Source organism: Gossypium hirsutum, chromosome D10, assembly GCF_007990345.1.
Source record: "Gossypium hirsutum isolate 1008001.06 chromosome D10, Gossypium_hirsutum_v2.1, whole genome shotgun sequence".
Classification (NCBI taxonomy): domain Eukaryota; kingdom Viridiplantae; phylum Streptophyta; class Magnoliopsida; order Malvales; family Malvaceae; genus Gossypium; species Gossypium hirsutum.
Window position 1 is genome coordinate 11,258,661 of NC_053446.1, and position 62,362 is coordinate 11,321,022.

Genomic DNA, 62,362 nt, shown 5'->3' on the forward strand with positions numbered 1-62,362 from the left:
CATATACTCTTCATTTGTGCCCTCAAACTATCCGGGTTGTAAGTTTTCCTAGTCCAGACAGAACAAATTAACGTCAGAATTTTAGGCGAAACTACTAACGAACTTTTCACTGTTAGTTGAACCAATTCTTCTTCAAGGAGGGCTATCTCATCCCCCCGTCCATACTCCAAAAGTCATCACTCGCCTCCTTCCCAACCATAGTACTTGTTGTTTCTTCGGGAGAACTAAGAGAGCATTCTCGACTTTTCTAAGTGACATATTTAAAATGATGATAAGTGAACAGTATTTATGTTTGACATTTTAACATTTTACGTATTAAATTAATGTGGGTCTCATAATTTAAATGAAAATTATTATTTAAGACAATAAATATTATAAACATAAAATTTAAAATTTATTAATAGTATTAAAGCTATACAAAATTCTTATATAAAATAAAGAACATTACACATGATTAAATAATAAGGAATATTGAAAATAATAAGAATACATTTTTTTTTGGAATTGGTAGTACATATTTTTAATTATAAAAATGCAATACGTATTTTAACTATTAAATGTAATACATACTGTTTAAACATCAAATAAATTTAAATATTCAAAAAAATAGTTTAAAATAATGAAATTTTTTTTCTAATTTTAAAATATGTTAATTTTTAATATTCAAAAAAATTAATTAAATTATTTTAAGATATTGAAAAAAATTAATATTCAAATTTGTTATATCCTACTTTACTGTGTTTCCTATTGATAGTAAATATTTCATTTTTTACATTTAAATTAATATTAGAAGTAAAAATTTTATTAAAAATATTCTTCTGAATAAAATTAATATATAAATTAATGTATATTTAAAAATTATGCATTCTTAACGTATAAATTTGTTATTTATCTTTTAATTTTTCAATGTATACAAAATTTATACTAAGTTTTTAGTAAATAAATATAATTAAATTAATATATACAATCAATTCTTGCATTACATAGGTAAAAAAAATGGGAAAATAAAATAAGAAGGTAAAAATAAGTTTCAAAAATTTGTGATGTTTTTAGGAAGAATTATTTTTTTATGCATTTAATATTTTTTTAAAATAATCAATTATAACATGCAAGGGTTAATATATATATAAGTCAAGAGAAATTTTGACTTATAGTTACTTATATATAATATTATATTTAAAAATTAAAGTAAAAAATACAATAGGAAAAATAGGAAATAAAGTACTAAATTAAATATAATTTAATATTTGAATATTTATAATTAAAAAGTTATATAAATTAATATTTTATTATCTAATATAGTTGTTATTGAAATATATTTAAGGTAATAAAAAATAATCAATTTGAATTTATTATTATTTTAAAATTAAAAATACATTAGATTAAGTATATTATATTTATTATGTATAACATGCTATTTAAAATGGTGGTTAAAATTTTTATCAAACAGCCATTTAACACTAATTCAAATTGTGTTACCCCATTCTTCAACCCTAATATTATATAAAAATACTTGCAATAAAATTAAAGGCATCCTTGTAATGAATCTTTCACATAGAATCATTTTTATTTTTTCTAGAGACTTCAATTTTTAAATCCTTTTTTTTTTTATGGACGTGAAAAATTCCTTCATTTTCTGAATAATACATTAATAATCAATTATCAAAAGATCACTAAGAATACGGTTCAAAAAAAAAAAAAAGATTTCCAAGAATAAGTTTTCCAATCCATTTTCCGCGCAATACACACGCATGCATAAATATATATATACACTAAATTTATGGGATAATCAAGATGGGTAAAATTTTTCATACAGGCTTTTGTATTGTATTAAAAGTTAAAATGTATTTTATCTCTCATATTAAAAAATGAAAAATTAGTCATTATATATTAGATCAAAGAGCAGATTTGTCCTTTCTGTTAAAAAATTATTTACTTATACTGTTAAAAATTGACGTGACTAATGTAATAATGAGACATTGGCACATGGCGTGCCATGTGCTACTTATGCTAACATATAGGAACCAATTTTTAACAATGGAAATATATGGAACTTTTAACAGAAGGACCAATTTATTTTTTGATCTAACATACAAGAATTAATTTATCTATTTTAGTAGGGGATAAAGTACATTCTAACTCCTAATATAGGGACCTCCATAAAATTTTACCTAAAATTTCACATAAAAATCAATTAATACTTTAGTTATCATAATGCTTTATGTTCAAATTTTATTATATCAAATTTTAATTAATTTATTATAAAAATAAAAATATTCTCATAAAAATATAACATAATTTATATAAAAAATTGAATTGTTGATTAAGTAAAATTTGAAATCGTTGTGACAAATGTTGTTGTATTAAAACTTGGAATAAAGATATGGCCAAAAAGAAACCTTCGAATAATGAGACATCGATTGGTTTTATAGACAAGGCATAAGAATAGCAATTTTGACTTTTTACTCAAAAATTAAATTAATTAATTTTTATACATTTTGAAATATGCAAATTAATCTTTCTTTTAAATTTTATCTACTAAACGATGACATGGAACATTAATTTAAATGATTAATTACTAATTTGGTCTCTGAATTATGGTTAAAATATTTTTTATTTTTATTTTTCCTTCATAATAATAATAAATAAAAATATTAAAAATTATGTTAAAATATTTTAAAATTAAAATTATAAATAAAAAATTCTAAAAATTCTAAATATATATGTAAAAAAATCTAAAAATTTTACAAAGAAAAAATATATGTTATCAAATTTTCAAGTCGAAACCTAGAAACCATCTTGTTTTTACAAAACTTTCTTCCCTATTTTACAAAACCCAGAAAAATAAAAAAATATTTCCAATGTTTAATTGAAGCCAAAAATAAATAAATAAAAAGTTAATTGAAGCAAAAAAAAAATCAAATAAAAGTCTTGATTACTCACTTTCTAATTTCTCATGCTTTTGTTAATATTCAGTTTCATTTTGGTCGCCCATGCTTCTAACTAAAAGGTACATAAAAGTTTATTTAATGTTTACTTTATTCTACTTTAGTGAATACTCATTGTAATAGGCTCAATTTGCCCGGCCCAATTTTATAAATAAAAACAAAATTATTAAAAGTCCATCAGTCAAGTTACAACCCAATTTTCATAACCCGATTACAATGGCCCAAAAGCCCAAGTCACCTAACCCTAACCCAAAATTCTAACCTAGCCCAAAACCCAACTCAGCCCCAAAACACTGAAAACCCTAGCAGCAGCAGGAGCCTCCTGCGCCACTGCCACACACGCCTCTCCCCATGCGCGTGGTGCCACGTCCGCTGCCTCCGTACGCTAACTGGTCTCCGTACCTGCAAAAGACGAACAAACGAGCAGCAGAAACAGATAACAACGGCTAAAGGAGCAGCAATTGACAGCAAAAATACTAGCAGCAAATAAAAACTGTAAAAGTTTTATTTCTTTGTCCCTATTTGGCTATAAAAGGGCCGATTGTAACCTGTAAAAAAGAGGGCAATCAGAATACAAAAACAAAAAACACCAAAAGGTGATTTCTAGGTTCATTTTTTTTCTCTCTTATTATTTGTTCGTAGTTCGACCTTTTTTTGTTTTGTTGTTTTTCATTTTGAGATTCTATTGAGCATTTACTAAAGAGATAATAGCAATAAAAGAGAGAGGGCGTACCTCACGTTTGGACCGATTGCTCTTCCTCTGTTGTCGTCGGAGTTAAAGGCATGGTTCGGAGAGCCTTTGAAGGGGGCGATGAACTGCTGAGCGGCGCCGAGAGAGAGGGAGAGTTTAAGTGTTTTAAAGAAAAAGGGATAAAATGTTTGGTTAGGTTTTTTTGTGTGTGTTTTGTTTTGTTTTAATAACCGGATTCAAAACGGCATTGTCTAATGACTAAACCCGAGCAGTGACCCGATTCGGGGTAGGATCCACATCCTTTGGTTGGTTGGTCTATTTGCCTAATAGGTCCCTCCGTGTTTAAGGGGATTGCGATTTGATTTCTTTTAATGATTTGTAATTTGTACCTCATATTTACTGCTGTATTCATCTGGGTCCTAGTTTAAACGGTGCCGTTTCTGTGATTTGATATGTATTATCTCAATGTTTGCGTATAATTGCTGATTTGGTCCTTTATTTTTTTATAAATTTTAATTTAATACTAAGTTAGTTTTTTTTCTTAAATTTCAACAATATTTTCATCCTACTTTCGTATATTACAGTATTTAACATTATTTGTAACATTTATTTTTATAGTGTTTAAATTTACTATTATAATCTAAAAATGTAACAAATTACTATTTTTGCTTGTATTTTATATTTTAAATCAGTATACACCCACACCTTGAATCTATTGTATATCTATTTTTTTTTTTTTTTAAATTTTTGTCTAGGATGTGATTTGTTGATCATGGTTCTCGATTTCAAAAATGTTAATGTATTTGATTTTGTCTTCAAATTCCTCTTAAATAAATCAATTCTTATTTATTCATTATTTTTTTAACATTATTTTAACATTGATTTAATATTTTTTACAAAAAAAACAAAAAAATGATATATTACTTTATATTTCTTAATAATACATTTTAGAATATAATTCCAAATTTTATTTTTACCATAATATTTCATGTTTATTATATCTATGTGTATAATTTGTAAAGAACCTTTTTGGTGTATATGTAAGTATAGAATATTATAGATTTTAACTCATAAAATTTTATACTCTTTTCGTACATAAGTATTTTATTTATTAGAAAAGGTTATTCATTTTGCTTACTTTAGTTCAAATATTTATTATTAAATTATTTCTAAATATTCATTTCTTTATATTCGAGATATTTTATTGATTATTGATTTTTTTTAGATGCTTTATTATTTACGTTGATGTATTATATGTTTGGTTGCTCCATATTGTAAATTTGGTTTGCTATTTATCGTCTGCTTTACATATTGCTATTCAATTATCATGTTTGTAAGAATTGTGTCCCATCAAAGCATTAGAATCATTTTACTTCAAAATTCCTAAGAAAAAGACTTGATGTGCATGGGTTCTCGAGGGAATTGTGCCCTAACTTATTGGGCTTCAATTTTTCTCGATGAACTTCGATGATCAAATGTTCACTTTGGTAAAACCATACTTTTTTTAAAATAAAAATTTTAAAATGTCGAATCCTAACTTACTGGATGTGATACTCTGTTATCCCGATTTTAAAATAAAGGCAATGTTTGATGTTGAAGAATTCCGAGGAATCGAAACCTAACTTATTGGATTTTGATTTCTCGTTTGACTTAAATAATTAAACAACCTTTCCAAAGTGCATAATTATTTTAAATTCGAAAACTAAAGACAAACTAAATCTTGATGATTGAATTGCTGTGCTCTAACTCATTGAGTATGGTAATTTATTTCTTCAAAATAAGTATATCTTGTTATTCAATTCGGTTTATTCAAATTTAAAAAATTTAGAGGGATCGTATTTTAAAATATTTTCAGAATTTCCACCCTAAGACACAAAACAATCAATTTGGTACCAGTTTTTGGGCGTTACAAGGGTGTTAACCCTTCCTCGTACGTAACCGACCCCCGAACCTATTTTCTCAAAATTCGTAGACCTAACATCGTTTTAAGGTGTACCGATCACACCTCAATAAAGGATCAGTGGCAACTCCCCTTTTCGTTTTTAAAAGTCGATCCCCGTTTTTTTCAAACTTAAAAAAATGGTTTCGACAGTCATTTTCGCATCTCTTATGTTTTTGTATCCCCAGATGGTGTGTAATCACCATTATAAAATTTTGATTACTCATTTTCGCATCCCCTTAATTATTACAAATTTTTCCATTTGAAGATCTTATTGTTTATTAGCTTAAGAAACTTTAATTTTTAAGTTATTGGGTTTAACAATTTTTGAATTTTAATTTTTTAATATAAATTTCTAGATTCTGAACAAAAACTCTATGTGTTTTAAAATTTTAAAAAATAATATTTTAAATTTATGGAAAGAAATAATAGATAAAATGTGAAATTTTAATTTAAAATAAAACCCAAAAGTTATTTGCACGTCTCTAGAGATGAGAAGCAATGAAATGAGCTCTTTGTCTTCTTCTTTTTTTCGTTGCCAAAGGAAGATGCAAAATTGAAAGATTTTGTATGCTGTGTTGTTTTTTTTTGTTTTAATTGTATTTTAATAGTAATAAAACTATAGTTTTATTGAAATGAGTGTTTTTAGAATTGCACTAAAAAATGCCTTCAACACGTAAAGTTAGTGCCTCTTTGCATTAGATAGTTCTCATTAAATTGAGAATTTTATTGAAAATGAAAATATCTCCCCATTATCAAAGGAGAGTACAATTTTAAAAAAAAAACCATGATTCACTGAAAAAGAATTTCTTTGAGTATAAGCTTTGTCTTTAATAAATTCTGTTTTGATTTTTTAACATAATTTTTAATAATTTATATTTATTTTAAATATTTTGTTTAATTTTTAGAATTATTGTTAAGATAAAAAATAAAATGATATTCTAGAAATAGTTTAGGGACCAAATTAGTAATTAATCATTTAATAGATAAAATATAATAAATTAGTTAATTTGCACGTTTCGAAATGTATAATGATTAATTTATCTATTTTTTAACTAAAATGCAATCAGTCCCTAAATATAAGAGCTTTCCTAATACTTTTACCTAAAAATAACTTAAGGATTAAAGACAACTTCATCGCATTTGTAATCCCAAAATGTAAAGACAGTTAATCCATTTTATCATGTCATGTTTTATAACTTGATAATTTATTCCGCATCATAATTTATATTATGTCTAAAATTATCGTAGAATTAGTTCTTAGCCTTTGTTTTTTTTTAAAGGGAAAAAAGGAAGTTTATGCTCCCACTTTTATCATCATCAATATCTTTTAGTAGCCATACGTATTGAAGCACACATTCTCCCAAAAGCAAATATCTTCTTCCTCTCTTCCATGTGGCCTTAGCTTTGCTTCCTTTTAATGTGACTTTTCGATCCAAGTTTTACAATTACTGCTTATCCATTTTATTTGCATCACAATCATAACATAGGTGAAACAATATATATATATATTATGTTTATGAAACATTTAATTATCAATTAATTTATAATATATATATACTTGTTAATTTATGTATAAAATTAATATTTAATATGATTAAACATAAATATTAATATTCAATAATATAATAAATTATTATTTAATATTACAATTTTACCTTAACAATAAAATTTAACATTAATAATAATTTTAAATAATAAAGCATTATATATTTATTAAAATTTATAAATATTTTAAATCTTGTTTCGCTTCATTTATCCATTCCAACTTCAATGTGCCACTATCTACTCTCATACATGTGGCTTCAAACTAAGTTTTAATTTGGTTATTATTAAGTCTACATAAGATATTAGTTTAAAACTTTTAATTTTCAAAAGGAAATGCTTATATCATATTTTGTAACAAATATAATTTGCGTTGTGATTTCTTTTGCAAAACAATTTCGCCCAAACAACTTTTTCAAAAATCATTTAAAAGAAATTGTTTTCAAAGAAATAAACACAACTTAATTTTTGTTTTACTTGGTATTTAACTAAAAGAATATTGTTGTTTTGGAAGGAACCTAAAAGAACAAATTTAAGTAAAAAAGATTTTACGATTCTTTTTATTGCCTTAGTTGAAGATGAAAAGCAAATCTTCCTCTTATTGGTATATGTTTAGAATAAATGAAGTATTCTCTCAAACTAAAGGTTGAATATAATGTCAAAAAAGTCTTATATACTTGAGAACTAGTTCAAGAAATTTCAATTGCAGAAAAAATTCTTACAAGTAGGGTTAAGATGATTATATATGTGTTGATTTATTTATTTTTAAAATTTTAAAATATAATTTAAAAAACACTTGTTATATATTTTCTTTTACTGACATTGAATTATTAGAAAACTTCAATAGGATTAACTCGAATTAAGATTAGAAAATGACTAGAAAAAAAGGAAATATTCTCAAATCTCTATTTAATTAAGATAGGATTCATTTCTATTAGTTAAGATATTTGTAGAAGATTAAAAAAGGAAATTAATGTGTAGCTTGGGGAGTATCTTCATGAAATTTTCAAAATTGGACAGAATTCAAACTCAAAGAAAACAAAAATAAAGAAATATTCTAAGACAAATGTACAGTGAGTATAGGTTTCGGTGTTAAATGTAATGTAATTAATTTATATTAATGTAAAATTAATACGATTTTATATATTTTTAGAATTTTTATTTAATATTTTATTAGTTTATGTTCATTTTAGAGTAAATAAAAAGAAATTTAACTGTAAAAAATGATTTATATTAGGTTAAAATATGTTGTTAGTCTATGTACTTTGATAAAGTTTGAGATCTAGTCACTACACTTTAAAAAGCTAAAAAAATAAAGTCCTCCAACTTAAAGTCTCAATCCAATCATTAAAATCATAAGTATTTTTCATCAAAGTTTGCCAATTTTGCATGTTGCATAAACATGTTAAGTTAACAACTTTTAACGGAAATTAATAATAATTAGTTTAGGATTTTTTTAATTGAAAAAAAATGAGAGGATTGAAATTTTAATTTTTAAAGTGTAAGAATTAAATAAAAGTATTATAACCTATATTAGACAAATATTTTAATTTTTAAATTTAAAATATAATTATATTAATAAAATAATTGTTTCCTGGATTCCATTAATTGAGTGATAAATTATGCTCCGCGTAGTGGACAAGGGAATAAAGAAACTTAAATAAAGGTTGGTGATTGCCAAAGAAAGATTCCTTTTAGGCATTGTTATCTTTTGGGGAGAAGTGAAAACTCATTCCTTCTTCACGACATCTTATTTTCATTTTCAAGTTTTCTTATAATTATTTTATTTGTTCAGAAATTATTACATATTTATGTAATTTATAAGAATAAATATTCTGAAACATTCTTATATTACAATATTAATTTACAATTTAATCCTTCAAAGCAAAAAAAATAAATAGAGAACAACATTAATTATTTTCATTAATAAATTATAAGTTAAGTAGCAATTTAAAAAATAATAAAATAATATTACTTCCAAAAGCTCTTTTACAAAATATAATATGATAATTTTTTTTTAACAAGAGATATATTTTTTAAATCTAAAAACGATTCTTGAAAGAGTTCTTTTTTAATTGTAACTTTTTTAAATTTTGAATTTGTATAATTTTTAGAACATTAATATTTTTATTTTTTATTTTTAAAGTTAAAATAATTAACAATAGACTCCTATAGATGTTTTTGGTAATTGTATTAATATTTTTTTTCATTCTACCACATCAACTATTAGAAACTTAAATAATTAAGCTTATATTCAATTATCCTTATTTGCTCACTAGGAACCAAATTATCTTTGGTTTAATAGTTTATTCATAAGAATAATTAATGTTGTCAACAATTATCCCTTTTTACCCATTTTCTAATTCTTGTTTTATATTGAAAGAGATAAAATATCTCCTAACCCTATAGTACAAAGACCTAATGGGTATTAATTCCTAGTTTATATATTAGACTTGAATTTTTTATTATGATTGCTACACCCTGAAATATGTATAATTAGGTGACTAAATTAAATAAGAAATGGGTTTTAGGCTCAATGGTTAAGTGTTGGTGTATTTGTCCCATGGTCTTAGGTTTGAGCCCCTTTTTCCCCATTTCATTTTTTTATTAATTTCGACAAATTTTGGTATATTGACCATTTTCGCTCCTAACCCTAGGTATTTAATCACTTTTTCTTTCCTAATTAGATTTTCATTTTGCCTTTATTCATAATTCTAATAGAATTGCTCTCCACATTCTTTTCCTCTTCTTTTCTCTCTTTATTGTCCCTCATTTTCAGTTCTGTGCTTTTGATTCTTTTTCTTTCCCGTACCAAAATGTCCCCATTTCAATCATTTTCCAAACGATGTTTAGAATTGTCATCAATAACATTTGTTACCTTTGCCAAGAATTGGTAAGTACACTTCGTTTCAATGGTTAGATTTCGTATTTTCGTTGTACCAACATCTGATGTTAATTTTCTGATTTGATTAAACAATATTTAACAATCTTACCCAATTCTTGATACCAATCATTAAATGTGTGTATTTGTTGTTGAAGGGCCAAATTTAGGTGAATTGGATCAAAGTTGATCATGGGAAGTGTCAATCGGACCTGTGGTGAAAGGTGTGTGTCTTTTCCAAGTGAATCGGTGGTGATCGCGTGTAGGATTAGGGCCATATTATCTCCCACACGGGTGTGTAAGCCATACAGGTGGGCTACATGGCCATGTGCTACTGTTACGTTAGGGTACCTTCGTTTTTCACACGGCCAAGAACCTGTCACACGGTCAGGTCCTTCTTGTAGGGTAATTTATCATTTTCCACACGACATCAGGTTGTTACACAGCTTGGCCACACTGTTGTGTAACCCTTCCACACGGTCGTCTGACCCTTTTTTTTACAATTTTACCCAAAAATGTATGAATTGGTCATTTAGTCCTTATATAGTCCCTGAATTATTTTTAGAGTTCTTATTCACTCAATTGAGTCCATGATATTATGTTTATTCTAGAATATGTGATTTAATGATTGAATTATTACTATTATATTGTATGATATGTGAATGTTACATGTTTACTGTCACCGTAAATGTTAAGCATGTCTACTACTACTGTTGAATTGAATATATGTTAAGCATGTCTATTGTTTCTTCATTATTCTATTACAATCATGTCTTATTGCATTGCATGGGGTGGGGCGATTAAAGAGTAAGTACTGATAGTTTAATAATCTGCAAACATTGGTGGTTCATCCACAACTTACTAGCAGATTAGTCCCTCAAAATTCTACTATTGTTGTTTTACCTTGGTAAGTTCATATGGTATAGTTCCATGTATTTCTTTTTTTGTAATGTTTATGTTGAATTGTGCATTTTTGGGAATGTTTAAATGTGTACTTAAATGTGGTAAATTGGTACAAAGGTGAGAAAAAGGATCAAATTGAAAAGTGATATACAGTTACATGTATTGAGCCCGGTTGAACATGAGATAGGATACATTTGGATGCCAATACGACCATTTGTGCATTGTACGGGTTTTATATGAGATGAGATGTTGACAGATGATATGTATATATTCATTGATGGTATCGGAATCTAACATTTGTTGCGGATTACTAAGTTAATTCATAATGATTCAAGCATGTTTCTGGGGGAAGATGTGTAGCCCACGGGCTTGGCACTTGGTGTTTAGGTGTGTTTTTAGATAAATGTTTAGCCTACGGGCTTGGCACTTAGTGCCCAAGCATGTTTTTGGATGGTTTAGCTCGTTTTAGCAATTAGGCGTGTTTTGGGTGGATAACTGCGTATCCATATTTGTTCATAATGGTTTAACAGGCTAAATCGATATGGTTATTGAATAATAATGAATGGTAAATGTGTTATCATATGATAAGGTATAGTTCTTTGATATATGAGTGTATACGTGCAATGGCTTGATAATATGCCTTCACTTGAGATTAAATTACATCAAATGGAACATTTATTCATTGTGTATATGATGCGAGCATCAAGGCCCAATTAGGGGAGCATGGACATGATGGGCTAATTCTACCTCATGACCCTATTACAAGATCGAAAGCTAAGCAAACCAAGTCCATATTGAATGTAGTAGTCTAAGAGTTTGTGACGAAGACTCTACAAGCTTATTTAAAGGAAAAATGAGATCAATATTCACTTTCTTGACCCAATTCCATCATATATGAAGATCCAAGAGTTCAAAGAAAACAGGATTCTAAATCTTGGTCTAAGAAACTACATTTTGGAGTTAGAACAAAATGGATCACACTAACAAGCTTAAACGAGCCCAATCTTACAACTAACGGATCCGACATGCAAAATCAGCCCATAGGGACGCCCATAAGCCCATCTTGAAGTTTCAACTAGAGTCTATTTGGATCACTTTAGGATAGTTTATTTTTCAGTTTTAGTTTAGCCCAATCTGTTAATGGCTTAATTAATAAGCTTGGTCAAGTCAAGTTGTCTTCCACAATTTTTAGGGACTTGTTTGGCTAAATTGTAGGCATTTGTATTCCACAATTTTAGGGATTTATTTCTCTTTTATCCAACCTCCTTGTAGTATAAAAATGAGTGCTATCAACCATCTTTAGGACATAGTTTAAGTTTTTGATTAATAAAAAAATATTTTTTGAGTTTCTTTTTGTAAGATTTGTTTCTTGTTTATTTTAAAAGTTGTTCAACACAATCTTCTTAGATAGTTGGGGATCATCTTCAAGCTTCGACTTGCTAAGATTTCTTTCTTGGAGGAGAGGTTAGAACCGATTGAAGAGAGTTTTTGGATCTTTTGTTCTAAAAGCTTATTAGGACGTCTATTCAATCATACATACTCCATCTTTCATCTTCAATTTCATCCACCCATCATCTTTTTCATCTTTTATTTAGTTTTACTTGTTGTTTATTTTATTTATTTGCTTTCTTGAATCTAATCACTTCAAGTTCAGGGACTTAAGGCCCGATACACTATCTCCAATACAACTCAATTTCATTAAATTTTCATCAACCAACATTCAATAATTACAAACATCACAATTATTAGAATAAAACAATTATCAAGTTATTTAATATGACATATCAAATATAATACGAACTTACTTGGACTAAATTGTAATGTTGTAGAAGTTTAGGGGCTATTTTGTAATTTTTCCTTTTCCACGTAAGTCAACAAGGTCTTGATCTAAAATGTAAAATTTTCCCTTTATTAGCTTATATTCATATGCCAATTAATGCTGCATTTTATACCCTTTTATTTTTTGAAATTACACAATTACCCTTAACTTTTACAACTATTGCAATTTAGTTCCTTAACCTGAAAATCATCAAATTAACCATATTATCAAGTTCAAGATTTACAGATAAATAACCTAGGCACTTAAACAGTCCCAATTATACCTCTAATTCACCATCAAACCTTGAAATTTTAACATTTTAACAATTTAATCCTTAAATAAAAAATTAATAAAAAGTGCTTCACATAACAACCAAATACCACAATCAAAGCTTCAAACACATAATTATCATAAAAAACCAATATTAATCAATGGAAACTTCTAAAATTTTTAACAGATTCAAAAACGAAGGTACGGGTTAGTTGGACCTAGTTGTAACTATCTCAAAAACATAAAATTCATTAAAAATGGGACTCAAAACTTACCCGTGCAAGGCTCAAACCTGCCAAGTGTTTAAGCTTCTCTCTATGGTGTTTTCGGCCAACCATGAAAACAAATGGAAAAGAAGATGCTATCTTTTTCTAATTATTTTGTTTTAATTTTATGTTAATTACCATTTTACGTTAAAACATGTGTTATTTTTTATTTTTATTCCAATTGCTGTCCAAAAATAATAACTAGGGTTTAATTGGTACATAGTTCCTCCCTCCTGTGATGTTTAAGCTATTAATTCATCTAAATGCAATAATTACTAGGTTTTGTATCTTTTACAATTTAGTCATTTTTCTTTAATTAGTTACCTGAACGTTAAAATTTCTTAACCAAATTTTAATACGACCCTAATGGCACTCCATAAATATTTAATAAAATATTACGGACTCAGTTTATAGAAACGAGGTCTCAATACCTCATTTTCTAAAACTACTTGACTTTAAGAATTTACCACTTGAACCTAATTATTCATTTAAATAACATAAATTATCAAATAAAAATTTATTATAATAATATATTTGGCTCATAAATATAAAATAATAATATTTACGAACCCATTAGTTAGATTTGTGGCCCCGAAACCACTATTTTTGGCACCATTAAAATATAGGTTGTTACACTAAATCTCTTAATAAAGATTAACCAGTGGAAAGGAACGTGATTAATAGAGAATTTAGGGTTTTCTGAAAGGATTAGTTGGTATAGATTATGCGTTCCTAAACCCCAGACTTGACAACCCTAGGAAGTTATCATAAGTTAAACAAGATTGAGAGATAAGCTTCACCAAGTAAATCGTAGTTTATCCTAATTGAGAAAGTGAGATCGGGAGATAAGCAAGTATCAACCAATCGATTAATCAGTTAGAGGCCAGGAGGTAATAATTGGTTAATTGATCGCTAATCCACCCTAAAACCCTAATTCGAAATTAGTTACAACCCCTGAAATGAGTTAATCTTCCTGATTGGTTCTATCTGTTTAGTTGTTTGTTTATTTTACTTCTTATTTATTTTAGTTATTTAATTTCTCTTATTAATCCCTCTTATGATCTATCATAATATAGGATTTAATTATTACTATTTAGACTTATTATTGTAAAGAGATTTTCATTAGATTTATTCCATCCTCCCTTGGGTACGATCCTCAGAATACTTCCTATTTTCTGTTGTACACATATATTATATTACAATTTGACCCGTATACTTGCTGACACTGCCAATCTAATTTCTTACATTTTGTGTGTGATATTTTTACTATAAATGATAACACGTTTATAGGCGGTCATTGACCCCAGCATCATCGACTCCATATTTCTTTTCCAATGTATTCCAAATGGACTTAGTTGACTTGTTTTTGACAAATAGATCAAAGAGGTTGTTAGTCATGCGGCTTAACATGTGACCTCTAACCATTTTGTTGTCCTTTTCAAACTTGTCCTTTGTGGCATCGACATACGAGTCTTTAGGAACAGTGACAGAATCTCCGGGTTCTTCGATGATAGGTGGATTGAAGAAGACGTAGTCATTTGAAGAATATGACCATCCTTTGGGACCAACGGTGATAGTTAGTTCCATCAAGAGGCCTGAGCTTGGAGAGATCAGGAATATATTTATTTATCGAGGCCGACATGTTTAACGGTAGTAGTAATTCGTTTTTAAATTATTGGAAAATATACTATTGCAAAACAAACTCGTTAGCACTGACTGGAAAATAAACCAAGATTAAATGAATAAAGTATTATTGTGTTGTGGAAGAACCACTGCCTTAGAAACGAATTCGCCGTGATTGGTGTAATCGTTTAATGGATGTCATCCCCCAAGGTTAACACAGTTCTTCGATATTCCTATACTTGAATAAAGAAGGTAAAACTCAATTGATATTACTCTTTTGAAAATAGAATTAATTGAAAAAATCACACTAGGATCAATTCCCAGTAAAGTTTAGAGGGGTCACAGACGGTCCTGCTTAAAACCCAAACTCTTAGACAGGATTTTCTCTAATACAATTTAAGAAAAAATCTAAAATCTTAGAAAGAATGAGAGAGAGTCGAGAGAGAATAGAAGAAACTTTATTTTTCAATTATTTTTCAAAAGAAGAAAAAATGTCTCCTATTTATAGGATTTTGGAAGGGGCAAAAATATAATTTAATATTTAACATTTTTGTAACTGTAACTATTAAATATAATGATTTGTAATAGCTGAAAAAATAATTTTGCATTACAAACAATATGGACCAATCTTTGGTGGAGGTTATTATGGATGACATAAGAACAGCAGACAAGATTTGTTAGCTATGTAAGTTTCTTCGTATTGGAAGGAGTGGAAAGATTGGCACATAAACTGGCTCGGAGGGGACTGCATGTGAAAGATGATTTAACATAAGCCTAAATCGAGTTTTGTCATCCAAATGTGGTCTACAAATCAATCTAATCAAATCAATATATGTTAAAATTTTAATTTCATTTGTAGCTTCTACCTTTATAAACTAATATATATATATAACAACGAATTTAGAAAAAAAATTAAAAAGACGAGAATGCTTCTTCTTTTTTAATATTTTACTAAATTCACATCTAACAATAAAATAATTGAAGTAAAATTGAAATTGCGATAATTATGCATTTAAAAATAATTATAATTTATTAGAAGTTGAAGTTGTGAGAATTACATTTTTAAAAATAAGTATAATTTAATTTACAAATGTTGTGCTAATTTTATTGGTGTAAAATAAAGTTATTATTGAATCAAAATTCTAATTATCTTAATCATCACTTAATTTATATTAGAGTTAATCATGTTAATTAGTTATAACTTTTCATTAACTACATAAAGTAAAACTATATTATATGTTGAATATGCTAAAAACGTTTCAATTATTATTTGAAAATTTTCTATTATAATATTTGAACTGATAAGTTAATATATTTTAATTATATTCAATAATTCAAATAAAAAACTTATTTTATGTTAATTACTATAATAAAAAATACAATACTTAAAAAATTTGATTAAATATTTAATGTATAAAATCGTATGCAAGGCATGTAAGTTTAGAAGTTAGTACATATAAAAACATGATGAGTTTGGGAAAACTTTTGAATTGACCTGAATGCCCTTTATTTTTTTATCATATTACTAAATTGACATTTGGAAAAAATAATTATAATATTTAATTTATAATTATAATTATATATTTAAAAGTAATTATAATTTAATAAAAATTATGATAATTATATATTTAAAAATAATTATAATTTATTATGATTTAATAAAGTTTAATGTAAACAAAGTTTTGCTAATTTTAAAATAAAATTATTACTTGAATAGAACTTTAAGCATACAATATAAGAAAAATTATGATAATTATAATTATAAATTTTTTGACATTATTATATAATATGAATTTTTATTTTTTTTTAAAAAGTTGTGCTAATCTATTTAGGCATAAAGACTTATTTGACCCTCCAACTTTATAAAAAAAAAGGTCATTTTAGCCCTCCATTTAATTATTCATCTATTTTAGCCCTTAAATTTGCGCTATTTGTCAAATCACCCCAAAATAGATAAAAAAGTTAATGTATATTATTTTGTTGGCATAGCATCCATGTGCATGCCACGTTAGCAAATAATTACTTTTTTAAAAATTAAAAATATTTATAAAAATATTTTTTTATTTTTTGAATTTAAAAAAATTAATTAATTGTTAATCCGCATGTATGCCACATAAGCAAAATTAATAGATGTTAACTTTTCCATATATTTTAGGGTGATTTGACAAATAGCGCAAATTTAAGGCCTAAAAGAGACTAAAAATTAAATGGAGAGCTAAAATGATTTTTTTAAAAGTTGGAGGGCCAAATAAGTCATTATGATTTTTTATTTATGTAAAATAGAATTATCAATTATATAGAACTCTAAGCATCTTAACTATAACTTATTTAGTATTAGAGTTATATACCAATTAAAATTTAACTTTGGTTTTATAAATAACATTCAGTAGTTAGGTATATTCAATCACGTAACATCTGAAAAAGATTACCAGTTAAAAAATAAAAATTGTTAGCAATAATAAGTTAGAATTATATAAAAAGGTAATATCGAATCATATTTGAACAATAATAGCATTAGAGAGAGATTAAATATTATTTTAAGTGATGATGAGGTAATATAATATTATGATATTATTTTTTAAAATTTCATTCTAAATTGTTTATATTATACAAAGCAAGCAACCTTAAATTCTTTTATTTATTTATTTGTCCATTATGTGTTTGACGAATGTGCAAAACGTTTTGAGGATTTGTTTGGAAAGAAATTCAAATTTTAGCAATTATGTTTTAATTGTTAAGATCAAATGTTAAATATATTTTGTATTTACTTTTTTTTATATATTTTCAAATTTAAATATTATTTGAATAGTTTTATATATTAATTAATTTTTTTTATTTTTTTTATTTTTAAACATTATTTTATTGAGACTTATTATAAAATAAACTAATCATCATTTAATTAGCACAAATATTTTTTAAAATTATAAAAAAATATTATTTAACAAATTAAAAAAATAATAAAATCGTAAATATAGATACCCAAGTCACTCATATAAAAAATCTCTTGCGAAAATAAATGGGTAAAAAGAAAATGTAAAAAGCTAAACCAAATATTTTTTACAAGTCAAAAGTCGGGCATGATTGATCAAGTCTTGGGGTTTATATTTTATTACTGTAATAATTTTATTAATGGTAGCCATTGGGTGACAACTACCAGCACATGATACCAACCAAGTTTTAAAATGTCCTTTCTTTTTATCAAACATTATTTTGAAATCTTTAAAATTTATGTTAATTAGACCCTTAATTTCTCAATAAAGTAATCCAATTTTTTTTTTTAAATTTTATCCCTTCTAAACAATTTTCTAACTTTTCCTTGGCGCAGTTGAGCTATCATGGGCTTGAACTAAAAATCTCGCCCGTGAAGTAAATCATCACACTTACAGTTCAATCAATTGAAAAAGAATTAATAAATTCTTTTTCAAAAACCACTCATCTTTCCCAAGCGTAGCATACAACTTCCCATATACCGTGCTCTCTAGATATGCTTCACTTATATATTTGAACTACTAAATTCTCAATTCTCAATTCAACCGTCACCTCTAAAATAACTTAAATGAGAAAAAATTCTTCTAAAATTTGAGGTCTGGAAACCGTAATTATAAACTCACAATTTCCTAAATCATTGGATAATTTGGAGCTTTGATGAAATTATCAAATTTCACATGGACGGAAATAGGGATCTTGGGTCAATTTTATTGATGAATAAATAACTTAAATTAGAAGTTATTGTCAAAATTTATATCTATGACTTTTCAATGTTGAAACTATGGACTATGTATTTTATTAAGGCGTGAGAGATGACACTTCAACTTCAATTTCAAGTGTGTGTATATATATCCATGGCATCACGATATGGAAAACTAACAATTATACAAAATTTTAATAATATATAAATACATTCCCAATCCATATTGTTGATAAATTGACACTTCTATTTATTTCTATAAAATTATAAACTTTAAAGTTTAAGTTTTTTGCACGTTTATAATTTTTTTTATAATTAATATTTAAACTTATGAATAATTACCTAAAAATATGTTAAATTATGACTTTGCCCCCAAAGGATTTTTTTTTTAATTTGGTCAAATAATTTTGATAATATGTACTTTTTAAATCACATTCATTTTATTAGTTAACATCTCTGTTACCATTGAAAATTTGCATTTTTTTATGATATTCATGAAACAATATGCTTTTATTTTATCATATAAAGTAATTTTATGCCGATTTTGATTATCACAACTTTTCACAACAAAAATTTAATTAATGTAAGAATTCTTACATATGCACCTTTACTTATAATTAATATTTACGATTAAAAGATTTAACCAGACAATGAATATTTTAGCTTCAATAAAAAAAAAAACAAACTTCGTTTGGGAGGAGGATGGGCTGAGAATCAATTCTAGGTTTACAAGGGCTTCGAGCCTGCAAGACAAAAAGATAACTATAAGGTGTTGAAGCTTGTACTCTCAAATGTCAATAAAAAGATGGAACATTTCAGTAGAATAACGGCAATTTTGGTGGGCTTCTCTTTCAGCCCTTATCGAGGGTCCAAGTACAAATCGAATAATAATAAGATTTTTTATTTTATGGTACACTGCCAGTAAATTAAATTTTTAGATTCCATAAATAAGGGTAAGAATATTGACAAATGTCTTACCAAGGTATAGTAAAATATTAAAAATCAATGTATATATATAAAGAGGACACATGATTTTTTAAAGTTGTATGTGGGATAAAAAAGCACATTACTAATTTACTAAATAATAACCCTATATTTGTTAGGGTAATTATCCTATCCACTAACTGGGTTTCTTTTTTAATTATTTTATTACACTCTAAAAACAAAATGCAGCATTCGCATGTGGAGTTTTTTACTCCACTTGCAGTAATAATTCTATTATCTTATGGAATAATATGTGGTACACTGCCAGTAGTGAAGTTTTTCTATTCTACAAATAAATAACCTATAAGAATATAATAAAATGTTAATAGAGTAAATATTTCAAAAAGAGATAACACTACTTATAAAATAAAATAAAATAAAAATACTTTTAATGTGCTAAATTCTAATCCATTATTTTTTAGACAATTTCGAATACTAAAAAAAAAACTTGTCTAAAACCTTATTTCAATCCTTAGATAAATCTAGAAACATTCAATAAGTTTAAATTTTATTAAAATAAAAGGGAAGTAGTTTATAGTATTCTAAATTTTAATCTAAAATAAAAATATAAGTAGAAAATGAAAGAAATCTTGGCATATAAAATTGATGACAAAGTGATAGTGGATGGGTGCACTAAGCAATCATCCATCTAATCAAACTCAATGAAAGTGAAGACACATGCTTTAGCACTATCTCAAGTTTTTGCTTGTCTTGCGTTTGCACTTTGATCGGGCAACTAATGTTATTTATTGTACAATTCATTATTGTAAGGCTAGATAAAGAGGTTTGTGAATGTATTATCCATAAAAAATTATTTAACATGAGAGAAAATAATTGTAAACCCAATAGATTATTTGTCATTTATAAGTAGAGTTTAATAATTAACTCATTTCCTTTTAAGGTTTAATATAAAGATTTAAAATTAAAAGAAGAGATATCTCATAGTATATAAAAATTGTTTGTGGAATTAAAATACTCTAAATTATTAATTTTATATAAAATATATCTATGTTATTTTTTGGCTCAATTTAGTACCTATATTTTACAAAATTTATATATTGTAAATGCTTAATTTGGGTTTTAGGGTAGGTTTGATAAAAATTAATTGCGAATTTTTCATGATTTTGTAAATGGAATAAATTTAGTGTTAATTGCGAATTTATTTAATTTTGCGTTTAATTTGTCAAATACAATCTGATGGATGTGATATAATTTGGGTTTTAGCGTTGATTTAATAGAAGTTATTTTCTAATATTATTGGCATTTTCATCAAATCAACTCTAAAACACATATTATAAACATTAAAAAAAAAAGTAACCATACTATTTTCATGTACCAAAATATATAAATTTAATAAAATATAAGTACTACATTAAAAAAAAATCAAACTCAAATACCAATAAACCTAAAATATATTAGTTTGAGAATAGTTGAATTAAGTTTGAGCTAATCCCTAGCCAAATAGACCTTTGAAAATTGATTGTGTTTCTATGCTCAAAAGGTGACCACTTTTATTTTAAAGGAAAGATAAAAGCATATGTGTGTGGATGTATGTAATTAAGTAATATTAAAGAAATTCTCAAATCAATATGCTTTTTTAAGTGCTTAGCATTATGGTATGGAAATGCATCATAATAACAAGACAGTATGTATGTATGGTATCCAACTTTCTTTGGACTAAAAAAGCCATCCATTTTAAAAATACCAAGCCCTACCATGTGATTATGAACCATTTTCTTCTTTATTTCCATTTACCCTAGCGTTTTCTTTTTCTTTTTAATCCACTAGAGGAATCAATTCATTGAAATAATTATAACACCTATATAAAAGAATTCTCAAAATTTCATCCTCAATATTTAATTGTTAAGTTGTTTTTTCTTTTTAAGCAAATATTCTCCTCCTCCTTCTTCATCATCATCATTACAATATTAGGAGAAGAGAAGGGATGATCACATTATTGATTTAGTAGTAAAACTTGTGTTGGTTCCAAGTTGATTGATGTGAAGCTTAGGGTTCAATTCCTATGTTTGCAAACTCATTTTCTTTTTCTCATTGTAATGTAATTGAGGAAAAAAGAATGATACAAAACAATTAAAAAGAAGTTAAAAATAAAACAGAGATTTTATTTAATGCACTGTGGACACATAAATTCTATGCATCATCAATGAACTGCATTAAACTATCTCATTAATGAGTAAAAGAAAAAAAAAGTACTTAATAACTTACAAATAAATATTACTTAATTGAAATAATATAATTAAAATTAATTAAATTTGTTATTTTCTCCTCTCTTAAAAGAAAACTTCTTTTTAAAATTCTGAAAAAAATGTGCAAAGTTTTTTTATTCTCTCCTCTCCCTCTCAATATATTCTATTGTCTCCCTCTCAATACATGGAAAACTTAAATCAAACTAACACATCTCCCTCTTTCTCTTGGGATTTGGGAAATTTATTTATTTAAAAAATTCTTAGATAAATATTTGGTCTAAACACAATTTTGAAGAGAAAAATAAATAGATTGCATAATAATTAATAGACAATAATAAGTTAAAATTGATATTAATAAGTTCAATAAAGTAAATGGTTAGTTTGATATAAGTTTTTTCAACAAAATCTGTCAATATATTTGAGGAGACGAAAGAATAAAATGAGAGGGAGATGAGAAAATAGTAAATTTATATGTTTTTTTTTACTATTTTAAAGAAGTTTTTATGGCTGATTTACCAATAAAAGCTTAATTTTTTTTTATAAATTTACCGAAATAGGCCCGGTATTTTATTATTTACCGGAATGGGTCATTTTTCGGCAAATCGAGTCCACGTCAGTGCGATGCCAGGGGACGTGCCAGGAAATCGCGGCCACGTCAGAGCGCTTTGCTGACGTGGAAACAAATCGCCCCCTCGTGGACGCGATTTGTTGCCACGTCAGCAAAGCACGCTGACGTGGCCGCGATTTCCTGACTTGTAGGTTTTTGGATTTTAGGGTTTAGGGTTTTATGGTTTTTAGGATTTTTAGGGTTTTGGAGAAAAAAGTAAACAGATAAGTCGCGCCCACGTGTACGCGCTTCTTTATGGAAACATCTGCCCTTGAATCTACAAATGTTGAGCATGCATTCAATGAAGTACTAACTCAAATACATCATGTGATCAGTCGAAAAGCACTCGAAGGAGGGAATGATCAAACAACATTGCCCAAGGGACAAACCATCAATGTCGGCTTTGGGGATGATGTTTCAGCTGTGAAGAAAGACTGCTGTTTTGCATAATTGTTAGATGATTCCGAGTGTCCAAATTTGCTTCCTCATTAAGCACAAGCTTTCCTCACCATGATTTTTCTCGAGATCTTTCGTTGAAGACGAAGAAATCACAGCATTCTAGGGATTTTCTTATAGTTTGTTCAGACAGATCTAGTTTTAGTATTTTAAATGATTTTCATTAGTTGTGGAGAATAAATTTTAAATTAACTATCATAATGTTTTGTATTTTCAAAGGAGTATTTTATGTAATATAACAAATAAATAGGGATAATTTAGGTATTATAAATAATGTAAATAATTTAGTGCAACTATATACATGAAATTTCATTAGTTGTACTGTTCACGCGTTGGGCAAGTCGCGGCCACGTCAGCGCGCTTTGCTGATGTGGCAACAAATTGCCCCCTCGTGGACGCGATTTGTTGCCACGTCAGCAAAGCGCACTGACGTGGCCGCGATTTCCTGGCACGTCCCCTGACATCGCGCTGACGTGGACGCGATTTGCCAGAAAAGGCCCATTCCGGTAAATAATGAAATACCGGGCCCATTTCGGTAATTTTAAAAAAAATAGACTTTTTTGGTAAATTACCCAATTTTTATATAGGGTTTTTATCTAAATAATATAAAAGAAATAATTAATTAAAATTTTTTTGGGAAACAGATTAATTACGAAAATAAGCATTTGTTATAGTGTTCTGACGGTGCCCCTGACATATTGGCGGCACCAGACTGAAATGTGATGACCTAAAATATTCAGGGACTTGATCTGTAAATTTACCATTTTGATTGGCAGATGAAAAAAAGCTTTAAGGGTGCCGCTTGATATAGTGGCAGTACCAAACTTTAAATGGGTAAATTACTTCATAACTCCCCTTATTTATTATTTTTATCTTTTTGATTAAAGCACTTTGGGTTTTTTTTTCTTTTTAACATCTCTCATATTGCAAATTTTCATTTGCTTCTCAGATTTGGGGAGTACCCAAAGGAGTACTGCACCAGCAATGACAACCCTAGGAGATTGACTTCAACATCCTTATCTTCTTCGTCAATGACGAGCATTCGTCTAACTATAGTTACAAGTTGTAAATAGATTTCTCTTCCCCAAAACTTAAGCCATAACTAGTTTTTTTTTCTCAAAAAAGTAAAAATAAAAAACGAAGGTTGAAAACTGAACCCTTTGCTATAATCTCACAATCAAAATTAAAATACAACAAAAACAAATGAGAGTTTCTTTTGCAGTGTCTTTGAGGTTTAAAGCAAAAAGGATTTCTTTTTTCTGTGTAGGATTTGCTTTGCTAGTTTTTGTTGGTTATGATGAAGAAGATAAGGATGTTGAAGTCAGTCTTCAGGGGTTGTCGTTGCTAGTATAGTACTCCTTTGGGTATTCCCCAGATTTGAGAAACAAATGAAAATTTCCAATGTGAGAGCTGTTAAAAAGAAAAAAACTCGAAGTGTTTTAATAAAAAAGACAAAATAATAAACAAGGGGAGTTATGAAGCAATTTACCCATTTAAACCCTAAAAGCATTTTTTCCGGCTGCCAATCAAAACGATAAATTTACGTATTAGGCCTCTGAATATTTTAAATCATCATATTTCAGTGGGCACTACCAAATGTTTATTTTCATAATTATTTAAGTAAAAAACAAATAATAATAAATTTAATTGGTTTTAATATATTTAAATAAATTTTCTTCATCTCATTGATGATGTGATTTATTGATTAATATTATCCTAATAAAATAAAGATATATATATATATATATTGGTAAATTTTTTTCATTTTACTTTCAGCTTTGAGTGTCGAAAAAGGAAAAAAAATCTGTTATACACATACTCTTTTCTTCATAATCATAACCATGCAAATAATAGTAAGAACGAGGAAATTATCATTCTTTAGAGAAAAGCAGATTATATCTTAATTTAATTCATATCAACTGTTATTGTAGACTTTTGAAAGTTATGAGTTTAAAAATGGATTAGAGCTTAATTCCATTTTCAGGATTCAACGATTAAGCACAGGCAAAATCACAGCCGTTAACAGCAGTGGAATATGATTTTAGTCAACTAGATCCGACAGTTCCCCGACCGCAAAGCATGGGACCTATTCAACACTCTGGCACAAATGACTATGCTCCCAATATCACATCACGTACAGTAGAAAAATTCCAACGGTCAAGATCTATTCAACACCTATTACATCCCCAGCGCAAGTTAGTAAAGCCCACCACCAGGTCAAGAAAATACTGCTTCAGATTACCAAAAACGCCCTTCCTTTTGAAATAAAAAGAATCTTTGAAAGGGTATTTCAGTCCTTCCAACATACCGGCATCAATTATATAAATCATCCTATGCCTCGTCTCGACGAACCTTTAGCTACAAAAACAATTAGAAGCGACACAAAACATTTCTTTTTCTTCTCCGTAGCTAAAGCTTCCTCTGTCTGAGAGCCTCGAAATTTGCTTTCCTATTAGGTTTCTTTTTCTTCTTTGATTACAGTAAACAGTAAGTGGGAAGTGTAATGGGATTTTGTATTTGTCCATTGGAGACTCCAGCAAGGTTGTTGTGGACAACTAGCTTCTTTCGCCACAAGCTTATGATCTTTTAATTTTTATGTAAAAGTAAAACACAGAAATTATCTGTGTATAATCTTTGCTTTTCTTCTTTTACAGCAACTTTTTGTGTCTTTTTACTCGCCGGAAAGTTTTAGACACAAAAATATTACACACATACACGAAGTTTAAGATATAGAAAGACAAGTTTGTATAAAGAAAATGGAGTCTGGCCGTCTTTTTTTCAATCCCTCCACTACCCACCGCAACATGTTGCTTCTCGGGAACACTGAACCCATCTTTCGAGGTGATTTTTCTATTTAAGCTATTTTCATATAGTTGATCTCAAATGTTTCTGTTGCTCTTAAGCTTGTGGAAAACAATTTCAGTTCGGATTTTAAATGGATTTTCTTTTTTTACACGCATACATATAAAGGGGCAAGAACAATGGTTAGCATGGAGGAAAACCCAAAGAAGCGACTGTTCTTCAGCTCGCCGGAGGATTTGTACGACGAAGAGTACTACGACGAGCAGTTGCCCGAGAAAAAGCGTCGCCTTACGTCGGAGCAGGTTAGTCGATGATAATCTCACAAGGACCAACAAATATATATGGATTAACTTATATAATTAATATTAAAACATGATATTCAGATGGAATACAGTAGAGATTTCAATCGTGGATTTAGTTTCAGTTTTGGAAAAAGATATGCTATACGTTTAAAGGGGAAAAAAGCATATGATACCCGTAGGAACTTATATTCCACCATATTTAAAAAAAGAAAAGAAAAGGATTTGATAAATATTCACCATATCAGAATCAAATTCCCTTGATATTAGTTTGAGATCATAGGGAATCAAATAAACTTGAAACAAAAAGGGGTTTGGGGGTTTAGAGATGGAAGGAAATTGATAAGTGTGATTGGGTGTGAAGGTGTATCTGCTAGAGAAGAGCTTTGAGGCAGAGAACAAGCTGGAGCCGGAGAGGAAGAGCCAGTTGGCCAAGAAGTTAGGACTGCAACCAAGGCAGGTGGCGGTATGGTTCCAGAACCGCCGTGCAAGGTGGAAGACAAAGCAGCTTGAAAGGGACTATGACCTCCTCAAATCTTCCTTTGATTCCCTTCAGTCCAATTATGACACTATTCTCAAAGAAAATGAGAAGCTCAAATCTGAGGTACTTGCCCACTTTCAACTCATTCATGTCTTACATTATTTCTAACCATGTTACTTGCCACCTATTAATATTTCTTTTCCAAATATATTACTAACATATTGACACCTGGCGCTGGCTGGTAAATGGAGATTCCATATTTTTCTAATTCAAAAAACATGTGTTAGTGTAGTAATGTAAACCGCATCTATTCCTAACCCCACATTGATTTTCAGCGACGGATTTCAAAAGCAAACTGAAAGAGGAATATACCATGGTGCTTTCAGAAATATGCTTAGGATTCCCCCACTAAAAATTTAAAAAATGGTTATATGTATATATATTTTACAAACCATAAGACTAATCACCACGGTAGCAACATTAACATATACATATTAATATAGATAATGTTGATTGTCCTATGTAGGTAGCTTCCTTGACTGAAAAACTACAAGCCAAAGATGTGGCAACAGAAGCAATAGCAGGTGAAAAGGATGAAGGGTTAGCAGCTGAGATGGCCTCCGCCCTCCAATTCAGTATGAAGGTGGAGGACCGTCTTAGTAGCGGCAGTGTCGGAAGCGCGGTGGTGGATGAGGATGCCCCACAGCTGGTGGACAGCGGCAATTCCTACTTTCCAAGCGATGAATACTCCAGAGGCATTGGCCCTTTCGATGGGGTTCAGTCGGAAGATGAGGATGGCAGTGATAATTGCGGGAGTTACTTCTCCGATGTGTTCGCAACCACAGAGCAGGAGGCATTAGGATTGTGGGCCTGGTCTTAACCTAAAGGATCCTGCAACAATATATTTCTCTAGTGTTTCATGCTATGGATGTCATGCGTTGAATTAAGACAACAGTTGAAAATAACCAAAAATACAAGTGATGTCAGAAACCCGGTACATAGGGTAAAGTATATGGATGAAATATAGTCTAAAGTCAATGGAATAATAATAATATGTTTAAGTTTTACATCACCTCCTTCCTGTCTTGTTTTCAGCTTATTTATATTACTTTGGTTTAAAGCTAACATAAACACAACCAATCAAACAAATATGAAGATTATGTGCGAGTAACTCTTCATGAACTCAAGGGGTAACCATAGTGATTCTCCAATATTCAATTTTATCATTTGGAAAGCTAATAATTAAACAATCTTCAATCTTTCTATATATAAAATCAAATCAGTCGTCTTTTCTCAAATGAAAACAAGCAGGGCCTCACTTCAATGTAATGAGGACAAGAAATCAACTCATGACCAGGATACGAAATCAGTAACTTGGTGTAAAATTGCATTTGATTTGTAGTAATTAATGCATGACCACATGTATCTATATCGGTTACCCTGACTCAGAACAAGGGTCGGAAATAAATGTCCAATCCGAGATCGGGTAATAAATAAATTCATATTTTAAACTTTTTCTTATTTGTGTATTAAATTTCTTTTTACTAAAGGATAATAACAATCATAAAATATGTAGATTAGCGCTTCATTCTTCAAAATCAGATGGAAGTGATCAAAAATTCATTCAAAATACAACTTGTTTATTAGCGAGATTAACAATGAAGAGAAGCAAGTTGATCTAATGGTGGTTCACCCTTAGCTAGGGTAAAGAGCCATTGGATAGCAAGTCTGGTAAGATTTTTTTTCTTAAAATAGGAGAATAAAGAATAAGAAAAGAGGGATGTTGTGTCTTGGACTTCTCTCGTGTTATGATGGGTTTATATATAGGGGACCAAAACATCTACGTGTCTAAAGTGTACTGACAATGATATCCCATTTTGTTTCCCTGCAGTGATGGTGATGTGACATCATACGATATGACTCTTTATGATAGTCGAGTAATCAATAAATTTGAGCATTCCATGTATATCTAGCGAAGGTTATCTTATGTAAAGTCCGTCATTCTATCATAGTTTGAGGTTCGCAAGACTTACACTGTTGAAGATTTGCTTGCTGTGAAATGTTACGGACACGTAAAGAGGCACGTGGAGGAGGTATAACATAACTATTTAAGCATCCCTTAGCTTGAAGCCACTCCAGTAATCAAAACTGGCCTACAAAACAAGCTATGGCCACGACAACGAAAGATGATGGTACTTAAGCAAGAAGTAGAAAATTGAGAGTGAGGTACAACAGAAAAAGAGAAACATCAAGACATGGGAATTAAATAAATACCAACCAAAATGAGATTTGAATTGTTTAGGGTCAATATTTTCTCGTAAAGTAGGCTCCAATCGTACAGTCGGTGGAAGTTCATGAGAAGAACAACAACAGCCCACCTCACAAAACCACTTCACCCCCCCCCCCAAAAAAACCCCACTTACATACTAAATTAGAATTTGTTCGATCCCACTTAATTCCAACTCTCTTTCCTTCTTGTCCTTTCCATCTTACATTCCCACTCCATAGCATATATGCACTTTGACTATCTTCACAATTTTCTAGCTTTAGTGAAGCAGTATCGTAAAAGGTAGACATTTGTTTTAAATTCGACCTTTGGATGGTTCTTATCTCCCTTTTTTTATAAAATAAATTATAGAATTATTTCCCTCTTCCTATTCTTTATGCTTTCATTTCTGACCAAAAAAATTGGGTATGTATGGTATGCTGCTGGGCTTCACTTTGTCAATTGAATCAAACTCCAATGAGGACACAAAATGTTGTCAATGATGAATAAGGTTATACTCTCAACAAATTACTTATGCATCAACTACTATTAGAAAGCCCAAAGGAATCAAGACCAACCGCATATGTCGTTAATGCAGATGTAGTTAAATGAACGCCAGGCCCATATTTTCTTTCCATGCATGCCTTTGATGACAGTACCTGTTACAGACGTGGGAATGCTTGCGAAACAAGCTTACATGCTTTACGGGATTGTTGGGGGTGCCAATAGAGTTTGGATTAAACTTGTTCCACACGAACTTCACAATTTCCTCCTAAAACGTGGGTTATGAATAATGTGCAGGTCGATATACAAAGTGGACTACTCTGTTTGGCATTCTTTGCTGCCTTATTTGGAAGCAAAGGAACCATACTATTTTCAGAACTGAGTATTTCAACATAGATTCTTTCGTTATTAAAGGTAATCTCTTTGGCTAAGGCTACGAAAAGGGTTTTATTAGGAAAGGTAACCAGCTTAACACTCAACTGAAATAGGAACTTCCACTCAAAAAATGTTGTAAACTTAACATGTAAAATTTTTAGTTGAATTATGTGGATCAGTTTAAAACTATATGATCCAATTTAAAGGGATTAAGTATTTTAATTTAATAGAAGTTAAATCTTATCTGCTTATTCAGTTATTTAATGGATGTATTAGATTAAAGGTTAATTATTATAAATTGATTCTTCCTATGCCTATTAGGGTTACACATAAAATATGGAAAAACTAATAGTAAAAGCCTCCACCACTTAGGTATTGTGTAACATAAGGGAAAAAGTGAAGAGAGTGAAATCAATTTATCATGTATTTTCTTTATCAAATCCAATAACCAACTTCAATTTTGCATCATGTACTTCTTTGTAACTGTGAAAATCATATTCTTTTAATTATCCTAAGATTATTGTTTATGAAATATTAAGGTTTTGATTTGCATAATATACTGGTCATTAAATTTTACATGTAATATAATATAGCACGCTGTTTCCTCTATTTGCTAAGATAGCTCGCTTTTTTCTAGGGTTTTATTTGTTTCGTTTTATTAAAGATCTGGATTACTTGTTAGAGTGTTGTGACAATGGAGGAGGAGTTAGTGAATCTGAACATCGTTGATGAAAAAGAGGATTATAAGCTATGTTTGGTGGGACGAGTACTAACGGATAGTATGGTACACTTCCTGTCAATGAGGAATACCTTGGTTGATTTGTGGCACCCATTGGAAGGGGTCTCTATAACAGATATCGTGGAGAAAGGAAGTCTATTTCGATTCTACTATGAGATAGATCTAAAGAGGGCAATCGATGGTAAGCCATGATCTTTTAACAAGCATCTTATTATATTTCATCGATTGGAAGCAGGAGAAGATCCACTACAAGTCCCGTTGGTTTTCTCAGAGTTTTGGGTGCAAATTCATAATCTTTTGACAAGGGTGACGTCGGAGGGTTTGGCGTGTCAGTTTGGAAATTTTATTGGATAGTTCACTCAGTATGATACAACTTTGGTGACAAGGGGAATAAGGAGATATATGTGAATTAGGGTAAAATTGGATGTTCGAATGCCACTGAAACGAAAGAAGAAATTATTGTTAGACCAAAATCAAGAGAGATATGCCTATTTCCAATATGAAAGATTAATGTCATTCTTCTTGCTCTGTGGGAAGTTAGGGCACAGTGTAACACCCTTTACCTGGTCCGATCACCGGACTCGAGTAATAGGATGCTACAAACAAAAATCAAATAAGTTACATGTAATTTGTTAACCAAAATCTCAATTAATTATCATCAAATCACATACAATCAAATATAATAATAATTTGTAATTTGTAAGCTATATGGACCTAATCGTGAAATCCAGGCATGAAATTGGGTTGAATTGTAAAATTTCAACATTTTAAAGTTGGTATCAATATTTAATTTCTTGGTATTGATACCATTTTGATACTTTATTTGGTATTGATACCAAATCAAGATTCTATTTAGTTACAAAAACAAGGCTATCGATATTTTATGAAAAAGTATTGATACTTGTATAAGTATCGATACCATTTTGGATTCTATTAGTTTTAAAAACTGTTCATATGGTCAAGTATCAGTACCAAATGCTAAAATATTGATACTTGAGCTCAGAAATGGTAAAATCCTATCTTTAAAATGTTCATTTCATGCCAAAATCACATACTAATCAAAAGTTAACTATATCAACCAAAGGTATATCTTAATATCACCTACACAATCAACCTAAATGTCTAACCAATATCCCTTCAATGGCACATCAATATCAAGCCAAATATTCAAGCATTCAACATTTGATTTCATATAAGCTTTATAACCTAAATACTTGAACTACCAAATCATTTTCAAACATAGCATAGATATAAACATGAACTTACCAATTCATTGATAAGCTTGAACTAAGCATGCATCACTTAACCTGTACAAAACATGATAAAACATTCAAATTCACTTATAAAACATACACTAAATATTGCCATCGATTGCAAGACCAAAACCATGTACCAACCATCATTATCACAACTATGCATTAACCAAATACACACCTAGCATATTAACTTCTTAACTATCAAACCATTATGCACATAACCAAACTATTTTAGCAAGATAACATCAATTTGACCATTTCCATCAGCCACATATATAAACACTTATACACATAACATTTAAATACCATCAAGATACAAAATGATCATATTAACCAAAAGACTTCCTAGGTACATGCCAAGACAAAAATTTGAAACATCACCAACTCTTGAGTTTGGGATTGATAAGCACATCATGCTTTCAATAAATGTTTCGGTACAATGGCATGTTTAAAATGCATGTCAATGTTCGGTGTCAATTTATACTTTGCATATTTTTTATTTAACAGTAACAATGACATGCTATACATGCATTCCATACACAATTTCATCACAGATTAAGTAATTAAATATATGGCATGTCAATCATACAATCAACCAAGGCATAACATAGGTCATACATTACTTACAACTCATACACAATTCCATCAGATTAAAAAAGGGCCTTTAACAATTAGGCTTTTTAAGTGTTTACGTACCTTGCTTGACACCTCACTTAATTGCACTTAGGCCATTTATCCAAGCCAAAACTAGCAAGCAAATTAACCATTTAAATAAATATTGTATGATTTCCAAACTAATTAGACATAGGGGACAGACCTGCACCTGTTAAACGTAAATACGAAGCACTAACTTAAATCCGCAGCTCCTATAACTTTGATTCGATTAGAACTCAATTAGATATGTACACAATAGAGATCATTTATAAAAAATCAGCCCCCTATTACCCATATAGGGTTCGGCCAAGGCATTGGTATTAACCAAAATTTCATATTTGAATTAGAAAGTTAACACTTACCCTATCATGCTTATAACGGAGTTGCAAATAGTTCACCGAAGTTACTGCTGATCCAAATGGTTTGGATCTAGACCTTGAATCAATTAAACACAAAAGTAATGAAACATGTGAGATTCAACCATTCCATGAACCATTTGGCCATAATAGAATATAAAAAGTAGAGAAAACTACTTAGATCTGAATGAACTAACCGAAAAAATTATGCACTTACACTACTTGCTCAGATCTGACGATAGAAAAACAACAAAAGGTAGGGGAAAAGGTTTAGAAGGATGGCGGCAACAAGGACGATGACTTGTTGGGATAGAGACAATGGAGGGAAAAAGGGCTGTAGAGGTGCAGCAATGACAGTTAAAAAACAACAAGTTTCAGCTTTTAGGAAAAAGAAAATGATTAGAAAAATAAAATCTAATGGGAGGAGAAGGTGAACAATGGGTGGCACAATGGTGAATAGTGGTGATGGTGACACAATGTAGGAGGAGGAAAAAGAAGAAAGAAAAAAAATTGAGAGAAGAGAGGGATAAGGAGGAGGGGAAGACAAAGGGAAATTAAGAGAGAGAAAAGTAAAGAAAAAACTCAACAAAAATTAGTTTAATCTTTTTTTTAAAGAAAAACTGATAGCTTTAGATAATTCAGATAATTTTGTTTTTGAATATTCAAGTTAATTAGATTTTTCAGTGTTTGAGTGAGACTGAAATTTGATAACTTGATAGGGTGGGAGACACGGGCATAAGAATTTGCGAACAAAGGGAATCAAACTCAAGTCTCAAGGAAAATTACTCTAGTTAATAATCACTAGGTCAATTACTCACTCATGATATAATTTACAATTTTATCAATAAGAAATTCAAGATGTGACACCGCTTAACTATAGTTACATCGGGTGATTTTCAATATATTATAAATGGAACTTAATGATAAATTGGGAATAAAAATGGTGAGATGAAATGGAAATTATTGATGCTTGATATGTGGATGGTTACATGATTCCGTTAAAGTCTCAATATTGCTTATGATTCGGAAATATGAATAACAAGTTTATTTGTCAATGTTGTTATATGCCTAGTTATGTCATAATGTGCCAAAGGATATCTAAGTTGAATGTTAATTTGATTAGTTTAATCTCTTTAAATATTCAAGATATGTTAAATTCCATTTTGAACTTTCTAAGCATTTTATATGCTTACTCGTTTATTTTCCCTCTTCCTTGTAGATCGCCACCTTGCAGAACACATCAAGTTGGATCGTCTTGAAGCTTATACTATCGTATCACCAAATTGGTAATTTTTTTCAATTATTCTGAGTCTTGGTTGTGGCATGTATAATTATAGGGAGTATTGAGGTTAGTTTGATGTATATAAGTGTTCTGATAAATGGTAGCTTTGAATGTTGGACACAGTATGAAACTTACCTAACGCCTGATTGTGGCAATAGTTGATGCTTTGATGAAATGATATATTTGTTATTGTACTTGGAATGCAAATTGGTGTATGATTAGTTTGATTTACTTATAAGGTCATAAAGGTTTTGTTGGCTATTTGGTACATGTTAACAAAGATTGAATTTGGTTTACATAGGTGAATGGAATTTGGGATCAAATGTGATTTATTTTCTATTGTTGAGGCTCATATTTAAGATCTATAAGCTATATTTGTGTATTTTCTATTGAGTGTGTGTAATGAAAGAAAAATGACAAGTTTCCATAAGGTATTTTTTAGTTAAAGATAGATAATTGCATAGTTTAGATATTAAGTGCCAATGCCTTTGAAATTGTTAAGTTTACATGATGTAAAAATAGTGAATATGTTGATAAGAACTTGAATATAGATACTTGATTTGTTTGACATATTTTTAGTATGTTTTGAATCAAGTTAATCCATTGCTTATTGCATATTTGGTATGGTTTGATTGAAAGGCTTGAAATATGTATCAAATGGTTCATTTTTACCAAAAATAGAGTTCATGTCTAGATGAACAACCTTTTTTGTTGCAACGCTGACCGACAGTGAGTCACGCCACGTCGTCGAGTGGCCTAAGGTCACGATGTGACAAACTATTAGGTGACGACATGACATGGAGGAGGCAACGTCACGACATCGGTCCTCAATTTTTAAAACTTTGCAATTTGACCACATTTCGTGCTCGAGTCGATAAAAGAGTTTTCGTAAGCTCGATTGAGACTTGGTATTGATTGTTTATCATAGTTCAAATGTAATTGACACGTAATTGCATGAATGAATGCTTATTTACCGTGAATTTGTTCGTTATTTCTCTGGCGGCGAATGTAGCATCCTGTATCTCAAATTCGACGATTGGATCAGGCGAAGGGTGTTACATGAAATCTATGGAACAAAACAAAGTATCAAGTATTGTCAAATCGCCAAAAGGCTCAAAACGAGTTGGATGTAAATGAGTTTTTTTTAAAGCCAAATGTGATTCAAGTGACAGTATCGAATGATATAAAGCTAGATTTGTTGCCAAATGATATACTCAATGATGGGTGTCTAATCTATCAAAAATAAATTTCTACACCTGAACCGAAAATAATTTAAATTTGTAATTTAAAGAGTAGGGTCAATCCCATAGAGGCTAGACTGATTAATTTTACGATTTCTTATGGCCAAGATTAAACAAAAATGCGAAATTAAAGAAAATGGGGATTAAATCTAAAATAAATAATAGAAATAAATAAAAGTAAAAAGAAATAAAAATAAGTAGAACAAAATTAAATATAAATGAAAACTCTAGTCTTAGGCGCGATTTTGGCTTCGGCTTCGAACTGGTCCTGGATAATGGATTTTCTCCTCCGATTGATAAGTTGGTTATAGAAATCATGGAACTATTCAAACCTCTTAATTCTTTTGTAGTGATAAATTAACTGTGGGAACAACTCGATAGCTAACCATTACCAAGTGAATAACCTTGAAATCAACTTCTATGATTTAATTCCTTGGCATCCTTACGAACTAGAAGAACCCAGCCTAAATCAACAGCCTCAACTGCGCAGGTCGTTTAAACTTGATCGTTAACTCCCTTGACGGATCCAACCACTCTCTCAATTGGTCACATCAATTTTTTATTTGATGGAATTAATACAAAAATTAAGAATCGTACCAATTCACCAACAATATGTCATCCAACATTGAAATGAAGGGTACCCTTTCTCGATTTGATGCTAAAATGATGTTGTGAGATTATTGAGTGTCTCCTAAACTAGAGAATCCATGAATATAGACGTGAAAAATATTAAGTGTAAATTTGAAGTCTCACGGTTCAAACATTAGATCAATTGTCAGCCTAAAACTAACTAATCATAAATTGAAGAACAAGAAAATAAAAATAAATAAAAGAAAATTTATTAAATAAAAGGGATAAATCGCAAAATTATATAAAATCTCAAAATTATTCATGAACTTCAGTCAAATGTGTAATATAACATATGAACTATGATTTTGTGTAGTTTGATACATGAAATTTTGACTTGTTTCGATTTTCATAAATTACTAAAACAATTATCAATATAACACTATTTTACGTTAACATATTACATACACAAATAATTATATTTATCTAATATGAAAAGAAAATGATACATTTATTTTTTAAACTGTGTTTAGTTGAATCAAAATTAAAATTTTACCTATTCATTTGAATCGAAATAAAAATTTCATATGTAATTTTGAGATTTATCCTAAATAAAATAAAAAGAGACAAATTTGGTGGTTGTGTGTTCATTCGCCTCCCCCTTTACCCTCGTATATATTTAAACCTAAAAAAATAGGGTTGTTTCATGCATATACTTGTAATAATAAACCCTAAAATAAAAAAAAACTTAAAAATATAAAAAAATTAATAGAAATAATCATAAAATAATTTTGAAATTTTCATCTTGTGTATCAACTCGAATTCTCATGACAATTTTTTTGTGCAACTCGTATATTCATTCGTTTCCCAACACATTGGACAATAATTGTATCTACACATAAAATGATTGATTAAGTACTAAATTAAGTAAAATTTATGTTTAAAATTAATTAAAATAAATAATAATATTTCAATTAAGCACATTACAATTAATAATGATGGTATTAATTGTAACACCCCCAACCCGTATCCCTTGCCGGAACCGGGTTACAGAGCATTACTAGAGTTAACAGATCAAACAGATAGAAATCTCAAACATTTTATATCATCAAAACAAGACATCAAAGCATCATTTTAATCCTAAAAATTAATCTTATAACCTCATTTACAATCAAACCACAAAATAACTAATATTTAGACACTCTAGGTACATGCCGACACAAAGAAATAAACATCACCATATTTGAGTTCGGGATCGTTATTGGATGTTGAATCAGCGATCAAACTTAAGTACTTAACCTGCGCACGGAAAACAAAACCGTACGCTGAGTAAAAACTCAGTGATATTTTTATAATCCGAATTTTTAAAGAAAATATAACAATAAAATATGTATAATAAAATGTTAAGCACAATTGAACATTTAAAATCACACAATACTCAATTATCATCACTTGCTATATATAATACATTTCCATAATTTATTCACGTATCATTTAAACAATGGCACTATCCATTCCACCATCAATTTATGAATATATAACTCGTGTATTCCATGTATTTACAATATATTTCACATTCTATTTTCAGTTTACTATCTCATATTCTTAGCCCAAAGTAGATTCTATAGAACACACCGGATATACGAAACAAATACAGAGGTGCATTATTATGCACAAATGAACAGAGAGCACTAAAGTGCTATACAGAGAGCACAGATGTATTAAACAGAGAGCACTGACGTGCTAGTAATCAGAGAGCACTGACGTGCTAATAATCACAGAGCGCGCTAAAGTTCCTTATGGCATGCCACTAATATCCAGTAGTTCTAAATTCCGTCTACTTGGGCATTAAAACTGAAATTTATACATATAAAATATAATCCAATTATCATATTTGCACAATTTCACATTTACACATATATATTCATAATATATATATTCCAATTCAATTCAACCAATATAATTTCATCACATACCAAAACAATCCATTTCAATTGTAAAACACAATAATTCTCACCTCAATCACTTGCCATAACTTTTAATTAAAATACAACAATTAATAATTAAATTCGAATTATAGAAATACAAACCAGGAATTCCGAGCTATTCCTCGTCAATTATATTTTTCCCCCTTTTTAGTCGAGAATTCCGGTACGACGCTAGCTACGGAATTAAAATAATTAAAAATCACATTAAATATTTCAATTTTTACTCAATATTTGCCTAAATTTCAATTTAGTCCCTGAACTGAGACTAACTTTTATTCTCAAACTAATTTCATATTTTCATTTCATTCCCACTTTAAACTAATTTAACTCTCTAATTTCACCATAAATCCCTAATTTTGAAATTCTCTCAATTTAGTCCCTACTATTCAAAACTTATATTTTATTTTACAAATAAAACCTTTACTAACTTCTAACTTGGAATTCAATCAATTTAATCCCTAATTCTTCAATTAATTCAACATAACTCATGTCTAAAAATCTACTATCTTTCAAATTTTCAACATAAATCATGACATATTTTGTTCTAGAACTCCAAAAACTCAAAAATTACAAGAAAAATGGACTAAATTGGCTTACCAATCAAACCTTGAACCTTGAAATACCAAATTTTCTTTCTTTTCTTCCCTTTCTCTTTTTCTTTTCTTTCTCCCCTGTTTTCGTTTTGCTATTATGTTTCTATTCTCTTTTTCTATCTTTTACTTCTTTTATTTAATTAATAATAATATAATATATAAATATCTATTACTTAATTAATAAGTACGTACATATATTAATTACAAATGTATACATATATTTATTACACATGTATTTATAATCACCACACACTTGTCACTTTTTATGGTTTAATTATTAGTTTAGTCCTTTCACTTTTTTTTATTTTATAATTAACTTTCACACTTAATTCAATTTAGTCCTAATACTCAATTAACTTTAATTTAACTAAATTCACTTAACTAAAATCCAATTGGTTATATAACTAATTCTATAAATATTTTTAATAATTATTTTACTAGTCCGTTTTACCAAAACGGAGACCCGATAATTCACTAATTCAAAAATATTTCTAAAATCAAGCTTAACTTAAAATTATTAATTAATAAAATTTTCTAACTTTTTCATCGGATTTAGTGATCTCAAATCATTGTTCTGACACTACTGAAAATTTGGTTGTTACATTAATTATGAAGAGACTTTCTCACCAATCTCTAAGAAAGACTCCTTCAAAATTATTATAACAATGGTAGCTTGTTACGATTTAGAGTTACACAAAATGGATATGAAAATAAGCTTTTTAATTGGAGATCTTGAGCAAGAATTTTATATGAATCAACCTAAGGTTTTACATTTGGAGGAAAATGTCATATGGTGTGTAAACTTAAGAAGTCAATATATGGACTTAAACAAGTTTCACAACAATAGTATATCAATTTTAATGATAACATAAAAAAATATTATTTTCAAGCAAACATCGTTAATCTGTGTATATATTAAAAGATTTGTGAGAGCAAGTTTGTTTTCTTGGTTCTATATGTGTATGTTGATGATATTTTGCTTGCTACAAATGATTTTAGTATATTGTGTGAGACAATTTTTTTTTCTCTCGAATAACTTTGAAATAAAATATATGAAAGAGGCACCTTATATGATGGGAACTGAAATATTCTGTGATAGATCACAAGATTTGTTAGGACTGTCTTGGAAAAACTACATTGGAAGAATTCTAGAGAAATATAATATGTATAATTGTTCAATAAGAATTGTTCCTATGCAAAAGAAGGGACAAATTTAATCTCATGTAGAATGGAAAAAAGAATATAAGCAATTTCTTATGATTATTTTGTGGGCAGTTTGAATAAATAATTACAACAAGAACAAAATGATCATTTTGTGCAATTATGGATCAAGGTCTCGAGACTTATCATGTAAGTCTCGAGACATCAAGGCCATTATCTTGAGATTACAAACATCGAAGCTTAAGGTCTAAAATAGGAGAGTTAAATCTCGGGACCTGTCTTAAGACATAAGGGTGCAAGTGACGAGAAATGAACCCTATTGTCTCGAGACATCATAGTTCGAAGCAAATATTTTAAAATAAAGGAGGCATTTCTCGAGACACTACCCTCCACTTCAATGATTTGAGTTATGATTCATGTCCTAACTCCATACTTGACCTCATATGATCATGGATCGCTATGTGTGGACTTGTTTGACCTCATGTATGTGCAATTTACCTGTATAACTTGAAATGTTACATTTATTGGTTTGATTTAAAAGGAAATTAATGATGATACTTTGAGTTACTCCAGTAACAAAATGTGATATTTTACATTCGGATCTTTCTTTCGAGTTAGACGAGGGTGTCACAACAACACCAAGGCTAACAAGACTTGGTAACTTTGGTATCAACCATTGGAGCTGTAAAAGAATAATTTGCTAAGCTATTGACCCATTGGAGCTGTAAAAGAATAATTTGCTTTGTATGGGAGTCAAAGGTCTTATTACAGGTTAAACACTCATATTTGCTTCTCTTTTGAGGAGTGTAATAATCATTCTTGGCATTTCTTCTTAAATCATATTTTGGAAATCCCGTTTTCACGTATCTGAATTTACTCAAACACTTCCTAAATGTTGCATTGAAGTCTCTGAATCCATATCTAGACTCCATATTAGGCTTCTTAAACTCAATGTTCTTGAGAAACCCATTGACAAAATCATCTTATTCCACCTTCTTCGGTTCATGTCTAAAGTACCCAGAATCAAAATTCTCAGAAGAACAAGATTTAGCAGATTTCTTCAACTTGTTGCCTCTTTGCTTTGTCATCTTCAAAAACCCACCACAGTTGGAAACACATTTCATGTTATTCTTAATAGTAATCCCCACATAAATAAACTATGAAAATTTCCAATTTCGGATTGTTGTCTCTGGAGATTTGAGCGAGAAAGAGAAAGAGAAAGGGATCGACCTCATATTAGGCCAGAAGGGTAGGGTGGCGGCGGCTAGGTTAAGTGAGGGACTAGGTAAATGGTTAGTGGGTTTGTGAAACCAAAAAGCTATGAGGACTTGTAAAACAAATTTACCTACCCACGTGGAAATCTGAAAATTATCAATTTTCCATTACTCGTTTAACAGTAATTAACGGCGGAATAATTTACTGATTAAATCGGAAAATAATTATAATTAAGTGATGAAATTATTTATAAAAAAATAGAATCATAATCAAGTTACTATTTTTATAGCTTATCCAATTTTATATTAAATCTAAAATAAGTAAAATTTTTCTTTCCTTTAGGGGGGTTCTTTTCTGAATCTTAACGATTGGATTGACTAGATTTTTTTTCCTTCCTGAAATTGACTGAATTTGCTTTATTTGGTTAATAAGTTTTTTTTTCTCTAAATCGAATAATTTTTATTTTTATTCAACTCTTATTGATTTTCAAATTAAAAAAAAATCAAATAAACCAAAACCATCCAAACCATAAAATCCGACTCAGATTCAATCAAATTTCATTACATGTAATTATTTTAATTTTGAATTTTCAAACCCAATCGAAAATCATCACCCGCACCCTCTCTCTATGCGTTGTCTCTTCGAGAAAACCACCAAAATCCTTTTTTCTTTTACATTTTTCTTGTAATTTGGTCTTCTCACCAAAATCTAATCTGGGCATCTTTCATTTTCCATTTTCTTTCTAGGGTTTTGAAGTGTTTCCCCTTTCTGGCTCACTTCCAATTCTAATTCAAGTTCCAGTTTTCATCATCTGGGTAGTCTGAGATCTCCCTTCCAAATTTGGGTTCCTTTTTTTTTCATCAAAGATTCGATGTCACAAGGCTTTTCAATTGAGCTTTACTTTGATCCAGCACTCGAAAACCAAGTCTTGAAAGCTTGGAATGTATTGGCTCGTCGCCAAATCAGCACTCAGTTAATTGAAATTGAGTCAAGGCCTCACGTTACTCTCTTCTCCAGCCCTTTTCTAGACCCTGCCAAGCTTGAATCTGTTGTCAAGTCTTTTGCTTCAAAACAAGGACCTTTACCTCTATCTTTTACTTCAATTGGGAGTTTCCCAAATGACAAAAATGTTCTTTTTCTTGCACCTGTTCCAACAATGGCCCTCATACAGTTCCAAGCTCAATTATGTGAGGCAATTAAAAAGGAAGGGATCGAAATTGGTGAAGAGTTTAAACCTGACTCTTGGATTCCCTTTTGTGCAGTAGCTCAGGATGTGCCAAAAACAAGAATAGCTGAAGCTTTTTGTGTGTTGAGAGAGTCCAAATTGCCTGTTTCTGGATATGCAATGGACATTGGATTGGTGGAGTTTTCACCTGTTCGTGAATGTTTCTCATTTGAACTTGGGAATACTGTTGAGGCATGAGATTTTGAGGGCTCATTATGACAGTGTGTGTTCCTTTTGCCTTTTGTTAGAATTCCAAATTCTGTTTTCATGATGTGCTGCTAATTTAGATTTTATTTATAATTAGAAATGAATGAAGGATTCTTAGTTGCAACTTATTATGTTGTTTCTACAGATCAGATTGAAACTTACTTCTTTATCCTATCATTTTCCTACCTTCTATATTTTAGCATTACTTAACTTTATTCAATGGGACTAAATAATGGGTTACCCTCAAAACTTTTATCAGTCTTTTACCCTTGTGCATATATCTAGTTTACTAGAATAATGGGAATTGTAAAGAATCCCATTAATGTAATGAATTTTTAGTTGTTACTGCTTGCATCTAATCTCTTTTGAATCTAACTTCTTGCATTGATGAGGATATGTTTTACTATGATATGATCGGATTCTATATTGGATGGGATAAAAGCTATTTTAGATTGGTCCATACCGTTGTCAATCTGCTATCTTGGTTTGGATGTTTGGACTTTGGAAACATCATGTTGATTCCTGTATGTACACACGCACGAACGCTCGTTGAATGCACCATATTTTAGATTTTAGAAGTTATAAAGATTAGATTGCAAAGTTTTTTGCATGTGTCCTGCATGTTGCTTTTGACTTCCTCGAATAAGCAAATGAAAAGTATTTATCCAAATAATTCAGGTTGCGTTTGGGAACTTGGATTTTAGAATTTGGATATTGATTTCAAAAGTAGGGTAAATTGAGTACTAAACTATTCAGAAATATAACTTTATGATAATCTCTCAAATCCATGAATTTGGTAGATGCTTATTTAGTAATGAATTTGAAATTCTCAAAATATCTTTGGATTTGACAACTCCATGTTTTTATACCTTTCAAATATATATTAAGTCAAATACCAGCTAGTTTTTCCATAATATGCATTTCATTCTTACCATTTACATAATAATGAAATCCAAATCCCAAGTTTTCAAATCCATGTTCCCAAACGGAGTATTAATTAATCATGTATTGTACTTATTGTTCCGTAAACCTACTTATTTTCTTTGTTTCTACATGCATTATATGAGACTTTGTTTTGAGTTCCGATTTTCCATACATTCTGCCTTGACTTATTGGTATATTTGCATTATATATCTTGGAAGTGTTTGTCAATATAGTCTTATTGATTAGTTTCATGCTAAGCAAATTTGATGGCCCTTTCTGCTCATTGGCAATCAAAAAAAGGAATCCATCCTTGTTGGCTTGGGTTGCTAGACAGTTTTTTTCTTTTATTTTGATGTTTAACATTATGAATTGGTGAGTTGATCAGATTGCATCATGTGTACTTTTTTAGAATATAGACCATGTCTATATATCACTTCTTTATAAAATCTGTAATTGAGCCGACCTGAGCTCTAGATGTAAGAAGCTTGAGTTAATTTGAAATTCAAGGCTCGAAGCTTGTTTTGAGCTCTATTAAGTTTCATTTTTAAAGCTTGAACTCAATTTGTGAAAAAAAAAACCGAGCTGCTTGAGCTTGTTGATTAAACTTGTTTACCTAATAAATAATGAGTTCGTTTCCCATGCTCAATATCAAACTTGATTTTTTACTCTCAGGCTCCAGTTGGAGATCAAATTGATATTTTTCAGTACTAATTAAAAATAATATATATAATTATAATAAAAGTTTGATTAGGTTCATGAATAAAAGTTTGATTAGGTTCATGAGCATTATTAGGGTTTTCAAATTTGGCTCTTTTTATGGCTTACGAGCAGACGTAATAGTTCTTTAGTCTATGCATCATTATGTTGTCTGTCAACAATGGTGTCCATGTTGGTAAAGCCCTTTTATTTTGCCAATCAAAGATGATAAAGCCTAACTGAAGATAATAACTAGGATCTTCAGCTTATGGAATGCTATGATATTTTCTTATAAGTTTTAACGCATTACATTTTGTCTTGTTCAGTACTTGTTAGATTTGGCTTAAAGTGGAGTTTAACTTCTGGTGTAATAGTAGTGTGGCTAAGTATGTACTAGCTTAATTCGATTTGACTGTGATTATTTGATATTGGTATGCGTTGATGCCTCTATTGTCAACTTTAAAAAAAAAAAAAATTGGAGGCCTTTGGAGCATCATATCCTTGTACCCAAGTTCGGATATATGTCAAACATGTATACTTGAGGAAGAAAAATGAAGAGAAGTTTTTCCATGTATTTGGAGACTATTAGATCATCATATCCTCGCAAAAACAGAAAACCTTACAAGTAGTAGCAAAAGGCTCATCAATAATGTAGCAGCAACTTCTACAAAGGTCGAAAACAGTTCTTCAATTATTTCATGAGCATGAAGCAGTGATCTATGTTTCAATGAAATGCTCAGCCGTCATACTGAAGGTTCCAACCAAAGCTTCAAATTACCATCGAGACTAGAACCCCATTTACATTACCATCAATGCGTGAAAGTTTCCTTTCTGCTTCATGGGCTCTTAAACCAACGAGGACAAATTGAAGCTGTGGACGTCACTGGGACTAGTCGAAACTAGCCCTTTTACAAATCATTAGAATTGAAACAGAGGTGGTCTGAGTTTGGATCCCATGTCCATCACGCTCACGATCCACAGTTGCGTCATGGTTCTGGACCCAAAAGTGGAATAATAAAACCAAATTTTGAGGAAAAAAAACTCAAACGTGGGAGTAAAAAATCCAGCGAAGATACAAACAAATGGTTATGGTAAACTAAAACTCTTTACTCTTAATATGATCAGAGTTTTGTAGCACTTGGGAGAAGTACTATGGTTTTGGTAATTACATTGAAAATGCTAAAAGTAGGATCTATTTAAGAAATACAATTTTCTTTTTCGAAATATGATTGGTTGATGCCTGTCACATTTAGAAAATGTAGTTTTTATATATTTCATATCAGAATTCAGTTTCATCCATCCTACCCCATTTGATATTATGTGACATACAATTATTATTCTTCATATTTATTTAAAATGACTCGTATAATGGTGACTTGATTTTTTTTTTGACTAAATGTGTTTGTAGAGACATTTATGTGTCTATATAAAATTTTATATATTTAAAGGATGATATTTTCATATTCATATCCATTATATGTTGGATACAAGTATTATGCATCATCCATTACCCTTCTGAATGTTGTGAAAATGATGCAAAAATACTCACTTCCAACTGTTATACTTAATTCAAATGACAAACACAAACAACCTGATTTTTAACAGTTTGTAAATTTTTACAACAAATGTCGACTTCCTTCAACCTGTTTGATTTTCCTTAAAGACAAGATTGCTTTGTTTGCAAAAATTAAACACATCAAACCTTAAATTGCAATCTAAGCAGACCTAAAATTCGTAACTTATGTTTCCATATATAGTTTGGAAAACCTTTTGTCTTTCATCTCCACCTGAATTGAAAAAATGAAGTCATTGCAGGTTGCTGCTGTTCTTCTGCTCCTGTTTTCTGGTAATTTTCATACCAATTATTATCTAAAATTTGTTGAATAACTGAAATGGTTTTAGCAATATTAATTCAATGGAAGCGAATAAAATTTGCAGGGCATTCACTAGCACATACGGTAACATTTTATGTACACAATAAGTGCCCCTTTCCTATATGGCCAGCAACGGCCCCCAACACCGGCCATCCAGTGATAGCAAATGGCGGATTCTATCTCCCACCAGGACAGATGCAGCAGTTTGAGGCACCGTGGACGTGGAACGGACGAATTTGGGCAAGGACAGGTTGCAACTTCAACTCGAATTGGCAACCGGCTTGTGAAACCGGTGACTGTGATGGAAGGCTCCAATGCAATGGACTAATAGGAATACCTCCAGCCACACTAGTCCAAGTTGCACTTCAAGGTGATAAAGGCAAGCCAAATTTCTACGACGTTAGCCTGGTTGACGGCTACAACCTTCCTGTCTCGGTCACTACACGACCTTTTTCACCCAAATGCACCATCGGAAGCTGCTCAAAAAATCCAAACAACTTTTGCCCTCAAGAACTTCAAGTTGTTAACAAAAATGGGGAAGTAGTTGCTTGCAAAAGTGCTTGCTTGGCATTTGATATCGATTCATTTTGTTGCAGAAATGAGTTTGGGACACCTGAAAAATGCAAACCAAGTGTGTATTCAAAGATGTTTAAGGACGCATGCCCTTCTTATTATAGCTATGCCTTTGACATGCCTCCACCATTGGTGAATTGTGCCTCAAAAGACTATGTAATTACTTTCTGTCCTTCAGCTTGGGGGACTGACCAGGCTTCTATTTAGAGTTTTTATAACTTTTTCTTCAAATAATACACACTTCTTACCACACAGTTTCTTTTTCCTTAAACTGCATTTGGTTTGCCGAATCTTAAATTACCTTCTATAATAGGATTACAGATGGAACGTGAGATTATTTTGTTTAGTTCATTTAACTGGAATGTAAGATTCGAGTATTCGATTAACGGAATGTAAAATTACTTAGAAGTACCATTTTACTCAATTATCATTGTTATAAAATTTGTTTTTAACAAATTTACTTCCTTTAATATTTATTAATCTCACTTTCTATAAAATTATGATAAATTATTACAATTCTTAATTTTTATTACAATTTATATATTAATAAGTAAATATATTATGATGAAATAAATTTGTAAATCATAATTATAATATTTCATAAAAAAATATTGCAACACATTATAATTATAACCATAATTAATATATTAATAAATAATTTGTTAAATAAAATATAATGATTATAATTCTAATGTGTGATATTTGCTAGTTCACTATTAAAATTTTTATTTATTTATTTATAATTAGTCTTAAACTTTATTTAAGAAAAAAATTTAAAATGATTATAATAACAAAAACAAAGGGCAAATTGATTCAAAATTTAAAACTACGCCCATAATTTAAGATTACATAAAGAATGGGCCGTAATGAGATTATACCCTATGTTATGAGATGATCGTAATGTGAAGTTACGGAATGATCGGAATATTGAAATCCAAACACCGTAACCTAATAAAAATTATTATCTTCTTTTATATGAATTTGTGTATATATTTGGTAGTATGATATCAGTCACCTTTAGCATATAGTTAGTTTCTGATGTTTCTTCTGACCAAATATTTTTCACCATATGTATTTGTTTTTGTAAAGGAAATTTCCAATATATTATAAAAATATGTTGTTCAAAGAATTGGACGTTTGATCTTCTATACATGGTTTTAGATGGGTTGTAAGAGACCTATACTTCAAACATAGTACACATTACACAATCATTTTGAATATAAAAACTATTGAATATATCGATGAAATAAATTAATTAACTAATAAAAAGGACATACAAACTAAGTTGTAGTTTATTAGTGAATGTTTGCTTTTGTTTTTCAAAATATATTCTGAATTCAAATTATAATTGTAAAAAGTAAAATAAAATATATAACTAATTAAAGAAGTGATCCTATACGTTTTTTTTCCTATAGTTTGTTTGCAAGCAACGGTTGTTTACTAATCTTGAGTGCATGCAAGGAAGAATTGGTCAAAATGCATTTTGTTCAATCTCTTATTATAATATATAGAATATATCTTGCATGTCATTAGAGATTGTCAGGCCACTAAAGAGATTTGGTTGAATTTTGCACCCAACCTCAGTTCTTCTCAGAAAATCTCTTAGAGTGAGTAGAGACAAATTTGGGAAATTGTGAGTGGGTGCCAAGGATTGAGATTCCTTGGGCTACTCTTTTTGGCTTGCTAGCATGTGGTCTATGGAAGAATAAGAATCTTTTTGCTTTCTAAGGATTATCATGGAGTTTTGAAATCATTAAGATATCAGTGAGTTGGGCAAAACAGTACAGAGACACTCAAAGGTGGAATCCATCTAGAGAACACAATTTAGATTCTGAACATTCATTTGGAGAAATATTGGAATAATAAGGTAATTGTAGGGTAGTTAGGTTTATTTAGTTTTACAAGTTTTTTACACACAAAAAAAAGGTGTTATTTTTAAGGATAAGCTACTAAAATAGTTACTTTTGTTTGCCTCAGGTTACATTTTAGTCACTTATGTTTGAAATGTTACGTTTCACTCACTAACGTTATTGTGTTGTAACATTTTAGTCACTAAGCAGTTAATTACCGTTAACGGTGCAACGGTAAATTGACGTGGCACGTTAAATCATCATTACAAATGAAATTTTTAGGTTAAATTCTACATTTGGTCCCTATATTTTTTTTTCATTTTGAGCAATTTAATTTTTTTTATGTTTTTTTAACTTTCTTTCTATTCTGTTATGCTTCTCCCTATGCTTTTCTCCCTTCTCCATTTCTTTTAACGTAGTTTTTTTATGTTTTCCATTTATTAAATCTAGTCCACAAGCTTACCTCATTCAAAAAAATTAAATTGTTCAAAAAATAAACATATAGGGACTAGTTAATGAAATTTATGAGCCCTAGTCCTATTTTATTATTACTATTTTGTAATTTTTAATAATTTTTTTATAATTCAAATAATATATAACCTTTCATAATCTATACCTATATATAAAAACTATACCTGTTGAAGGAGGTAGTTACATCTGTTTAATTTATTATTTAATATGTTGTGGAGATTTTAGGTAGCTCAGATTCAGCTGGAAAAACCGAAGTGAGAAGCCTGTAAATTTGGCACAATATTGGTGAGGCTGTAAAATTTTCTTCCGTACATCTTTGATATATTTGCTCCTCTATTTTCTTTTACCTCCTCAGGATTTTTGGTTGTAAAAAAAACAGAAACACTATAAAAACCTTAAAAAGCAGTTCGGTTCCGATCGTCAATTCCTTCACTTCACTGCATGGGAGAATTGATGGAATCATGGCAGCCTGAAACAAATGCAAATGACAAGGCAACCCATTTGATGACCCAACACTTGCTTTCACAACCATTTTACTTTTTGGTTTTATTATTTGTCGTCCAAGCAATAGCCTTTGTCTAATATCATTGCTCTATGAAACATTTCGATTTGAAACCAAAATCAATAAATTTTATGGTTATGAGTCCCCTGGGTCTTCATTCTAGTAAAAATAAATCTTTCTCCCCAATACACTTTGAATATAGATATTTCTTTTTACTAGTATTCAAACTTTGATCAATTCACTCTTCTTTCCAACTTGTATCGGAAGCAACACTGGATGCTGGACTGCATCATCTGATATTAAATCCCAGTTAGCAAGAAGAGTGCCTCCCATCCCATAGCAGCTTTCCTTGAGTATTATTTACATTGTCGCAGTCGAAAATTGTCATTGGATAGAAGAGAATTGATCAAAGTTTGCAACCTTTTGGCGCCGGGGCCAGGTCTGAGGACTGTTGGAGTACCAACAACTGAACACGGATCAGTCCCGTTTTCCCCACTTCCTACACACCAACCACCAGGAGTAAACATTTCTTTGCCCCGAGATAAGAGGTCAGTGTCGATTTTGTCCAGCACTCGGCTATTCTGATGGAATTTCCTGGCAAAAGGGGCATTGCTGTTGAGCATCCGTTGCATGTGAGACAGCGTGAGGCGACGAGGATGCTGCTTAGGTGGGTTATCCCATAATATAAAATGAAGATCATTGTTTACTGTAGTGTTGCTGAAAGCTTTTGCATTACAAATGACAGTGTGGAAGTAACCTTCTGGAGATGATAGGAAGTTGGTATAGTACATGAGAACTTTTCGAGGGAGGTTGTCCCATCCCCAAATGCAGTAGTCCACAAAAGGGCGAGAAAGTGCCATCCATGCCGAACCTACTTACAGCTTGACGATATAAGATTACGTTATGTACAATCATCATAAACATGACGAGTATTCACTGTTATAAACATTCATCCAAATTCAATGAAAATGACAAACATAAGATTATTCAACTGGCTACTTTTTAACTTCTTGAGAAATTGGGTACAAGAAAATGAGATTAAAGTGTAAACATATTAAAGTGTAAACATACAACAATCTTTTTAGGATATCCAAGCTTCGACCAAGACTTCGGAAATATTCAGCAAAATTTAAATGCACTAAAAATCCTCCAATTTTAATGTTTTAAGGGGAAATGAGAGAGTGGGCTGCTAACCAGGTGAAAGAACGAGAACATGGAAGCATAGCATAAGTAATTTCGTATCCTCTCAGATATTTTTGCCTATTGCACCAATTTTCTAGAATGTTTCTCACCAACAATCCCTTGGAAACAGCAGCAAAGCTTTCTTTCCGAGCTGTATATACTGCTAGTCTGCTACGCTACAAGACACTTAAACAGGTGAACCAATTTAGACATGCCTTTTCTACAAACAGGAATGCTTGTTTGGGTGTAAAAGTGGAGAAATTGGAGGAGCGTGAAATAAATAAATTTTGTGTATATTTGATGGAGAAGAAAAGTGATAGGAAAGAAAATAAGAAAGATGATAATTTTTATTTTAATCTAATAAGAGAGATAAAATATTAGTTAAAAAATATGTAATTTTCAAATGTTTTATTTTATTTTCTTTTATTTTTCAACTTTACTAAACAATAGATGGAAAAAAAAAATTCTTTCCATTTTCCATCTTTCTTACCAAGCACACATATACAAAGAAAATATCTACTTTTCATCCTTCTAATTTTTTACCCATTCAATTTTCCCATTCTTCTAATTTTGTGTCCACTCCACCAAACAAAGTTCAAAGAAAAGTGGAGGGATGGAAAGAGTGGAAAAATTTAAAGAAAATGAATTTTGGGTATGCTTGATATAAAAGAAATGTGAGAAGAAAGAAAATAGAAGAAATAATCATTGTTCATCCTAATACATAAAAATTAATTCTTCCCAATTGGAATAATGAGGGGAAAGAAAATGAGAGAAGTACATGTTAGTTCAAAATTATACATTTTTAAATGTTGTAGTTCATTTTTCAACTCTACCAAATAATGAATGGAAATAAAATATTTTTTTTCTTTCAATTTTTCCATTTTTCCTATTAAGTATAGGTATAGAAAGAAATATTATATTTTCTGCTTGGTAAAATGAAAAGAAATTTGAAAAGATGAAAAGTTGAAGGGGTGGAAATTATAATTTTTCTTTTCATAGATGTGCTTGATAGGAAAAATAGAAAAATTGAAAGAAATTATTTTCTTTCCATCCATTATGGAACTAGTGAAAAATGCATAATTTTAAACTAAAATACACTATTCTCTTATTTTCTCTCCTATTATCATTCCAATTCGGAATTATTGAGTTTTATGCATTACAATGAAAAATGATTATCTCTCCTATTTTCTTTCCACTTGTTTTTCTTCCTTACTAAGCACACTTAAATTTTATTTTCCTTCCACTTTTCCACTTCTTACTTCTATCATTCCACTTTTCACTCAACCAAGCACACCCTAATACTTTGTTTGGTAGAGTTGAAAGAAAATTGAAAAGATAAAAAATATATTTTTTCTTTCCATAGGTGTGCTTAATAGGAAAGATTGAAAAATGAAAAGAAAAGTTATTTTCTTTCCATCCATATCTTTGCAAAGTTGAAAAATGAGAGAAGAAAAAAAAAGTTAAAAAAGTATAATTTTGAACTAACATACAATTAGAATATATCTCATACCTTGCCCATACCTTTCCCATATCTACCCATGCCTTGGAAAGGTCAAAGTTATGGGCACCAAATATTTATTTAGTGTTGGGCATGGGATAATAGCAATTTTTGGTCCCTAAGTGAATAGGGACTTTGCAAGGTGGCCCTTAAATCTCAACTATAAATAGGCCAACCATTGCTCATTCTCATCATCCCACATTTGCCATTCTCTACTTAAGGCATTGTTCTCTCTCCCTATTTGTAAAGTTTCACTTGTATTTTGGAGTGAAATATATTTGGTAGTGCCCGAGGACGTAGGCAAGATTTGCCGAACCTCGTTAAAATTTTGGTGTTCTTTACTATTTAATGTTCATATTTTGTGAGTGTGATTGTAGTGATTTATTGTGCTATTAAATTACGATAGAGGGATATTCTGGCTAGGAAAGACTTGGTACTTAAGTGATCCTCGTGATTCACCTCTCTTTCCTGGGAATTGAACTTAGTGTGATTTTTTAGTACAATAATTTTACTCTTTCACACGCTTCCGCGCAACAATTGGTATCAGAGCCAGGTTCGTACTTGGTGAATACGACCGTTTACGGTACTATTCACGTATACGGCACTATTCATGTATACGGTACTATTCACGTATATGACACTATTCACGTATACAGTACTGTTCACGTATACAGTAGTTGAGATTGAGGAGAAAAATGGCAGCAGCATCGTCATCAGCAAGGACTACTGTGACAAATGCAAAATTTGAAGTAGAGAAATTTGACGGTACCAATAATTTTGGTATGTGGCAATGTGAGATCCTGGATGTCTTATGTCAGCAAGAGCTAGATATAGCCCTTGAAGAAAAACCTGACAAGATGGATGACAAGGAGTGGGCCAAGATCAATAGACAGGCGTGTGGTACAATCCGCCTATGTTTGGCCAAAGAGCAGAAGTACTCTGTCATGAGGGAGACATCAGCGAAGAAGTTATGGGATACACTGGAAGAAAAGTTTCTAACGAAAAGTCTTGAAAATAGGCTTTATATGAAAAAGAAACTTTATCGATTCACGTATGCACCCGGTATGTCGATGAATGATCATGTGAACTCATTCAATAAAATTTTAGCAGACTTGCTAAATTTGGATGAGAAATTTAAAGATGAAGACAAGGCATTATTGTTGTTGAATTCCCTTCCTGATGAATATGATCATCTTACCACCACATTGCTTCATGGGAAGGACACGATCACATTTGATGCAGTCTGTAGTGCGTTGTATAGATCTGAGACTCGAAAGAAAGATAAAAGAGATCACAGAGATACAACCGCAGAAGTCTTAACAGTAAGAGGTCGTTCACACAGCAGCAAATCTGGTAGAAGGGGAAAGTCCAAAGGGAGACCCGCCAAAGATGAATGTGCCTTTTGCCGTGAAAAAGGGCATTGGAAAAAGAATTGTCCTAAGCTACAAAAGGGCAAGGCTATTTCTAATGCATGTGTAGCGGAGCATGATGAGGAGTCAGACTTTAGCTTGGTTGGCATGGCAATGGCATGTCAAACGGATGAGGGGATTTTGGATTCAGGATGTACTTACCATATGTGTCCTAATAAGGACTGGTTTTCTAGTCTTAAAGAGCTAGAAGGTGGAATTGTTCTTATGGGCAATGATAGTGCTTGTAAGACAATGGGAGTGGGTACAGTCCAATTGAAGAATCACGACGGCTCAATCCAAGTCTTGACAGATGTTCGCTACGTACCTAGCCTGAAGAAAAATCTCATCTCATTAGGTGCCCTAGAATCTAAAGGGCTCACAATCACTTTGAGAGATAGATTACTAAAAGTAGTAGCTGGGCAACTGACGGTGATGAAAGGCACAAGAAGAAATAACTTGTATTTTTTTAAATGGAAGTACAGTTATTGGATCAACATCAACAGTTTCTACAAAAGATGTAGATTCAGAGGCTACCAGATTATGGCATATGCGATTGGGACATGCTGGTGAAAAAACTTTGCAGACATTGGTGAAGCAAGGCTTATTGAAAGGTGCAAATTCTTGCAAAATGGAATTCTGTGAACATTGTGTTCTGGGCAAGCAGAAGAGGGTAAAATTTGGTCCAGCAATTCACAATACGAAAGGAATTCTGGACTACGTTCACAGTGATGTGTGGGGACCTACCAAAGTAGCTTCTTTGGGAGGTATGCACTATTTTGTTACTTTTGTTGATGATTATTCAAGAAAAGTATGGGTGTATCTAATGAAAAGAAAAAGTGAAGTTTTGGATGCATTTCTGAAATGGAAGAAGATGGTGGAGACTCAGACTGGTCGAAAGGTCAAACGACTTCGATCAGATAATGGTACTGAGTACAAAAACGATCCATTTCTACAAGTATGCCAAGATGAGGGCATTGTGCGACACTTCACTGTTCGGGATACACCACAGCAAAATGGGGTGGCAGAACGAATGAATCGAACTATACTGGAGAAAGTTCGATGTATGTTGTCCAATGCTGGATTGGGCAAAGAATTTTGGGCTGAGGCAGTTACATATGCGTGCCATCTAATTAACCGTTTGCAATCAGCTGCAATAAATGGAAAAACTCCTATGGAGATGTGGACTGGTAAATCTGCTACTGATTATGATTCTTTGCATGTATTTGGTTCTACTGCATATTATCATGTAAAAGAATCTAAGTTAGACCCAAGAGCAAAGAAAACATTATTCTTGGGTATAACTGATGGAGTAAAAGGATATCGTCTCTGGTGTCCTGATACAAGGAAGATTGTTTTCAGTAGAGATGTGACTTTTGATGAATCAACCATGTTAAAGTACAAGGATTCACAAAAGGATGGCAAAACCAGTAGTACTTTGCAGCAGGTGGAGCTTGAAAAGGTTAACGATGATCCAGCTAATATTGAAGGGACAAATGATGAAGAGGTTCCTACCCAAGAACCTCTACAGCAACAAGATTCAATTGCATATAGGAGGCCAAGAAGAGAGATTCGTAAGCCTGCTCGCTTTGATGATATAGTGGCCTATGCACTTCCAATTGCAGATGATGATGTTCCTTCTACTTACACAGAAGCAATAAGTAACCCTGATGGTGTAAAGTGGAAGCAAGCAATGAATGAAGAAATGCAGTCTCTTCATAAAAATAAGACCTGGGAGTTGGTGACACTACCCAAGGGAAAGAAGGCAATTGGATGCAAATGGGTATATGCAAAGAAGGAAGGATTTCCTGATAAAAATGAAATTCGATACAAGGCTAGATTAGTAGCAAAGGGTTACGCTCAGAAAGAAGGAATAGACTACAATGAAGTGTTTTCTCCAGTTGTGAAGCATTCGTCTATTCGGATTTTGTTAGCCTTGGTTGCGCAATATGATCTTGAACTAGTTCAGCTTGATGTGAAGACCGCGTTTTTACACGGTGATTTGGAAGAGGAAATCTATATGACTCAGCTAGATGGATTCAAGGTTGCTGGAAAAGAAAATTGGGTTTGCAAACTGACAAAGTCGCTTTATGGATTGAAGCAATCTCCGAGGCAGTGGTACAAGCGATTTGATCAGTTCATGAAAGGGCAAAGGTACACAAGAAGTAAATTTGATCATTGCGTGTATTTTTAGAAGCTACAAGAAGGAACTTTCATATACTTGCTCTTATATGTTGATGATATACTAATAGCATCTAAGAGCAAAGTTGAGATTGAAAGATTGAAGACTCAACTCAATCTCGAGTTTGAGATGAAAGATCTAGGAGAAGCTAAAAAGATTCTCGGCATGGAAATATGGAGAGATAGAGCTCATGATAGAGTTAGCTTGTCTCAGAAGCAGTATTTGAAAAAGGTACTACAGCAGTTTGGCATGAACGAGCAGACAAAACCTGTAAGTACCCCGTTGGCTTCTCATTTCAAGCTTTCTGCACAACTATCTCCTTCGACGAATACGGAACGAGAATACATGTTGCAAGTTCCGTATTCTAATGCAGTGGGTAGCTTGATGTATGCAATGGTGTGTACAAGACCCGACATTTCACAGGCAGTTAGTATAGTGAGCAGGTATATGCATAATCCTGAAAAAGGACATTGGCAAGCTGTGAAATGGATTCTACGGTATATTCAGAAGACCGTAGATGTTGGATTACTGTTCAAGCAGGATAATACACTTGGTAAAGGTGTTATTGGGTACGTTGATTCTGACTATGCCGGTGATTTGGACAAGCGAAGATCAACCACCGGTTATGTGTTTACACTTGCTGGAGGACCAATAAGTTGGAAGTCTACACTACAGTCTACAGTTGCGTTGTCAACCACAGAAGCCGAGTACATGGCTGTAACAGAGGCTGTAAAGGAGGCTATTTGGTTACAAGGTATGGCTAAAACCTTGGGGTTGGTTCAGGAGCATATTAACGTGTATTGTGATAGTCAAAGTGCTATTCATTTAGCAAAGAATCAAGTCTATCATGCACGTACAAAACATATCGACGTACGATTCCATTTTGTGCGGGAAATTATTGAAGAGGGGAAAATTTGTCTTCAGAAGATCAAGACTGTAGATAATCCCACAGATATGATGACCAAGGTGGTAACAGCAACCAAGTTCGAACATTGTTTGAACTTGATCAATATCCTGCAAGTTTAACAGTCGAAGAAGGCACTATCAAGTATTGTTGTCAAAGGCAAAAAGAACTGTGTGAAGATAAGATTATCCTAATCAAATCTTCAAGGTGGAGATTATTAGAATATATCCCATACCTTGCCCATACATTTCCCATATCTACCCATACCTTGGAAAGGTCAAAGTTATGGGCACCAAATATTTATTTAGTGTTGGGCATTGGATAATAGCAATTTTTGGTCCCTAAGTGAATAGGGACTTTGCAAGGTGGCCCTTGAATCTCAACTATAAATAGGCCAACCATTGCTCATTCTCATCATCCCACATTTGCCATTCTCTACTTAAGGCATTGTTCTCTCTCCCTATTTGTAAAGTTTCACTTGTATTTTGGAGTGAAATATATTTGGTAGTGCCCGAGGACGATGTTCATATTTTGTGAGTGTGATTGTAGTGATTTATTGTGCTATTAAATTACGATAGAGGGATATTCTAGCTAGGAAAGACTTGGTACTTAAGTGATCCTCGTGATTCACCTCTCTTTCCTGGGAATTGAACTTAGTGTGATTTTTTAGTACAATAATTTTACTCTTTCACACGCTTCCGCGCAACACATACACTTCTCTCCCATTTTCTCTCCTCTCATCATTTCAATTTGAGAGGACCGGTTTTTAGATATTAGGATGAAAAATGATCATCCTACTTATTTTTTTCCTCTTACTTTTTTCCCTACCAAGCACGCTCGAAATTTATTTTCTTTCGATACTCAAAATTTATTTTCTTTCAACTTTTACACTCTCTCCTCCCACCCCTTCACTTTTCCACCCAAACCATAAGAGTGTATTTGAAATCAAGACCAAGAGCATAGCAATTGAATTACTACAGTCTTTTAATCTTATTGTTTGGTTTGCTCTTGAAAGAATCAACCTCAACTCTACTACACAAAAAGTATAAACAAATTTATGTAGGCACCGTCTAAATAGAGGTGCTCATGGGCCGGGCCGGGTCCAGAAAAAAAATTTCGGCCCGCATCCTAGGCCCGAGCCCGGCTTGAAATATGGGCCTAAAATTTTGTCCAGACCCGACCCGAGAAAAAATTCTTAAGCCCGAGCTCGGCCCGGCCCGGCCCATTTTTTAATAAACACCAAAAATTTATTTTAAAAATAAAAAAAAGTATTTTAAAAATATTTTAAAAATAAAAATAATAAAAATAATATATTTATTATATATTCGGGTCGGGTTGGGCCTAGGCCAAAAAAGTGGTGCCCGAGACGGGCCTTTTTTTTTACCCAAACCCATATTCCGGGCCTATATTTTTACCCAAACCTTTCATATTTCGGGCAGGCTGTCGGGTCGGGCCGGGCCGCCCGGCCCATGAGCACCTCTACGTCTAAATACTGACAATGGAATTCTCAAAATGGATGAAATATATGAATTGAAGTGTAACAAAGCATATATTCTTTTTTGGAATAAATACTTTTGTTGCTTAAGGACGTGTTTGGTTGGGTAGAAAATTTGAAGGATTTGAGGAAAGAGTGGAAAAGTAGAATAGAAATAAATTTTGAGGGTGCTCAGTAGAGAAGAAAAGTAAGAGGAAAAAAAAATAAGAAAAATGATCATTTTTCACCCTAATGCATAAAAACTAGCCTTTTCAAATTTGAATTATAAGAGTAGAGAAAATGGAAGAGATGTGTATCTTAGATCAAAATTATACATTTTCAAGTGTTTTATTTTCATTTTTCAATCCTACCGAGTAATAAATGGTAAGAAAAATTATATTTTTCATCTTTATATATTTTTTTATCCCTTCAATTTTTTTATCTTTTCAATTTTCTTTCCTCAATACCAAGCAAAGCTTAATTCTATCTATGGGTCCATATTTTCAAATTGTACTAGTATAGTCTACTTACGTTTTGCATAGATTGATTATTTGTTTGGTTCAAACTATAAAGTAAAGAATATATTATAAATTTTTATACACTTCGTACATTTGAAATTTAGTCTCTCTACTTTTATTTTAAAAAATTTAGCCCTTCTATTGACTGGATTTAAGAATTTGCTTTTGATTTAATAAAAAATTTAAAGATATCAATCATTTAGACTAATTAATAACATTATAAAAATATAAAGACCAAAATATGTTATAAATCTCAAATTTAGACATATTAGAGGGACCAAAATTAAAATTTAATCATTCTTACAAAATGTAAAGGCTTAGTATATCTTGGTACCAAATTAGACACTTTTTTTTTCTAATGTGGTACTTGAGTTATTTTTTGGTCCAATCTAGTATCTGTATTTGACAAAAATTACTTATTTTGGTACCCAAAGATAACGATGTTAATTTTTTAATATTTAATTCAGATTTTTTAAGGTTGATTTGATGAAAGTTATAATTGCTAATATTATTAAGTTTAAATTTTCCGTGACTTTGTTAATATAATAAATTTAGTGTTAATTGTAAATCTGTTTAAGTTTGTAATTAATTTGTTAAATACAATGCAATGAATGTGATTTATTTTGATTTTTAAGGTAAATTTGATGAAAAATAATTGTTAGTATTATTAGCTAGTTATGAATTTTCATTAAATCAACTATAAAATCTGAATTAAATACTAAAAAGTTATTACAGTTACCTTCAAGTGCCAAAAATGTGTAACTTTTGTTAAATACATATACCACATTAGACTAAAAAATAAACACAAGTACCATATTAAAAAAAAAGTATAAAACTCAGGTACCAAATTATGCATTAAGTCAAATGTAAAAAAAAAAAATCTGAGTATGATGATTTATATAAAGTTATATAGATAAACAATATGCTTTTAGACGATTTTCAACTAAAGTAGTATTATATGAATTAATAATAAATTAATTACAATTAATTATAAAACTTTTATTCATCATTTTAAATTTAAATTTAAATTTAAATTTATATCAATTAAGTTTAATTATTTTAAATTGTAAATATTGGATAAACTTTGTCTTCGCATTATTACTAATAACCGTAAATGTGAAAAGATTAAAACACTTAGCTGTATAGAAACTAAACTACAGTTTGGGGTTAGGATACAAGCAGGGCCGAAATACTTGTTAACACAAAAAAGACTGAATTTGGCAAATAACAACACCATTAAAATTCCAACAACTAAATATATTATAAGCTAAAACAACACTTTGAAAAGAAAAGTAGAAGGTTTCAGCATATTAACCTGTAAAGAGTTCGAATGCAGTAGGGATACTTCTCCTCTGAGTTATCCAAAACACTTCAGCTTTTTTCGAATTATACAATGCTGGATCTATTATAACTGGCTTAGCCCTTTGACCCCTGCCATTTCAACATTAAAACCCCATCAAATCACACAAAGTTCCCAGACAATAAAACAGTACCCAGATAAGGGAAAGATTTCAAACAAGTTCTCACGCTTTCCACCCCATTTTGCTTGTATGATCAATGAAATTCAAATCCCTTGGTACGTATGAAAATATGTGTAAAAGATCTGACAGAACCCAAATGTCAAAATAAATAGATAAAAACAAAGACAGTCCAAAAAATCATATATTTTGAAGATCTAACTCACCATCTTGGGTAACAAGGGGATAATCAGAAGCACTAAGATTAATAAACCAATCCCAGTTTCCACCTTCTCTCAACATGATTGCAGCAGCATGGAGCGTATTAGCAACCATTGTACATCCTCTATAAGTAACCAAATTAGCTTTCGTAATCATCCTAACGTTCCCAACTTCTTTAAACACTTTATAATCTGTCACAAACTGCTCAACAGTCTGCCTCTCTGCAGGGCTAGCTTTCCGGTCAAGATGAACTATGTACTGATTCAAGGGATGGTAAATGGCTAAAAGCATCCTTCTCAGCATCTTACCATTGCCTGCGGAGCCGGAAATGAGGTAGGCGAAGCGGGGAGGTGAAGGCGGAGTGGAGATAGTGATGTGAGTCGAGACGGGGATGGGTTTCAGTTGGTTCTCCACGAAATGGTAGGAGGAACGGTACAAGAAAAGTAATGGGACGCCATTAAAAGAGGCTATGGTTGTAAAACAGAGTAAAAATAAGGGGAAAATGGAGCCAAAAGCTAATGGGAGGATCCATTTAGGCTGACAATTTCGCATGCTTGGATTGTAGGAAAATGTGAAAGAAATTGTGAACTCATCGGTGACAGTTAAAGTTTACTGTTATGCAAGTGAATGCAAAATATTTCGCCGAGAAAACAGAGAGGAATTTTGAATTTTCTCAATTACTATAAAATTAGTACTACTTAATTATTTTACGTGCAAATTACCAAAAAAAGCCGTTTTTTTTTAAATTTATCGAAATGGGCCGATTTTTTGATTATTTACCGGAATGGGCCATTTTCCAGGAAATCGCGTCCACGTCAGCGCGATGTCAGGGTACGTGTCAGGAGGTCGCGCTAACGTAGACGCGCTGTAGTCCGCGTGTGAAAAGTACCCCAACGGTCAAAATTTTGACCGTTGCCCCCCCAACGGTCAAAAAATAAAAACTATAAATACCCCCCACCCTTTTATTTTTTTTCACAAACAAATCCTATCTAATATTTCCTCTCTAATCCTCTCAATTTCCTTCCAAAATTCTTTCAATTTCCTTCTAAAATTCTCTCAAACCCATATTTAATTTCAATTTCCTCTCAATTTCCTTCTAAAATTCTCTCAAATCCATATTGGGATGATCTTGTGAAACACCTACAGAGGGAGTACATTAAATAATACAACATTGCAAAATAAAATTATTATTCAGATACATTCAATACTATACCTGCAGCACATGTATGTGGACCTTTGTACTTTTTTATCTCCCACAACCCTGTCCTTTTCCTTAACGAGGCGACGATTTTCCATGAATATGTGCCGTCTTCCACCGCACACTTCGCCTCAAACTTATCAGATTTTGATTTAACGACGTGGTAATTAACGCCATTTTTGATGCTATGCTGTTTCAAAGCACCAATAAAACTATCCTTGTTGGTAAACTGATTACCAACTTCAAGTTCACCGAAATCTACCCCCGAACTTGTACGATCGCGCAACCGGTGTGGTAGATCTAGAAACTCTAACGCATCATCTGCTGACAGATCGACATTATGCATGTGGGCTGGAGGTGAGTATGCTCTGAATCGTGGATTTTCTTCATCATCTGAACTCCTTTCACCATCTTCACCTTCTGTTGGAATAGGCTCCGGTTCAGAAAATAATCCCCACCTCTGCACCATCTGGCCCGGGCTCTCGAGGTGGATCCACATTGTCGAAACCATTTTTTTGAAAACAAAAATTTTAGTTGTCGACTTTAAAAATAAAACTGGAGTCGCCACCGATCCTTTATTAAGGTGTGATCGGCTCACCTTAAAAAATTATGTTGGTCTACGAATTTTGAGAAAACGAGTTCGGGAGTCAGTTACGCACGAGGACACAACAAGTAACATGCCACACCCAATACGTTAGGACATAACAAGTTAAGTTCCCAAAAATGATTTTTATACTCATACATTTTGAATAAAGAATATCCTCGGTTATTTAAGATTAACAAAGAAAATCGGAACCCAATACGTTAGGGCTCAATTTTATCGAAAATCTCAAACTTCGAATATTGCCTTTATTCAAAATAAACCTTGAATTAAGAGAAAATGATTTTGATATATTGACAAAACCAAAATATATTTCCCAAAGGGTGTATTTAAAGTTAATGTACAATATGATACAAATACTTTAATTTAAAGCATATATGACTAAATATTTACAAATATATATATACAAGTACAATATACAAGTAAATTTGCAAATATGTGTACATATAAAAAGGGTAAGTGAAGAAATATATACAACAAACTTATAATAATTTCTAAAGATATGCATGTATATATATAATGAAAATTGTAAAAATAAAATAAAAGTATGAAAATATGCAAATGTGTACATATTTACAAAGGCAAGAAAAATGAAATGAATAAGTATATATACATAGGCCTATCGTGAAAATTCGCATACGTATATATTCAAATACATATATATATGTACAATATGTATATAAAATAATGGGATACATGAACTAAAAAAATATTTATAATAATTAAAAAAATGAAAAGTGTATGTAAAAAAATATTTTAAAAAAATGTATGTATGTATATTTATATGTATAA

General features: G+C 30.8%; 4 protein-coding genes and 2 long non-coding RNA genes across 7 annotated transcripts; 3 read left to right on the plus strand and 3 right to left on the minus strand.

The window, feature by feature from the left end:
- Positions 1–3,068: 3,068 nt before the first annotated feature.
- LOC107914289 (uncharacterized) lies at positions 3,069–4,293 on the minus strand. The gene is made up of 2 exons (XR_001688764.2): positions 3,682–4,293; positions 3,069–3,496 (listed from the first exon to the last, which is right to left on the minus strand). It is a non-coding gene; the product is annotated as an uncharacterized lncRNA (long non-coding RNA).
- A 20,883-nt stretch (positions 4,294–25,176) lies between these two features.
- LOC107914243 (homeobox-leucine zipper protein HAT5) lies at positions 25,177–27,481 on the plus strand. 2 transcript variants are annotated; one of them, XM_041103108.1, is made up of 5 exons: positions 25,177–25,368; positions 25,482–25,668; positions 25,798–25,931; positions 26,293–26,532; positions 26,936–27,481. In XM_041103108.1, the coding sequence occupies exons 2-5, from the start codon at positions 25,584–25,586 to the stop codon at positions 27,287–27,289; spliced, it is 813 nt and encodes a 270-aa protein (XP_040959042.1). In that variant the 5' UTR covers positions 25,177–25,368; positions 25,482–25,583; the 3' UTR covers positions 27,290–27,481. The 2 variants fall into 2 exon arrangements, with proteins under 2 accessions (XP_040959042.1, XP_016698586.1); XM_016843097.2 differs by having other exon boundaries at positions 25,177–25,668.
- LOC107914244 (uncharacterized) lies at positions 26,790–33,146 on the minus strand. The gene is made up of 7 exons (XR_001688750.2): positions 32,777–33,146; positions 32,566–32,638; positions 32,373–32,421; positions 32,246–32,296; positions 31,560–31,600; positions 28,443–28,574; positions 26,790–27,300 (listed from the first exon to the last, which is right to left on the minus strand). It is a non-coding gene; the product is annotated as an uncharacterized lncRNA (long non-coding RNA).
- Positions 33,147–41,120: 7,974 nt separating this feature from the next.
- Positions 41,121–42,199, plus strand: LOC107914246 (uncharacterized). Its single transcript, XM_016843100.2, has one exon. It carries the CDS (start codon positions 41,478–41,480, stop codon positions 42,027–42,029), a length of 552 nt encoding a protein of 183 aa, XP_016698589.2. The 5' UTR covers positions 41,121–41,477; the 3' UTR covers positions 42,030–42,199.
- Positions 42,200–45,426: 3,227 nt separating this feature from the next.
- Positions 45,427–46,355, plus strand: LOC107914245 (thaumatin-like protein). The gene is made up of 2 exons (XM_016843099.2): positions 45,427–45,504; positions 45,597–46,355. The coding sequence occupies exons 1-2, from the start codon at positions 45,459–45,461 to the stop codon at positions 46,310–46,312; spliced, it is 762 nt and encodes a 253-aa protein (XP_016698588.1). The 5' UTR covers positions 45,427–45,458; the 3' UTR covers positions 46,313–46,355.
- A 2,323-nt stretch (positions 46,356–48,678) lies between these two features.
- LOC107914914 (beta-glucuronosyltransferase GlcAT14B) lies at positions 48,679–60,351 on the minus strand. Its single transcript, XM_016843968.2, has 4 exons — positions 59,777–60,351; positions 59,620–59,695; positions 59,408–59,523; positions 48,679–49,799 (listed from the first exon to the last, which is right to left on the minus strand). The coding sequence occupies exons 1-4, from the start codon at positions 60,321–60,323 to the stop codon at positions 49,285–49,287; spliced, it is 1,254 nt and encodes a 417-aa protein (XP_016699457.2). The 5' UTR covers positions 60,324–60,351; the 3' UTR covers positions 48,679–49,284.
- Between the last annotated feature and the right edge of the window lie 2,011 nt (positions 60,352–62,362).

What these genes read in the sequence shown, in the direction of transcription:
- LOC107914246 (XM_016843100.2), top strand. Translation starts at nt 41,478, where the DNA reads ATGTCACAAGGCTTTTCAATTGAGCTTTACTTTGATCCAGCACTCGAA.
- LOC107914914 (XM_016843968.2), bottom strand. Translation starts at nt 60,323, where the DNA reads ATGCGAAATTGTCAGCCTAAATGGATCCTCCCATTAGCTTTTGGCTCC. An exon ending in TCCCCTTGTTACCCAAGATG is followed by an intron (nt 59,696 to 59,776) that starts GTGAGTTAGATC and finishes GGGTTCTGTCAG; the next exon opens with ATCTTTTACACATATTTTCA. An exon ending in TGCATTCGAACTCTTTACAG is followed by an intron (nt 49,800 to 59,407) that starts GTTAATATGCTG and finishes AGCTGTAAGTAG; the next exon opens with GTTCGGCATGGATGGCACTT.
- LOC107914243 (XM_016843097.2), top strand. Translation starts at nt 25,584, where the DNA reads ATGGAGTCTGGCCGTCTTTTTTTCAATCCCTCCACTACCCACCGCAAC. An exon ending in GTCGCCTTACGTCGGAGCAG is followed by an intron (nt 25,932 to 26,292) that starts GTTAGTCGATGA and finishes TTGGGTGTGAAG; the next exon opens with GTGTATCTGCTAGAGAAGAG. An exon ending in ATGAGAAGCTCAAATCTGAG is followed by an intron (nt 26,533 to 26,935) that starts GTACTTGCCCAC and finishes TGTCCTATGTAG; the next exon opens with GTAGCTTCCTTGACTGAAAA.
- LOC107914245 (XM_016843099.2), top strand. Translation starts at nt 45,459, where the DNA reads ATGAAGTCATTGCAGGTTGCTGCTGTTCTTCTGCTCCTGTTTTCTG. An exon ending in TCTTCTGCTCCTGTTTTCTG is followed by an intron (nt 45,505 to 45,596) that starts GTAATTTTCATA and finishes TAAAATTTGCAG; the next exon opens with GGCATTCACTAGCACATACG.